The sequence below is a fragment of the Triturus cristatus genome, chromosome 3_2, assembly GCF_964204655.1.
Source record: "Triturus cristatus chromosome 3_2, aTriCri1.1, whole genome shotgun sequence".
NCBI classification, from domain to species: domain Eukaryota; kingdom Metazoa; phylum Chordata; class Amphibia; order Caudata; family Salamandridae; genus Triturus; species Triturus cristatus.
In genome coordinates, this window is record NC_140584.1 from 273,579,757 (window position 1) to 273,651,845 (window position 72,089).

The following is a 72,089-nucleotide window of genomic DNA, read 5'->3' on the forward strand; positions in this document are numbered from 1 at the left end:
TTGGCAGGGTATGCTCAGACGTGAGTCCCTTGCTCACTTTGCCACTGTATTCAAGCAAGTCTGGCTGAAGACGGCTGAAATGCCAGAAACCGGTCATAGGAAGCTTGTTTCCGGTCCAGGGAAGGCATGGCTTGGCAGTTCGAGCTGGACTGTTCCCATGAGGCACAGGGTCAGACTGATTTGCATATGGCCATGTCTGAACTGGGGTGGCAGAGTGGGCTAAAGAACGGTGATGGATCAAACCCAGATCTGTTGACTGGGTGTGAGTGTTTGATTGGTTCTGATGCTCTGTCCATCACCACCCCCTTTTGTACCGTTTTGTTCGCCATAAGTTGGCAGGGTATGCTCAGACGTGAGTCCCTTGCTCACTTTGCCACTGGATTCAAGCAAGCCTGGCTGAAGATGGCTGAAATGCCAGAAACCGGTCCTAGGAAGCTTGTTTCCGGTCCAGGGAAGGCATAGCTTGGCAGTTCGGGCTGTACTGTTCCCATGAGGCACAGGGTCAGACTGATTTGCATATGGCCATGTCTGAACTGGGGTGGCAGAGTGGGCTAAAGAACGGTGATGGATCAAACCCAGATCTGTTGACTGGGTGTGAGTGTTTGATTGGTTCTGATGCTCTGTCCATCACCACCCCCTTTTGTACCGTTTTGTTCGCCATAAGTTGGCAGGGTATGCTCAGACGTGAGTCCCTTGCTCACTTTGCCACTGGATTCAAGCAAGCCTGGCTGAAGACGGCTGAAATGCCAGAAACCGGTCCTAGGAAGCTTGTTTCCGGTCCAGGGAAGGCATGGCTTGGCAGTTCGGGCTGTACTGTTCCCATGAGGCACAGGGTCAGACTGATTTGCATATGGCCATGTCTGAACTGGGGTGGCAGAGTGGGCTAAAGAGCGGTGATGGATCAAACCCAGATCTGTTGACTGGGTGTGAGTGTTTGATTGGTTCTGATGCTCCGTCCATCACCACCCCCTTTTGTACCGTTTTGTTCGCCATAAGTTGGCAGGGTATGCTCAGACGTGAGTCCCTTGCTCACTTTGCCACTGGATTCAAGCAAGCCTGGCTGAAGACGGCTGAAATGCCAGAAACCGGTCCTAGGAAGCTTGTTTCCGGTCCAGGGAAGGCATGGCTTGGCAGTTCGGGCTGGACTGTTCCCATGAGGCACAGGGTCAGACTGATTTGCATATGGCCATGTCTGAACTGGGGTGGCAGAGTGGGCTAAAGAACGGTGATGGATCAAACCCAGATCTGTTGACTGGGTGTGAGTGTTTGATTGGTTCTGATGCTCTGTCCTTCACCACCCCCTTTTGTACCGCTTTGTTCGCCATAAGTTGGCAGGGTATGCTCAGACGTGAGTCCCTTGCTCACTTTGCCACTGGATTCAAGCAAGCCTGGCTGAAGACGGCTGAAATGCCAGAAACCGGTCCTAGGAAGCTTGTTTCCGGTCCAGGGAAGGCATGGCTTGGCAGTTCGGGCTGGACTGTTCCCATGAGGCACAGGGTCAGACTGATTTGCATATGGCCATGTCTGAACTGGGGTGGCAGAGTGGGCTAAAGAACGGTGATGGATCAAACCCAGATCTGTTGACTGGGTGTGAGTGTTTGATTGGTTCTGATGCTCTGTCCATCACCACCCCCTTTTGTACCGTTTTGTTCGCCATAAGTTGGCAGGGTATGCTCAGACGTGAGTCCCTTGCTCACTTTGCCACTGGATTCAAGCAAGTCTGGCTGAAGACGGCTGAAATGCCAGAAACCGGTCATAGGAAGCTTGTTTCCGGTCCAGGGAAGGCATGGCTTGGCAGTTCGAGCTGGACTGTTCCCATGAGGCACAGGGTCAGACTGATTTGCATATGGCCATGTCTGAACTGGGGTGGCAGAGTGGGCTAAAGAACGGTGATGGATCAAACCCAGATCTGTTGACTGGGTGTGAGTGTTTGATTGGTTCTGATGCTCTGTCCATCACCACCCCCTTTTGTACCGTTTTGTTCGCCATAAGTTGGCAGGGTATGCTCAGACGTGAGTCCCTTGCTCACTTTGCCACTGGATTCAAGCAAGCCTGGCTGAAGATGGCTGAAATGCCAGAAACCGGTCCTAGGAAGCTTGTTTCCGGTCCAGGGAAGGCATAGCTTGGCAGTTCGGGCTGTACTGTTCCCATGAGGCACAGGGTCAGACTGATTTGCATATGGCCATGTCTGAACTGGGGTGGCAGAGTGGGCTAAAGAACGGTGATGGATCAAACCCAGATCTGTTGACTGGGTGTGAGTGTTTGATTGGTTCTGATGCTCTGTCCATCACCACCCCCTTTTGTACCGTTTTGTTCGCCATAAGTTGGCAGGGTATGCTCAGACGTGAGTCCCTTGCTCACTTTGCCACTGGATTCAAGCAAGCCTGGCTGAAGACGGCTGAAATGCCAGAAACCGGTCCTAGGAAGCTTGTTTCCGGTCCAGGGAAGGCATGGCTTGGCAGTTCGGGCTGTACTGTTCCCATGAGGCACAGGGTCAGACTGATTTGCATATGGCCATGTCTGAACTGGGGTGGCAGAGTGGGCTAAAGAACGGTGATGGATCAAACCCAGATCTGTTGACTGGGTGTGAGTGTTTGATTGGTTCTGATGCTCTGTCCATCACCACCCCCTTTTGTACCGTTTTGTTCGCCATAAGTTGGCAGGGTATGCTCAGACGTGAGTCCCTTGCTCACTTTGCCACTGGATTCAAGCAAGCCTGGCTGAAGACGGCTGAAATGCCAGAAACCGGTCCTAGGAAGCTTGTTTCCGGTCCAGGGAAGGCATGGCTTGGCAGTTCGGGCTGTACTGTTCCCATGAGGCACAGGGTCAGACTGATTTGCATATGGCCATGTCTGAACTGGGGTGGCAGAGTGGGCTAAAGAACGGTGATGGATCAAACCCAGATCTGTTGACTGGGTGTGAGTGTTTGATTGGTTCTGATGCTCTGTCCATCACCACCCCCTTTTGTACCGTTTTGTTCGCCATAAGTTGGCAGGGTATGCTCAGACGTGAGTCCCTTGCTCACTTTGCCACTGGATTCAAGCAAGTCTGGCTGAAGACGGCTGAAATGCCAGAAACCGGTCCTAGGAAGCTTGTTTCCGGTCCAGGGAAGGCATGGCTTGGCAGTTCGAGCTGGACTGTTCCCATGAGGCACAGGGTCAGACTGATTTGCATATGGCCATGTCTGAACTGGGGTGGCAGAGTGGGCTAAAGAACGGTGATGGATCAAACCCAGATCTGTTGACTGGGTGTGAGTGTTTGATTGGTTCTGATGCTCTGTCCATCACCACCCCCTTTTGTACTGTTTTGTTCGCCATAAGTTGGCAGGGTATGCTCAGACGTGAGTCCCTTGCTCACTTTGCCACTGGATTCAAGCAAGCCTGGCTGAAGACGGCTGAAATGCCAGAAACCGGTCCTAGGAAGCTTGTTTCCGGTCCAGGGAAGGCATAGCTTGGCAGTTCGGGCTGTACTGTTCCCATGAGGCACAGGGTCAGACTGATTTGCATATGGCCATGTCTGAACTGGGGTGGCAGAGTGGGCTAAAGAACGGTGATGGATCAAACCCAGATCTGTTGACTGGGTGTGAGTGTTTGATTGGTTCTGATGCTCTGTCCATCACCACCCCCTTTTGTACCGTTTTGTTCGCCATAAGTTGGCAGGGTATGCTCAGACGTGAGTCCCTTGCTCACTTTGCCACTGGATTCAAGCAAGCCTGGCTGAAGACGGCTGAAATGCCAGAAACCGGTCCTAGGAAGCTTGTTTCCGGTCCAGGGAAGGCATGGCTTGGCAGTTCGGGCTGTACTGTTCCCATGAGGCACAGGGTCAGACTGATTTGCATATGGCCATGTCTGAACTGGGGTGGCAGAGTGGGCTAAAGAACGGTGATGGATCAAACCCAGATCTGTTGACTGGGTGTGAGTGTTTGATTGGTTCTGATGCTCTGTCCATCACCACCCCCTTTTGTACCGTCCAAAACATAACCCTGGCAAACTCCTTTTTCAACAGTGATTTGGTCAGTCAGTTTCAGTCACAGGGCGAGAAGCAGTGGGGCGGTGCACCTCGGCCCTAATGGAGGCCCCTGGTCAGTTTGCCATTTGGGCTCCACCGAATCGGTGCATAATTCCCCTCATGAGGGCATACAATAATGTTGAGCAAGCTATTTGAGATTCCCAGGCCAGAAAGTACCTCTCATAGCTTTTTCTTGGGACCAGGTCGAAGGCTGCTCGAAGTTCAATGAAGCCGACAAAACTTTCCACCCTCACTGATATCAACCGTCTTCCACTTAGCTATAAGAAAACGGAAAACCTGGTCTGCAGTTCCAGTCTTATGGCCTTATTACGAGTTTGGTGGTGCAGGAGTGGGCCGGTTCACCACCGCAACGCACTGCCAAACCCGAAAGTGGCCCGCTTACCAGAGATATAAATCGTTGTCTGGCTGGTGGGGTATCATGGAGGTTTCTCAGCGGTGCAGTGAAAAGGCTCAATGAGCCTTTAAAACTGCCCTTCCGGGGGACTGCCACAGCGCATTCCAGCAGGGCATGGACTGCAAAGTGCATGCCGTGCTGGAACTGGGGGGGTGCTTGCACACAGGGGGTTACAACATGTGTCCCCCTGCATGCACCTACCTGTATGGGGCAAGAGGGGCCCTGAAGGTCCCACTTTGATTGCCCAGCACCAGCTTTAGCATGACGGTGCAGACTGCCATTTAAGGCTGGCAGTGGGGAAACTCAAAATAAACATGGAGGTGCCACAACAGCACCGTTAGCATATTCTGAGCCCCTGGCCACCGTGCTACCACCAGGGAACACAGTCCCTGGCAGTTGCAGTGGTCAAATGGCGGTCCGACCATCAAACTTATAAAACAACGGTGATACCGCCGGTGCAGCAGTGGCTGGACTGCCACAGCCGCACCCCCACAAGTCTGCCAGTCCATGTACTGCCAGATTCGTAATAGGTCCCTTAGGTTTATATCCAGCCTGTAAGTGGGTTAGAACCTTATTCTCTTCAATCCACTTCAATAACTTACCCAGAACTTGTTTGCAAAAAATCTTTTGTAGATTATCTAACAAACTAATAGAACAGTATTTGCTTGGAAAATTTGGGCTTCCTTTTTTAAAGACGAGGATGATCTTGGCTCTCTTCCATGTTAGGAGCATTGAGGCTCTAGCAGCAGCTGCGTTTCAGACAGCATTGATATAAGGTACCTATATATGTAGATCAGATCGAAACATGTAGGATGGAATCTTGTCCAACCCAGCAGCCCTACCTTTGTGAAGAGACCACGAGTAATGTTGCTGCAAGGGTAAGAGAAACCAGGAGGAGGACTAACTTGGGGTTTGGGCAACAGCTGATCTATTTAGAAACCGTCCCTAGATAGACTGCGCAGAGAAGGAGTAGAGCTTCTCAAAGTGGGCTACCCCCTTTGCTTGATTGAATGGACATCTCCGAAGCTTTAACCAAGTTCTTGCCTCGCTGACTCACTATTTGCCAAAATGTCGTATGGTCATTATTAGTAGAAGCTTCTAAGAGATCAACCCATTTCTTAGTTTCCCAATTTGCTTTTGTAGTATATATGGCAGCCCTATATAAGGTTCTAGAGTCCCTAATCACTGACCTGTTTCCTTTCTTTATGGCAGTCACGAGTCTCCCCCTTGCCACTTAGCTCTCCTGCGGTTATTAGTCGCTGCCAACACACTCTTGCAGGTCATGATAACTGTTGACAGGACATAGGGTATTACGTTCTGGGTGGTTAAAATCAAGGGGGCAGATCTATATTGGAGATGTGCCACTTTTACGCCGCCGTTGCGTCACTTTTGTGGCGCAGCGGCGGTGTAAACCCTGCGCCACGTTGCGCCATATTTACATCGTGACGCATCTATGGAGATGCGTCACGATGTAAAGCCCTGCGCCACGTAAAACCTGCGTCAGGTTTCACGTGGGCGTGTCGACAGAGGGGGGGCGTTCCGTCGCAGGAACGCCCCTGAAAAGTGACTCAGTCAAATCTATAAGATTTGACTGAGTCACTTTCCCAACGCTGATGCGCCAAAACCCTGCGCCTGCTTGAAGCAGGCGTAAGGCTTGATGCACCATGTTAGGGATAGGGTAGGTTGGAACAGTGCTGGAGTTGCGTCGCGCTTGCGACGCAACTGAAGCACTGCGCCAACCTTACGCCATCGGATGCGTCACGCATCTGTTTATTCCTGCGCCATGATGCGCTGCATTGTAAATGCGGCGCATCATGTGTGGCGCAAGGGTAAACTTGCGTGACGCATCATTCCTGGCGCATCCTTGCTGATTTGCAGGGATGCGCCAGGAAACATAAATCTGCCCCAAGGAGTTGCGGTTGCTCTAATCTCTACATACAACTACCATATCCAAAATAGTTCCCCATATCCTGACATCAAGGAGAATACAATCAATGTACCTGATGTAAGCCCCTCTTCTTAAGGTGCGGGCAGGAATGGTATCGGATGGGGAGTGGCCATTACAAGCTTGAAGACCATGAGGGAGATTCAAGGGCTTTCGCTCTTGTCGGGGATAGCAGCGTGTACCTGATGGTAAAGAGTACGAAAGGAATCAGTTAACTGGTATAGGTAATTAGTCACATACATTAGCTGGTCTACCGAATATCAATTCATAGGGAGATAATCCTATCCTTGAGTGGGCAGTCGTCCTTACTGACAAGAGAGCAAGGGGTACGGCATCTACCCAGGTGACACCTGTTTCCGCCACTATTTTGGCCAATTTTAATTTAAGTACCCCATTGTATTTCTCCACCAACCCTGCTGACTGGGTGTGATTAGCAGCATGAAACTTTTGTCTGACACCAAGCCCGGAACATACAAACTGGACCACATTGGCTGTAAAATGTTGGCCATTGTCACTCCAAATCAAACGGGGCAACCCAAATCGGGGAAAGTATTCTTTCAACAAACGTTTAGCCGTTGTAATAGCTGTGCAATCCTTGGTGGGGTAGGCCTCCACCCATCTGCTGATGGCACAGACCACTAGAAGGACATATTTCAAATTCGCACACCTGTCCATGTGGAGATAATCCATCTGGATGGCCTCAAAAGGAAATGTAGGAGGGGAGAAGCCACCAGCGGGGGTAATTGTACCTTTTCCTGGATTGTGCATAAGGCAGATCATACATGACTTAACCACTCGGTCAGCATATAGGGGTATTTTTTCATTATACCATGTTGGCTCTAGTAACTTGCATATTCCTTTCGCACTGATATAGCAAGGGCCATGGGCCATAGAGACAACCGGGGGGACATGACTGTCTGGTAACATCCATTGCCTCCCTTCGGATATACGCACCCAACATCCCTCTATCTCTTTCTCTGCCAGATGTTCCTCCCATGTGTGCAGTTCTTTTGCAGTGGCATGAGATTGAATCTCGACCACACTCTGACTAGTATTTTCCGACATTCCTCCTTCCACCATCCATCTGGCTGGTCCTGTCACAAACATTCCATCTGCTTTACTGAGAGCAGTCTGTCTTGCTGTTTGGTGTGCAAGGGCATTGCCTTCCCCTACATCATCAGTCACTTTCTGGTGGGCTTTACATTTAATCACTGCAACTTTTCTAGGTAATGTCAAGGCGTTTAGAAGGCTGTGTATCAGGGGACCATGTTGTATTCTAGTCCCATATGAGGTGAGAAAATGTATTTCTTTCCAGAGTCTGCCAAAATTGTGAGCTACCCCAAAGGCGTATTGACTGTCCGTATAGATATTAACAGTCATGTTTTTACTGATTTCACAAGCTTGTGTCAAGGCCATTAATTTAGCCGCTTAGGCTGGTGCCTGTGGAATTTGTGCTGTCTCAACCACTGTAACAAGAGTGGTGAGGGCATAGGCAGCAGATGTAGTTCCATCCGATCTTTTAAGACTTGAACCATCTATGTATAGTGTTCCCTCAGTGTCTGTTAGGGGGGTGTCTTGTAGGTCCACACGACCCTTTGTCTCTTCTTCAGTCCGTAATATGCAGTCATGAGGGTCAGAATTTTTTCCTTGTGTCTCAGTAGGGAGTAGTGTAGCTGGGTTTGGAATATTACATCTCCTAATGTCAATGTGACTGGTAAAAAGAGTGAGCTCATAACCTGTAAGTCGTGCACTGGTAAGGTGTTGTGTCTTGGTGTTGCTGAGCAAGGTATCTACTGCATGTGGGACCATTAAGGTCAAGGGTGAAGACATAACAATACCTGCGCTCTGGAGGACCATAAGTGCAGCAGCAGCACTTGCGCGTAAACATCCAGGGAGGGCTCAGGCTACTGGGTCAAGTGTAGCCGAGAAACAAGCACAAGGGCGAAGTTTGTCTCCAAAAATCTGAGTTAAGACCGCGCAAGCGCAGCCATGTGGCTCATGGACAAAAAGAAAACATTGTTTGCCATAGTCTGGGGTGCCTAACACTGGAGCTGTACTTAAGGCATCTTTGAGTGTCTGAAAGGCAGCCACATGCTCAGTTGTCCATGGAAAACCTCTTTCTGGCATATCTTTAGTAGTGAGAGCTAAAAGAGGTTTAACAATGGCCGAGAAGTTAGGGATCCATTGTCTGCAATAGGAAGTTAAGCCTATAAAGGCACGTACTTGTTTCTGTGTCAAAGGGGGAGGCATGGAGGTAATAAGGGACACTCGGTCAGCGGTAAATTGTCTTCCCTCCTTCGAGGGGAGGTGGCCGAGGTAGGTCACTTTCTCTCGACAAAATTGCAATTTGTTCAAGGAAACCTTATGATTGTGGGAGGCAAGGTGGTGAAGCAGACGTACTGTTGCTTGTTCACAAAGTGGAGCAGAAGTGGCTGCAATTAAGAGGTCATCTACATATTGCAACAGAGTGGCTCCTGCTGGGAGCGTCAGGGAGTCCAACTGATTCTTGAGAGCCTGACTATAGATGCTTGGGCTTTCAGTAAAACCTTGAGGGGCGTGGCAGAACCGGAAACTCCGCCCTCCAAGGAAGAAACCAAAAAGATGTCTACTGTCCGGATGTATGGGAATGCTGAAAAACGCATTCTTTAGGTCAATAACAGAAAAATGAGTGGCGGTCGCTGGGACCATGGTCAAGAGGGCTGCAATATCAGGGACAACGGGATACCGTGGGACCGTAATTTTGTTGAGAGCCCGCAGATCGATGACAAACCGATAGATTTTGGGGGTCGCGGGAGAGGGATCAATACATTTTTTAAGAACTGGAATAATTGTGTTGTTACACTCATTACCACGTGTCTCCTCAACTACTCCCGTCTTCACGAGATCTGATATTATAGATAATAGGGCAGCCTCACCTTCCTGGGGAAGGCGATATTGGTGAAGCCAGGGCAGTTGGACACCTTGCTGGATACGGACAGTATGTGGAGAAATGTCGAGAAGTCCTACATCAGTGTCAGAAGTGGCCCAAAGTGATGAGGGTAAGGCCTGCAGAACGGGAGGGAGGGGTCCAGAGAGGAACATAGTGGCAGAGGAATCTGGTGATATGGTAAGGGACACGCCATCAGGACTACAAGAAATGGTAGCATGTAAAGCCTTTAACAAATCCATACCCAGCAAATTTTTACTACATCCAGTTGTGAGAATCAAAGAAGCATCCATATGAGCTGGACCGAGATCCAGCGGGAGAGGCTTAGAGACGGGGCTGGTGACAGGGACCCCAGAAAAACCCACGGAGACATTGAGAGAACCAGAAAGGGGTGCCTCCGGTATCAAGGTGTGCGCAACAGAGGATCTAGTAGCTCCGGTGTCTAGGAGAAGCTTCTTTTTATCCCCTGCAACTGACATCCGGACATAAGGACCTCGCTGATCCACAGGAATCGGCACTCTTTCATTACCCCTTTCCTGGCTTTCCTATGGCTGGTAGAAACCTGTCTCATCGGTCTCATCATAATCAGCGTTAAAGTAGGTCCTAGTGGCCTCATACCCGTTGTCAAATCTGTTAACTGTACCCTGGGGCGGACCCATACGGGGTCGAACATTAGGATCTGGTGCACGCCTCTGCCTAGGAGGTCCCATATTTCCTTCCCTTTGGGTTCGTGGCCTAGTTTTTCCTGACTGAATATTCTGGGCTAATACCGGGCATTCACTAACCCAGTGGCCATAAGCCTTACAGTAGGCACACTGGTCTTTATCAACGGGACCTGCCGAACTGATGGACTTCTGTAAAGGAGACTGAAGGGGGCCCTGGGGCAGCCTCTGGAACTGGTACGAAGGCGGACCTTGGCCTCTAGTATTTTGTCCCCGGGATGGATAAGCTTGTTGTAACAAAACTTTCGTTTTAAGGTCCTTGTTCTTCCTAACCTCTTTGTCTTTGTCTTCATTCTCTCTATTCTCATTATATTGGGCCATGGCAAGGATGCCTGAGCTGACCACGTACTGTCAACCTTCTTAAGGGGGGCCGAGAGATCCGGTAATAAATTAGATACAAATTTATCAATAAACACTGAACCTGAGCCAGGGGCTCTAGGGTCCAATCCACTGTGACTTTTGTACTCAGTTTCGAAGTGGGTAAAAAAAAATCAGCAACAGACTCATCCTTACGTTGTTTACATGCATTTATCTTATCCCAATTAACAGCTATTTCGGGCAAAAGGGTCTTCATGAGTTGCAACAGATGGCCTGAGAGAGCCAGAATAGCCGGTTCAGGCTTAGTCCCTCCCTCTCTGTCATTCTCCATCCTCTCAAAGTCGGTCCAGTCACCATGCAAAGCGGCATTATGGTTGGCATGGCGTATTTTGTCCCATATGTCGGGTGGTACTACTGACCCGAACAATAAGTCAATATCCTCTAAGGTAAGGACACCAGAGGAAACAATCTGACCTAATTCCTGATAGTAAATGGCCGGATTCTTACGGGGGTCTGGTAATTGGGATTTCAATTGAAGAACATCCGCTCTTTTCTATGGGACATGCACCCACATCCTACGCCAGTGGGCTGGGGCTGCTCCAACACCCTGGTTATTGGTGAGCACTGCAGGGATAAAGACGGGAGCTGTCTCTCTCATAGGCATGGCTTTGTCATTCGGAGGTGGCGGAAAAGCCGTTGTGTCTCTGAACGCAATCATGGTAACAAGGGCTTCATGCATATCATCTCCCTGAACATGACCCTTGGCAATAGTTAGTTTTAAATCAATCAATCCCCGGGGAGATTCTATGAACAATGCTTCATATCTTTTCATTATAAGTGTGCACATATACTCGGCCATGTCTGTTTGTTGTATGGCCGTCCATTGTCTAAACGTCGACCACATATTTTTAACGCCATAAATATTACCATTATTTACCCAAAAGGCACATTGTTTTTGCATAGCGTCCCTTTCACTACCCCCAGCGAGTTCAGCAGACCTCAAAGACTCCTTTCTAATGGTACCGAAGAACCCAAACAGAGTATTGGGCATAAGAGAGGATCATCTTGTTCGATCCGGAGTGGCATATGGGTCACCAACAGGGGTACCAATAGACTGATTATCAAGCAGACGGGAATGTATGGTCCAGGTTGGGTCAATAGGTGGGGCGGTATGAACTGTTGGAGGGAGGGGTGCTGGCAGGATGACGGGAGTCAAAGGATCAGGCAGTGGTACAATGGGTGGGGCAGCCTAAACCACCACTGGTGGGGGTGGAGCGTTAGGAACATTTTGAGGAAGAGCAGGATACATAGGAGCCGGAGCATAGGCAGGAGGTGGACCTTCAAGGATAGCATTCAACAATGAGTCCCCCTCTTCTCCTTCAACCTCAAGGTCCCTGGGAGAACGAGCGGGGTAACATTTTGTCGCCTTAGCCCTATGATGCCTATCTGCCATTTCAACCCCTTCCTGAACCTTATTTTCTAAATGTGCTTTCGCATGATCACCCATAGACATCCTCTCTTTCTTTTTATTCAACGCTTGCTTTTTTCTCATTCTTTGATCTATTTCTTTCCTCCACAACACGGTGGCGTCAAACATGGCTTGACGAGACCTTTTGCGGAGCAGCTGCTTCTCCAGGCTCGAAAAGGACTGGAGATCAAAGGAGCCAAACTGTGGCCACTGTAATTCAACATTGCTTCGTTTCGTATATTTTACCCATAAGGAAGAAAACATGATAGCAGATGGCCCATATTTAACATACATCTCATAACTTGGAGTTCCTTCTGGAGAAAGCGGGCAGGCTGCCTCCAGAAGGGAGTCCTCTGTACATACGCAACAACATAACTTTCGGAATTTACTACTGACAGGCATATTTTTATTTCAGGCAGACAACAGTGGGAGAAAAACACTCACCTCACTGGCTTGGCTTTTTCAAAAGTCAATACAGACAGAAAACAGAGCACAAGTGGTGGATGATCAGTCCACCCTTACCCGAAAATGTTGTTCTCTTCTGCAGACGTAGGCATGAGTCCAGATCCAGACAGAGACCGCACTTAAGGGGACACCAGCGGGACGCAGTCAGGTGGCCCAGACCGGATGGGGAAGACCGTGTGCAAGACTTCTGGTCTACCGGACTCAAAATGGTCCCTCGGGTAGGGTACCTCCGTCGGACTTCCACCACGGTCCCCCTCACGACCACCGGGCCAGACCTACGTCTCCGTGGTGTCCCTGTTCGGGCGCCATTTGTAGAACCAAGAAAAGCCCACCTTAAGGAGGAGTGGGGGCTTGGCGGTGCAGGAATCACCCGAGTCTACTCTTACCCTCCTTATATAATAAAGTGGACCCGGAAACCTTCGTCTGCAGAGAGAACCACCTTTATTACAATAGACCGGGCTATGGAACAGAGTCCCAAGCTAGTCAGAGACAAAAACCCAGGAGGTTGCTGCTTTACTCCACAGCGAACACGCCTTATATACATGTTTACTCCACTCTTTTGGCATTCAGTCCATTGTTCAATCAGGGCGTGTTTGCAGTTGATAACCTGATCAAGGCGGTGTTTGTAGTTGATGACCTGATCAAGGCTCGGCATTCAGACCATTGTTCAATCAGCTTGATCAAGGCTCGGTCAGTCAGACCATTGTCCAGCTAACCTGATCAAGGTGTCAAGGATGTTTACCAAGCAGGAAGCAGAAGATGAAAAACAAGCTTGTTTACACAGGGCGTAGGTGTCTCATGGCTTTCTGTTGCTGAATTGGCTAACTGCAAAGAACAGGGGGACTTAGGTATGCGATAGTTTTGAGCGTCAGCAGAAATGGAGGCTGTAGGCAGGGTTTTGTCATGAGATGGCAAGGAATGGAGGAATGTAAGGAAATTAATAGAACCTAGTGAAAACTCATTTTCTTCACCCTTGCAGACAGCACAAGCTGTCTGGTTGCAAAAAAACTATTTTAAGGCTTACTAATAATGGGATTTTCTTTTTGAAAATTAAAAATCAATGATCCCCTTGCCATGGGAGATTTTTCCCATGGAGTATTGGCCATTGAAATGTTTTTGCTTTCACTTACCACCACATTTTGGATAGAGCTAAGCGAAAGTAAAAACTTGCCATTTGTCAGCTGATTCTAGATAGGGCTGGCGGACAAATGATACAACATCCGATGGAACTTACTCTGTCAGACCGACAGAGGTGAATGTCAGCAGCAGAGATGAAGTAATCTCCACCCCTGACATACTGAATGTCTGCCTGACTCTAAAGGAGGCAGTCAGATCTTCAGTACAGTGGAAAGGGTTCTTTGTAGCTTCTGCAAAGGAATATCCTTTCCACCACACTATAAATTAGCCCCTTTATTTTTACATTATTTTGTGGGAGGGAGACAGTTAGCACCAGACAGCAAATTGTTGCTGTCCTCTTTGCTTTCAAAAAAGTGATTTCATTCTATTTCTTTATTTTGAAAACTGTATATACCAATCGATATCATATCAGTAAATAGAACAAATGGTGCCTGTTTCATTTTGTAGAGGTACATGCTAATGACGTACATGACATCATGAATGTGTGCACCTGTAAAATGACAAGGTTGCATCATTGCAACTTTTCTTTGTTTTTCTCTTTTTTGGGCCCTGTTATACAACATTTCAAAAAAAGCATTAGAGAAGCCAATAAGTCGAAATGCTAGACCAATTAACTTATCAAAGCATGCAATAAAATGCAAACTGAAGTATCCAGGTTGACAACACAGAGGTCTGTAGTCCTTTACAACAGATTAAGCTCCTGGAACTGCTCACCCGTGCATTGACAACCTGTCCAGGCTGACGAGACATACATTGCCTATCCTCTGTGCTGAAGTTACTAACAAGTGCGCTAATTGTTTGCAACATTGACACCAGTGCTGTGTAAAATAGACAGTGTGCTGGCCTAAGGATACAAAGTCATTGTATAAAGGCTGACAACCCATTAATTGAGTGGCAGAAAATATTCACTATGTACGTTTCTGTACTCTTCTCTCTTTATCTGTGTGAGTAGTGTGGTCTAAGGCTTAAACAAAGGGACTAGTGTGAGGCATTTAGAAGCACCAAACACCAAAATAAGAAAGTCACGCAACTCGAAAGAAATCCGGCACCAATTTATAAAAATAGATTCTGTTTTTATTAATTTTAAGAAACCAAGCTGAGCAAAATGTACCAGAGGTTCCGTAGATATAGATTTGTACAAAAAAAGTAAATCTCAGCTCTATAGTCCAAGAGCACACAAGCATTTGTAAAAGTAAAGTTTATAAACTTTTGAAAAGTTTGAAAGAGTTGTGCTCAGCTACTCCAGCCCGAGTAGGGTGACCAGTTTTGAGAGGGAGAAGGTCGGGGGACCAATAAGGAGTATTTGGACAGTTACCTGGTCACCAAAGCAGTATCAAGTCTAGTTTCACACTTTACATCAAGACTGCTGTAGATTTTAATGGAGTGGTCCTGATGCTAAGGATGCAGGATTCTGAGGATGCAGAAATATGCTCTGGGTGCTGTGTGGTCAACAGAGGTGACCTTGCAGTTATTCCTTCGTCCATGGGTGGACTTTGGCCACAAGGATCGATGTGCCTCGAAGTCCTCTTTAAGCCAGTAGAAGGCCATCTGCAGCTGGGCTACAAATCTCTTTTCAGAGCAAGTCCAGTGGTTTATTTTGGTGAAGGCTGGTGTCTATCTTTCGTGACTAATCCAGACTCAGACAACACTCCTGGGTCCAGCAGACTCGGGTGCAACTTTTTCCCATTGAGAATCAGCCTCTTAGAGTGTCAATCAGTGCTCAGTGATGATTCAAGGAATGTGACTATTGACTTACCAGAATGGGCTACTTCAGCTTTGATGGTCCTGGTGATTGCTCCAATGGATCAGCTGACTGACCCTTGGAGTCAATTCTTTGGTCTGGGGTTTGGGTGTGACTTTTACACAAGCCAGGAGTCAGAGGTACAGTCTTCTCTTTGCTAGCCCAGGGTGCGGCAGGAGCAGTTCAGCAGTCAGTGCAGCCTATTTTGCCCGGTACAGAGGTAAGCAGGGCAGTCCTTCTTTGGTCATTTCTACAGTTCCGTTGTTATCTGAGGTTCAGGGTGCCATGGGTTTCATGTCTCTGCCCAAAATGTGACGTAGGAGGATGATGTGGTTACTATCCAATGAGCTACTAAGATCCTTCCTGCCCTGTGATAACTTCCGGCTATGTGTGATCTAACAATCTTAGGGCGCACTATGAACCCTTCCTTGGATGTTAGGAGCTTGGTAACCCACCTTAGAGGAGACCAGGTGAAAACCAGTTTGGCAGCTAGAGTACCCTCTCTGTTCCCGCCACCAGCCAATCTACCTCAACAAAAGGGACAGCCCTATATGAATATGGTCACCATTTCCCCACCAAAGGCAGCATCGCTGTTGAAGCTTGCCTGTTGTGCCAACACCCTGTTTGTCTTCCTGCAAAGCGGAGATGACACCTCCCTCTGGGACTGGCCTCTATTATTCCTGAGCCTCTGAATCATTCATACTACTCCTCAGGAAGGCAGAAGGCTTACTGGTGGCCAGCAACTGTGCAAGGTCACTAAATAAACTGGCAAACAAAGTGGCAACTTGCTAAAAGTTTTCTTATTTTAAAGTGACATCAAATTTGATTTGGGTATCAAGTTGGCTTTAGTGCCGTGATTAATTTGATACCTTGAAGTACCCATTTTAGTAGTCCCATTGAGAAGTTAGCAGGACTAGGAGGTCAGCCTGTAATTCTATACTAACCAATGAGGCTACTAACCTTTCGGCAACAAAAACGACATTTGGAAGTTTTGCTGGTGGGACTTGTTAAAGTATATGTATCACAGCTTCCTGTCTTGAGGCTCGATAGGCCTTTCCCAGGGGAGGAATATATATTGTTAAGGGAAGTGAGGGCTTTGTCATCAGTTTAAATGCCAAAGTTGAACCTGCAGTTTTAAAACTGGTCTTCCAGGCTGCAGTAGCAGGCTGGGATCCAGTCTGTACTTTGTCATACACAGGGTGGCACAATCAGTGCTGCAACCCTGGGTGGACACCCTAACTTAAATGCCCTGGGTACCCTTGGCACCATTTACTAGGGACTTATAAGTAAAGTCAACTATGTCAATTGGGGGTAGGTAATTCAACATACATTTTGTAAGGGGTTAGAACACTAGCTCTGAAGTCTGGTTAGCTGGCCTCAGTGCACTCTCAGAGTCAAAAAATGGCATCAGTCCAAATAGGGGCAAAAGGTGTGGGGTGGGGGTCCTGCAATAATCCAGTTTCCTCACAAAGTGTCTGACTGATTCCACTCATACTCACTGGCGTAACATAAGTTTAGGGGCCCCCCTGCAAGGTAGATGGAGGGGCCCGCTCCGGATTGAATCCGGTGCTCTCAGGCCCACCTACTGTGCTGAGAGCCCCCCTGAAGCTCGGGGGCCCTCCCGCACCTTGTTACACCACTGCTCATACTGTTTAATAAACAGCACAAAGATACTTTTATTGGAAATGTTGCACTGTTTTGACATAACATATACCCCTAGCTGCCTCAGTCTTGAAAGTTTGTAACTTCATAGGTATCATCAGTGGTCATTTACTTGAAGGGTGCTCTTTCCACCATTGTGCCACTTTCCTTTTGAAATCTCTGTTGACCACACCCTGCGGTTTGGGCCTGTGGTCTGCAATACGAACTTCGAGTGCTGCAGCAGATGACGTAACCCACAGAGCTATTTTACCAGCTTAAGACTGTCTGGAACCAGTGTTCCTCAAAAATGATCTTCAAGGCTGCGCCAAGGCTGCGCCAATCAGTCGGTCCAGCCAATCTCCATGTGTTGCAATATTGCAGTCTATGATGAGAGAAGCGGCTATATTGAACTATTTTACATTAAAATCACCTCTTTAATTTCAGGCATGGGGTCGGGTTATTGGTTGGCTTACGTCCCCGAAATAAGGCTTTTTATAAGTCATGTGGCTTTAAATTGGTCCGAAAGTCCTTGCCTTGCGAATTTGGACTTCAGATACAATTAGTGGCAAAATCCAAAAAAAATAAAAAATGTCTGCGCGCTGCCCTTGTATGTGCGCTAACTCGTCAATTATGGCCGATATTAGGCCATTGGCGAAAATTGTTTCCATATATTTCTATTCACTGGAGATGCGTCACTCTGAGGTCAGAGGTGTCCAGCGCTTATCAGGCTCTTGGGCCAGTGACTGAGTGTCGGTGGCCGTTCTTCAATGACTAAGCCCATTTCCCCCGCTCCTGCAGTATTTAAGGTCGTCGTCGCTAAATGATGCAGTGCCGACTGCTCCTACGCCTCCTGGAAGCCAGGTCCTCCCCGGAGACGTAATGGCTGATTTATGATTCGTCCGCTGAGGAGCGGAGCCCACTTGCTGATGTGAAGAAGCCGTCCCAAGCTTTGACTTATGAGTGGGTTCGGTAGGGAGCAGATATCATCGCCGACCTTGGGCTCGCGCTCCATGAACGAGGCAACTCGCCCTGCACGAGAGGGGGAAATAAAAAGTTCCATGCGGACTTGCAAGGCGAGGAAGAAAAAAGATTGAACAGTTTCTGAAACAACGTAAAACGCCACTGTTCTTCTCTGAGGTTGAACTCGGAGCATGACGGTTTACAGGGCTGTCTGCTGAGCTCACGTTCGCAGGCCTGCAGTTAACTTGATCCCTTCTCTAAGCTGGGAAGTCCGGACATCCGGCTTGGTGAGGGGTGGCAGCCCCTGCCATGTAAACCCAAATGAAGCCGGCAGCAAGATGGCATCCGTTCCAACCGATGCAGGCTAAGCAACCCCATGTAGAGCGTAGATGCGGCCATCCCTTACACCTGGTTAGAAGCGCAGCGGCGGAAGCGTGAACCCTACATGCATGTGAGCAGGAGAACACATGGGAGTTCTACCGCTAGACAAGAATGTAAGTACTCATCCATACACAGATGATACCCAGCCTACCCCCGGGCTTTCGTCTGTTCCAGACTGTGCCTGGTAAATGAATTGACTAATCCCTTCACGCATGGATGATCACAGCCTATGTCAAGCGTAATTTAACCAAGACAGAGTTCGTCCTCATGGGCGGCAGCAGCAAATCTGGTCTAGAAATGGTCCAGAGATGAATCTAGACGGCTTTTCCCTTCAACCTGTTGGACAGTGGTAAAAGCTGGGACAGTAAAATATCAGAGCGCGGAGCTGCGTCAAATTCGGAAGCCACCATGGGCTCTGACATTTTCAAAACGCAGGGATGCGCCATATTTACAACAATAGGGCGCACCCCTGTGTGTAAGCGTTCTAGCGCCAATGCAGACCATAGTGCAAGGGTGCCTTCGTTGCAGGGAATGATTGTTTATGTGCAGGAAGGGACACCTTCCTGAACATAAATAATCATTAACGGCATTTTGTTCTTTCTATGTGTGCTGCATAATGCAGCACACATAGAAAACGCAAAAACTAGGAGAAATAAAAGTATATTTCCACGTTTTGCCATTCCAATGCCTAGCCTTGCATGGCATTCGTTTTTGGCGCTGCCCAGAGTTACACATCCATGTAAATCTGGGGCAGCATCAAAAAGCAATGGGTGCTATGGTGGAACGTCCACAGCAACATACATTGCATGCCTCTTTCGCGCTAAGTGATGCATGTAAAGGGCCGTATTTACAAGGCAGCGTTAACGCCGCTTTGTAACTATGTAGAAGGACATAGCACCACCAGAACATCACTAGAAAGTGACTTTCTGGTGGCATTATCCCCTTGTAAATATACCCCTAAATTTAGCTTCTGGATACATATTGTGACCAAGGCCAAGATGTCCTGATATAAACTGCCCCTGCTTCATGGAGCGAAGCCATTCTTACCAGAATATGGCCTCAGAAATGGAATTCAGGTTCAGACAGTAATTCAGTAGGATGGCTCCTACTATTCTGGCTCCTGCTGTCCACCTTCATCACCTTGAAAACCTACCCCGTTGTCTACAAGTCCATGACTAATGGAATTCAGTCATACCTGGTCACCAAGATTAAGCCATCCATAAGGCTTCACAAGACGTGCAATAACAGCAGCAACAGACTACAATTCAGGAACTACAGGAAATAAAAAGATCAGGTAGCATGCAGTGGCGGCTCCTCTGCTATGGCGGAGGAGCATCGCCCCACTGCTTTCGCGCAGTGTAAAGGAAAGGAAATATAAAATGATAATAACTTTGAGCTATTATCATTTTATGTTTCCTTTGAGGGAGGGTGGGTGAGCGGGGCTGCTCTGCTCACGGAACATGGCAGGAGTTGTTTGCCCACTCCTAAGTGCATAATGACTGTTTAGTCAGCCCTCACGGACCGGCCAAACCAGTCATGCACACTCTCCCCATTCTCCATGCTGGCTGCGGTTGAGCACCGAAACAGGACGCTCAAAACCAATCACAACGCTGCAATGCAGCATTGTGATTGGTCAGGACAGCCTGGGGGCTTACTAATCACAACCCTGCATTGCAGCATTGTGATTGGTCAGGGGAGCTTCCTTTCCAGCTTCCTGTCTCACGAGGAGAGCAGGAGCAAGGAGCAGAGACGCAGAGCCGGTGGCAAGGTAAGTGTATAATAATTTTTGTGTGTTTTGTTTTACAATGTTCAACCTCGATTTTTCGGGTTTGCTGTCTCTGAACTCACAATTTAAAATCGCAACCTATGGTAAAGTTGGATTTTAAGTTCATGTCTGAAAATTACACTTTTATAAAGTTGGTATTTTCTTACCTAATCATTCTGTGCCTTCTGCCTGTTTCTAATTACACGTCTGGGGTTGGTGACAGCTGCCCTTTGTGCATTCCCCTTAGAAAGCCATGCACAAATGGAGCTTAGGTGTGACTGATAGGCCAGCGACATCCTGATGGGTCATCCTGGGCAGGATTGGAGGGAGGAGCTGACACTGGTACCTGATTGGGCTGTGCCTGTCCCCACACAAAGAGCTGCATTTCCCCCTGTAGTGAGTCTGGAGCCAGGGCAGGAAGGGCAATGACTTTGTGCACTTCAAAGGCCTCTCTTTGAAGTCTCCCCCACTGCAAAGGCACAACTGGGTATACGTACTGGGCCTCAGACACCGCCACTTCAGTACACTTCTGGACCTGAGAACATTCTGCGAGGAAGAAGGACTGCTGTGCTGCAGAAAGGAATGTCACTCTGCCTGGCTCTGCTGGAATCCTGCTCTGCTGTGCCTGCCCTGCTGCCCTCCTTGCCTGAGAGTGAAAAGGACTGGACCTGTTTCTCTGCAACCTAAAGAACTTAAGGGACTCCAAGGGCTTGCTGGCTTGCCTCCTGTTTTGAAGTCTAAGGGATATCAAAGAATTCCCTCAACTCTCCTGCAAATTTTGGGACTCTGCTAACTGTGAGTTTACCCTGCCAAGTAGTGCCAATCCAGTCCTGGGCCCTTGGGAGTGAGTTTTCTGAAGTTTGGCAGCAAAATCTACTCATGACAGTCATTGTACCAGTAGTAACCAATGCATTGCCTCCAGCGCCACTGCACTGCCTGCCAAGTACGTGGCATCGTCGGCTGTGCAGCTTGACGATGATGCATCACCTACCTCGCAAAGAAGCCGCCAATGATGCATCTTGTGTTGCGCGGCTCAAAACAGACAAATCGTCTACATCCAGCCAGATCGACGACAACACATCGCCTCCTCGGCTCCATCCAACGGATCCTCAAAGTTGACGCAACCTCCTCTCAAGGTACTGCTTGCAGCAGCCCAAGGCTGGTCCCATTATGTGACCAGTACTCAATTTTCGTCAGCCTGAACTTTTGGATCTACTCCAGTCAAGAGCGACCAGATGTCCCTGGTTGGCACTTTATGCTTTTAAGCACTATATTTTTGATACTCTTTAAAATTCATAACTGGTTCTACTTATTGGATTTCTGTCATTTTAGTCTTGTTTTGGTCATTAAATTAAGCTTTATTTTTCTAACATGGTTTGGATTATTTTTGTGTGATGTTTTCGCAGTTCTACTGTTTTAAGCATTGCACAAATACTTTACCCATTGCCTCCTAAGTTAAGCCTGCCTGCTCAGTGCCTAGCTACCAGATGGGTGAGCACAGGTGAATGATGGTATGTAACTGACTTACCCTGACTAGCAATGTGGCCCCTACTTCGACAGGGTGCATACCTCTGCCAACTAGAGATGCAATTTCTAACAAGAATATATCACATCTCTCTACCATGTGGTGAATTTTGACTACTAAAATAGTATTTGAGAGAAAACTTTCTAGCAAAAAAATATCTTTTTGCATGATAATTTACTTAGTTTACTCAGGTTTTTTTTCTGCAAAACCTATTTTTTTTACAAGCTATTTTAAAAACAGATCTTTGCATACGTAAAATACACAAACTTTATAAAGTTTTAAAAACCTTCACAAAGGTGGGGTAGGGTAGAAAAAATTTCACAACTGTGACCACACTTAAAAAAATAAAAATCTCACAAAAAACGTATTGTTTTTTTCTGGTAAAGTGCAAACTAAAAAAAAAATCAGAACAGACTGGATTCTGTCTTGTTTTGCATAAAACATGGTCATTTCGCAATACATCTGAATTGCATCTGAAGGTGAGCAGCACAATGACGAAGGCATTATATATGAGAGTTTTATGGAGCATCTAGAATCTGGCATGAAGATCAAAGGCAAGAGTGCTGACAACATTGATGAAGGCAATCCAGAGTCAGGCTGAGACAGAAAATAGGCTGGTGCACCAAAATAAAAGTGACCCCCATATGCGAATCAGATAGCTAAAAATGTGGCCCACATTTGCAAATTGGGCAGCTTTGAACTTGCAACAACAGGCTGTATATGTGTTTTGCAAGATATAGCAGAGTGCATGCATTTGAGTTGTCTGAAAAGTCTGAAAAATATGTCTCGATCCCCAAAAAGTAAAGCCTCATTCCCAGCCACCTGCAAAAACGAAACACTGGCAGTTTGTGATAAACCTTCCGTTATTCAATTACCATGGACTAGAAGGTTATTAGAAACTGATATGCATCAAACTACCACCATCTGCAGTACAATCCCCCACCAGCTCTCTCAGTACCTTGAGACCACACATCCCAGCCCGCGTGGGATCAGTGGCCATCTTGAGTGCAGCTACATATTTAAGCAACACCCACTCTTTTTCTGATGCTTGCCATACAGAAAAGCAGCAAGTCCTACCTTTTGTACAAGGACATCTGTCCCCGATATAGCCTCTCATCTGACGATCTTGAAACTAGATAATTTGGAACTCCAAGGAATCTTGACAGAAACCTGCAAACAACGTAAACCTGCAAAAGACCAAAGATACTCAGAAGAGTTAGGCATTGCGCATGCATGCACTCAGAGCTCATACCTGCTTCCTTGGTAGTGGCATTGTACTTTTTGGCCAACCCTGCAACAGACCTTAAGACTATTAGCGAGCAACCAGCACTTGTGACTTTATTAATTGGTTAATCACTGCAGTTTTCTTTCCTTTTGTATGGAACTTCAGTTGGCGTACTTTGATATGTAGTAGTGAACCATAGCTCTTGATTAGCGTGATGTGATATATTGTATATATATATATATATATATATATATATATACAAATATATATGGTTTAGCAAATGCCCGAAAGCTTCAGGAAGGCACACGCAGCTCGCCCACCATCCGGTGTACCTATGCATCACTCGCCCAATTGCTGGTAATTTTTTTCGTAGCCGACGCGTTTCAAGGCAGGAAGCCTCTTCTTCTGGGCTGTATTCACATAAATGCATCACAACTCGTTTTGACTTTATTTCCGGTACTTTTATTTGCTCAATTGCCCCCTGGTGGGCTTGACTTGATAGATATATTCAATTAGAGCATTCTGGGATATGTAGTCCCCAAAACGAGTTACAATTTCCCCTGAGTGGGTGTGTCTGCATTGTATGTCCATTTGAATTATTTAATCTCCTTATAGTAAGGTCCAGGGCCTTGGGCGAATGTAATTAACATCTTGGCTCACCGCACTGCATCAGGTTAGGAAATAGTTCCAATCCGCAGCCTCCCATTCACCACTTTGCAGGGATGGTGCTCCTCCTCACGGCAGGGCCGCCGTGTTGTTTAATGGTTTAGCAAATTCCCGAAAGCTTCAGGAAGGCACACGCAGCTCGCCCACCATCCGGTGTACCAATGCATCGCTCGCCCAATTGCTGGTAGCCGACACGTTTCAAGGCAGGAAGCCTCTTCTTCTGGGCTGTATTCACATAAATGCATCACGACTCGTTTTGACTTTATTTCCTTGAAACGCGTCAGCTACGAAAATAATTACCAGCAATTGGGTGAGTAATGCATAGGTACACCGGATGGGGGGCGATCTGCGTGTGCCTTCCTGAAGCTTTCGGGCATTTGCTAAACCATACAAATATATATATATTACCTACTGGCGGTCGCCAGTAGGTAGTTATAGTTAGAACCTAGTTTCCTTAGGAAAAGCATTTTTTGATTTTCTAATAACTTTGGCGTACTTTGACAAATCTTCACGTAATTTTCCCCCAAAAAAGACTATCCAGATCAGCTCCTAACCTAAAAGTTTAGGGGTGATTCATCAAGCTGGGGCTGAGAAAAAAGGGGGGTCCCAAAACGCGTTTTCCCCATGTTATTTTCCATAGCAAATTTTGAGACAGGCTACAGCCTGAACTGCTAAACGGAATTACCCGAAATTTGGCAAAAAGGTAGTGCTTGGTTTAGAAAGCAACCTTTTTTAAAATGGTGTAAATCCGTTCAGTAGTTGCTGAGAAAATCAAAACATAAAGTATCGATATCTATGGCCGAGGAGGGTTCGCAAACCATCCCGACCACAAACTTTATTCTAATTGGCTGTCAACACTCCAAACCAGGAAGTGTTGGCAGCCATCTTGTGACTCAGTAGAACCGAGTCAGAAGAAAACAGAAAAACAAAGGTGAAATAAAAGAAAAGGGGGCAGGGTAGAAACACCCTGACTCCCTCGGCCTGCTCAGGGGGTCCGACAAGGACCACCAGGCCAAAAAAAAGCATTTAAAAAAAAATAATCTGCCGAATTCACGCTGGGTGCGCGAATCTGGACTCCCCCCCAAAAAAATACGAAGCGCGGCTCCTGCGCTTTGTTATGTTTAAGCCCCCAGGTGGGCCAGGTCCCGGGGGCATGGAGAAAATGTATAGCAGGGGCCGTGTGGGCCCCCGCAACCCCGGGGACAGCCACCTCCCCAGAGCTTATTATAATGTATGTAGGGGGCACTACGGCCCCCCGCAGCCCCAGGGACCACCACCTCCCAGCGGCTGTAAAAAAAAAGCGTTGTGGGTCCCAATCCCCCCCACGCTGCCCCGGGGACCGCCACCTCCCCAGGGCTTTTATAATAAACTGCGGGGGGGCCGCGAGCCCACCAGGTATCTCCAGTAAGCGCCACAGAGAGGTGGTCCGAGGCAACGTCCCTTTTTACACCTCTCTGCAACGCAGCTCTTTGGCGCTTACTGGGGATACCTGGTGGGCTAGTTGGATCCCAGGGACCTTCAGGATTTAAGGGGACTCAATCCCCCAACTTAAAACGAGCCACGTGGTGCGTTTGCATAGTGGTGAAGGCAGGGGCGGGGCCTGATGAGGCCTGATGTGACAAGTGTGCAAACACGCTCCGTGGTGCGTTTAAAGTTGGGGGATTAAGTCCCCTTGTATCCTGATGGTCCCTGGGGGCCTACTAGCCCAGCAGGTACCTTCAGTAAGTGCCACAGAGTTGCGTTGCAGAGAGGTGAAATAGGGTATGGCCTCGTACCACCTCTCTGCAACGCAGCTCTGTGGTGCTTCCTGTAGGTACCTGGTGTGCTAGTTGGGCCCCAGAGACCCTCAGGATTCATGGGGACTTAATCCCCCAACTTAAAATGCACCACGGGGTGCATTTGCACACTTGTCACATCAGGCCCCACCCCCTCCCTTCACCACTGTGCAAACGGGCCATCTGGCGCGTTGTAAGTTGGGGGATTAAGTCCTCTTGAGTCCTGAGGGTCCCTTGGGTCCAACTAGCCTACCAGGTACCTCCAGTAAGCGCCACAGAGCTGTGTTGCAGAGAGGTGTAAAAAGGGGCGTAGCCTTGGACCACCTCTCTGCAACGCACTTCTGTGGCGCTTACTGGAGGTACCTGGTGGGTTAATTGGCCCCCACGGACCATCAGGATTCAAGGGGAATTAATCCCCCAACTTAAAACCTGCCAGGGGGCGTGTTTGCACAGTGGTGAAGGGGGGGGAAGATGTGACATGTGTGTTCTTATCCAATCACTCCACCAAAACCCAAGCACTTATAAATTCACCATGCACTCTCCTTGCAGTACTCTAATCATCCAGTCAGTACCCTTGCACTCATGCAATGACCCATGCACAAACTCATGCACTGCTACAATACCCTGAGCACTACCCATGCAGACCTTTAACCACCTACACACTACTGATTCACTCCTCCAATTACACAGGTAGTACCCATGCACTCCAGAAATCCCTCTGTCACTACCCATGCACTCCACCAATCACCCAGCCAGCACTATGTACTTATCCAATCACTCCGCCAAAACCCAAACAGTTATAGAATCACCATGCACTGTCCTTGCAGCACTCTAATCATCCAGTCACTACCCATGTACTCATGCAATGACCCAGTCACTAACACACGCACTGCTACAATCCTCTAAGCACTTCCCATGCAGACCTTTAACCACCTACACACTACTGATTCACTCCTCCAATTACCCAGTTAGTACCCATGCACTCCAGAAATCCCTCTGTCACTACCCATTCACTCCTCCAATCACCCAGCCAGCACTATGTACTTATCCAATCACTCCGCCAAAACCCAAACAGTTATAGAATCACCATGCACTGTCCTTGCAGCACTCTAATCATCCAGTCACTACCCATGTACTCATGCAATGACCCAGTCACTAACACATGCACTGCTGCAATCCATTGAGGACTACCTATACAGTCCAGTAATCCCCCTGGTACTACCTATACAGTCCTCCAATCACCCAGCCAGTCCTATGTCCTTGTCCAATCACTGCGCCAAAACCCAAGCACTTATAAATTCACCATGCACTCTCCTCGCAGTATTCTAATCATCCAGTCACTACCCATGTAGTCATGCAATGATCCAGGCGCTAACACATGCACTGCTACAATCCCTGTGTACTACCCATGCAGTCCTCTAACCGCCTTCACACTTCTCATTCGTTCCTTCAATTCCCCTGGTAATACCCATGCAGTTCAGCAATCACCCTGTCACTCCCCGTGCAGTCTTCCAGTCACCCAGCCACTACCATGTACTAATCCAAACACTCCGCCAATACCCAACCACTTATAAATTCACTCAGGCACTCTCCTTGCAGTATTCTAATTTTTCAGTCAGTAGCTATGTACTTATGCAATGATCCAGGCACTAATTGATCACTGTTACAATCCCATATTCCCTACCCATACAGTCCTGTACCCACTGGCACACTTCTCATTTGCTCCTTCAATTCTCCAGGTAGTACCCATGCAGTCCCGCAATCACACTGTCACTCCCTGTGCACTCCTCCAGTCACCCAGCCACTACCATGTACTAATACAAACACTCCTCCAATACCCAAGCACTGATAAATTCACCACGCACTCTCCTTGCAGTACTTCAATTATCCACTCAGTTCCCATGTACTCATGCAATGACCCAGTTACCAACACATGCACTGCTGCAATATCTTGAGGACTACCTATGCAGTCCAGTAATCTCCCTGGTAGTACCTATGCAGTCCTCCAATCACCCAGCCAATCCTATGTGCTTATCCGATCACTGTGCCAAAACCCAAGCACTTATAAAATCACCATGCACTCTCCTTGTAGCACTCTAATCATCCAGTCACTCCTCATGTACTCATGCAATGACCCAGGCATCAACTCATGGAAAATACAGAGGAGGTTATGCTAATCACAGGGGTACCCCAACACATAGTTTTACCTAGTGTATGTAGGTGTTTTCACTGTATTCTAAGTGTATTTTAGCATAGCACTGGCTCTAGGCCTGGTTAGTCAGAGTCAGTTGCCACCAGTACCCATCAGCAAAAAGTTGGGGGCACAGGAGGACTTTCTGCTCCTCTGTTGGTTCTTTCTGCACATCTCTTCTTCTTCCTGCACTTTTCTTCGTCTTTCTGGACTTCAGTTGCCTCTTTTTGCATTGGTATTGCTTCTTTCTGCGCTTTTCTTCCTCTTTCTTCTCATGTTCTACCTTTGTAGGCATAGTTAGAAATAAGCATTTAAAAAAGCTTAGAAATTCACTGAAAAAAGCATAGGTTTCAGGAACGTAGTAGTTAGAAATTTTCATTTAAAAAACCTTTGAAATTCACTGATAAAAACATAGGTTTCAGGGACATTATAGTTAAAAATTAGCATTTAAAAAACCTTAGTAATTCACTGAAAAAACCATAGGTTTCAGGGACGTTATAGTTAGTTGAAGATATCACTCATACAAAACCATAGAAATTCGAACGTTATAGTTAGTAGACCTAACTATAACTCGCTCCCCCGCAATACACTGCTGATGACGTCACATATTACATCACTCATGACATGCTCAGTGACATCACTGATGACATCTCAAATGACATCACTGGTGACATCACTGATGGCATCATCCACGTCATCATCTGATGCACCTCCTCATACCCTAATAAAACATTTCATACACCCACTGTAAAATACAGACCACCAATATTGAAACCGTAGACAGACCAATAGCAGTTAGTATATACCTGCTCAGTGATTCATATGTCTACACACACATCCACCCACTAACCCATACAGTCAATCATACACACAGTCATGCATCTATACAGCCGCTGATACATCCACTCATACACCCATATAGACACTCACACACTGCCACTCACCCAAACAGTTACTCATACACCTGGTCAGTCATGCAAAGCTATCACACACCCATTTCCTTGATTATACAGTCATACACACACCACCACACTTATTTATACAGATACTAACACATACTTAGTTTCTTAAAAAATCACTCATAGAAACACACACTCATCCATACAATCACTCACTCTCATATATAGTCATTTATATACTCCAACACTGTTTTGCAAATTTTATGCTGAGCCAAGAAAGCTATACTTGATCCCCTTTCTGAAACATTTGGGCCTAAATCAGTGTCGGCCAGCTTTCATGGCCCTCCAACTGCTAGAAACAGAATTACTGGCAAAAAATATGGCAATGTTTTTAAAATTTTGTGCACGACATAGAGCTAACCTCTAAATGAAGATCTCTGTTTAAATAACACACTGACAGATGCTCTCTGCGAACCACTTTAAAACATACCCTACGCATCTTAAAATTGCTTCCGGGGGGTTTGTTTCTGCACTGTTAAAATAACACACTGACAGATGCTCTCTGCGAACCACTTTAAAACATACCCTATGCATCTTAAAATTGCTTCCGGGGGGTTTGTTTCTGCACTGTTATACATCGCCCAAACTCTCTTAATCTATTTTATCACTCTTAAATTAATGCTACATCATCTCTTTTAAATCCGCTTTTGTCATTTTGCACTTGTTCCAATTGCTTAGGCGAAACAAATTAATCTTGCAAAAATGAAAAGTGTATAAATGTTAATGTATTTTTATATGTAAATACTTTTATGGTATGCAATTTCCGTACCGAATAAAGTTTGTCATACTCCAACACTCACATATACTGATTTAAAACATATGTAGTTCCTCACACATGCACCACTAAGACATCCATTCACTCACCAACATACCCATACACACACTCACCCACCCATTCAGCTGTTTCCATATGCACTCTAAAACCTATACACCCGGTGAAACAACCACTCACATATATATGCACATACCCCCCACCCACCCACAAAGACACTCAGGCACCCATACAGATACTCAGACAACCAATAATATAACCCATATAAACTCATGTAGTTACTCACCAAGCCATGCAGCCACTTACACACAAACTAACAGACTAATAAAGACATTCACAGTTTAGTCTCTAACCCATGCATTCAGTAAGACACATTTAATCACTCACTTATACAGTCAGTCACACACCTACTAAATCATCCATTCAGACACTCATACACCCACTCATACTTCAATACACCTTGACATATATATATATATAAAACATATTTTTATACTTTACAGAAACACACATTCACTGGATGATGTCAGTGACTGCATCAGTGATGTCATTTGAGATGTCATCAGTGATGTCATCAGTGATGTCACTGAGCATGTCATGAGTGATGTAATATGTGACGTCATCAGCAGTGCATTGCAGGGGCACGAGTTATAGTTAGGTCTACTAACTATAACGGCTGAATTTCTATGGTTTTGATTGAGTGAAATCTTCAACTACCTATAACATCCCTGAAACCTATGGTTTTTTCAGTGAATTTCTATGGTTTTGTACGAGTGAAATCTTCAACTAACTATAACGTCCCTGAAACTTATGGTTTTTTCAGTGAATATATTTTAGACTTGCCTATATCTTTGGGACCGGTTTACAAATCTTCACAAACTTTGCCCAAATAAGTGCCCTGGTGATTCTTGTTGTGCATGAAATGTTTTCGGGCGATCTGTCAAGCCAGTGCGGAGAAAAAAGGGGGGGTCGCAAAACACGTTTTCCCCATGTTAATATGAATTTTAGACACAACTACAGCCCAAACCATTGAACGGAATTGCACCAAATTTAGCAGAAAGGTGGATCTTGGTCCAGAGAAGTACCTTTTGGTAGTTTGGTGTAAATCTGTTCAGCAGTTTTAGAGATATTAACCGAAATCCAAATTTGTATAGATAGGGATGTCGCTCCTCCGCAGATACGACAATCTCCGTTCTGTAATCTTACTTCAACCAGGAAGTGTTGGCAGCTATCTTGGGACTTGTCTTCAGCTGAGTCCCACAAAAAACATTACAAATATAGAAAAAGGTGCAGGGTAGGAAAACCCTGACCCCCTAGATGAGATGTGGTGGTGGAGTCTCGAGGTGCCCCGCTGGGGTTTAAAAACCTTTTGTTTTTTCAATTTTACTGCAAAATTGCTGGTGGGTCCACAAATTAGTCGCAACATTAAAAAAATAAAATGTGATCTCTGTGCTTGTTTTTAATAAAGCCCCTGGGTGGGCCAAGGCCAGGGGAATGCCTTTGTAATTAAATAAAATGAGAAGGGTGCACGTGGTCCACTCTATGAGCCACCACCTCCCCAGGGCTTAAAATGCCCTGGGGAGGTGGCTCCATGCCATAAAATTATGGCATGGAGCCACGTGCACCCTCGGGTCCTGGAGACTACCAACTTCCCATAACTTATGTTAATTTAAAATGCTGGGGCCTCGCGCGTGGACCCCCTGGGCACTGGAGACCGCCACCAGGCTATAATTAACATTAAATAGGGGGTCCACATGGGATCCCAGTGACCACCATCTCCCCAGAGCTACAATTAACATTAAAGAGGGGTTTCTCCAGGCCATTTTGTCCTCACCTGTGCCTGGGGATCCCATTTCCCACCAGGACAGGATACGTGCCTGAATGCGCAACTGCAGGACAGAGCCCAATGGGGTGGGGACATTACCCCAGTACCAGTGGCGGCTGGCATGACTCACGGGTGTCAGGGTGGGCATGGGGGGCGCGTGAGGGGTTGTGGGGGTTGTGCAATGGAAAAAATATATATTTACATGCACTTACCTTGCCACTGGGTCCCGCGTCCCTGTTCCTGCTCTCCTCATGGGTCAGGAAGCCAGGAAGAACAGCCAGACTCCCCTGACCAATCACAATGCTACAATGCAGCATTGTGATTGGTAGGCACCCAGGCTCCCCTTACCAATCACAACACTGTAATGCAGCGTTGTGATTGGTTTTGAGCGTCCTGGTTCAACACTCATCCAGAGAATGGGGTCCTGGGCATGTTCTCCATGCAGGCTGTAACGCAGCCTACATGGAGAACAGGGAAAGTGTGCATGGCTGTTCTGGGCGACCCGAGAGGGCCGACCAAACAGTCATTGCGCACTTAGGAATGGGCAAACCACTCCTCCCCTGCCCTGCTCGAGAGCAGAGTAGCCCCACCCAACCGCTCGCAAAGGAAGCATAAAATGATAAAAACTCAAAATTATTATCATTTTATATTTCCGTTACTTTGCACTGCTCAAAAGCAGTGGGGTGATGCTCCTCCGCCATGGCGGAGAAGCAGTCACTGCCCAGTGCTAACAGTGCCTCTGCTGTCCCGCCATGTGTGACAATACACTACCTGGACGTGGGGTCACGAGCCCCTTTTGATATCACCTGTGCCTGGGGACCCAATTTTTCACCAGGAAACACACCAGGAGGTGCGACTGAAGAATTTAGCCCAAGGGGGTGAGGCCATCCCCCCACCACTAAAAGTTCCTCTGCTATCCCGCCATGCAGGACAATGCACTTCCTGGACTTGGGGTCACAAGCCCCTTTTGACCTCACCCGTGCCTGGCGACCCCATTTCCCACCAGGATACGTGCCAAGAGGCATGACTGCAGAAAGGAGCACAAGGGGATGGGGCCATCACCCCAGTGCTAAAAGTGCCACTGCTATCCCGCCGTATGGGACAATACACTACCTGGACTTGGGATCACTAGCCCCTTTTGAGCTCACCTGTGGCTGGGGACCATATTTCCCACCAGGATACGGGCCAGGATGTGCAACTGCAGAATGGAGCCCAAGGAAGCAGGGCCATCAACCCAGCGGTAAAATCACCTCTGCTGTCCAACCGTGCGGGCAATGCACTACCTGGACTTAGGGTTACTAGCCCCTTTTGACCCCTCACCTGTTCCTGGTGTCCCCATTTCTCACCAGGTTACATGCCAGGAGGCGTGACTGCAGAACAGAGTCCAAGGGGGTGGGCCATCACCCCAGCACTAAAGGCGTCTCTCCTATCCTGCCGTGCTGGACAGTACACAACCTGGACTTGGGGGTCACTAGTCCCTTATGACCTCACCTGTGGCTGGGGACCCCATTTCTCACCTGGATACACGCCAGGAGGTGCATCTGCAGAATGGAGCCCAAGGGGGCAGGGCCATAACCCGAATGCTAAAAGCCCCAGTGGTGTCCCGCCTTGCAAAATAATACACTATCTGGACTTGGGGTCACTAGCCCCTTTTGACCTCACCTGTGCTTAGGTATTCATTTCCACCTGGATACGCACCAGGAGGTGCAACTGCAGAGCGAAGCCCAAGGTGCGTGCCATCATCCTAGTACTAAAACCGCTTCTGCAATCATGCTGTCCCCAAAAATACACTACCTGTGTTTGGGGTCACAAGCCCCTTTTGACCTCACCTGTGCCCTGGGACTCCATTTACCACCAGGATAAGCGCCAGTAGGCCCGACTACAGAACGAAGCACAAGGGTGCGGGCCATCACTCCAGAGCTAAAAGTGCCTCTGCTATCCCGCCATGAGGGACAATACACTACCTTGAATTAGGGTCACTAGCCCCTTTTGACCTCACCGGTGCTTGAGGACCCCATTTCCTACCAGGGTACGCGCCAGGAGGTGTGACTGCAGAACGGAGCCCAAGGAGATGGAGCCATCAACCCAACGCAGAAAGCGCATCTGCTATCCCCTGTCAATCAGAAGGGGCCACAAATTTAAGAGCCATTAGTGGAAAATGTAAGCTTTAGCAGCAGATATTCAATTTTCTCTAATATTAGTTTACACCACAGTTACTTCTAGGTATCCTTCTGATCTGGGATGCTTAGTGGAGGACAGACAGCGGGTACCCATGAAAGGTGGTCCAGGGATGCCACATCTACCAGTTCATCTCAGGGTCACCTCAATTTATTGACCTTGTTCCTTCCCCTTGGTGGCTATTCCGGGTGAGGTGGGATAAGAAATGGTGCAGACCAAGTGCACCACATGTCCAATACCCTTTTGAGATCTGCAGGCCTTCCTCATGCCCCCTCCATAATAACCTCTGTCCTCACAATAGTGAAGGTCTGCAAGTGACCTTGGAGAGGCACTCACACGGGGAGCACAGAGCAAGGTCGATGAGAGAGGAGATAGGTGGCCTCACAAGATGGCAGATGAAAACAAACAGTGTGCTGTTGATGTGCGTTCATGATGCCGTGTTATGTGAGGAGGCAAAAGACACACAATTTATGGACAAAATGCTGAACAAATTCAAAATTCACCCCCAGTTAAGAGATCTGGGTTAAATTCATTGTTCTTTTGCTCACCATGCCACCCCAGTTTAGACCCAGCCATATGCAAATTAGTCGTGACCCTGCTCCTCACGGAAACAGTCCAGCCCGAACTGCCAAGCCAGATCCTCCCTAGACCAGAAACAGGCATCCTAGGACCAGTTTCGGAGTTTCACCCATCATCAGCCAGGCTAGCTTGAATTCAGTGGCACAGTGACCTCGGGAACCACGTCTGGGCATACCTGGCGCACTTAAGGTGAGAAAGCAAAAAACACAATTGATGGATGGAATGCGGAACAAATTAAATTATTCACCCCCAGCCAAGAGATCAGGGTTAAATCCATTTCTCTTTTGCTAACCATGCCACCCGAGTTTAGACCCAGCCAAAAGCAAATCAGTTTTGACCCTGTTCCTCTTGGGAATAGTCCAGCCTGAACAGCTAAGCTAGGCCCTCCCTGGACCAGAAACAAGCATCCTAGGCCTGGTTTCGGAGTTTCATCCCTCATCAGCCAGTCTGTCTTGAATCCAGTGGCACAATAAGCCCAGGACCCATGTCTGGGCATACCCGGCTCACTTAAGGCGAGAAAGCAAAAGACACACAATTAATTGATGGAATGTGGAACAAATCAAAACATTCACCTCCAATAAAGTGATCTGTATTAAATACATCATTCTTTTGCTCACCATGTCACACCAGTTTAGACCCAGCCATGTGCAAATCAGTCTTGACCCTGTTTCTCATCGGAACAGTCCAGCCCGGACTGCCAAGCCAGGTCCTCCCTGAACCAGAAACAAGCATCCTAAGACCAGTTTTGGGGTTTCACCCAATATCAGCCAGGCTAGCTTGAATCCAGTGGCACAGTGAGCCCAGGACCCACATCTGGGCATACCCGGCGTACTTAGACAGAGAAAGCAAAAGACACACAATTGATGGACGGAATGAGGAGCAAATCAAGACATTCACCTCCAGTCAAGAGATCTGGGTTAAATCCATATTTCTTTTGCCCACCATGCCATCCCAGTTTGGGCTGGACTGCTTCCACGAGGGGTAGAGTCAATACTGATTTGCATATGACTGGGTCCAAACTGGGGCGGCGTGGTGAGAAAAAGAAAGAAGGATTAAATAGAGATCTTTGTGACTGGGGGTGAATGTTTGCATTGTTCATACAAAAACAAAAGGGGGAGTAAAGAGGTAGAGCAAAGTAAACATAAGAGGTGGATACGTCCTCCTCCAATAAGCATGAAATAAACACAAGAATCCACCCTGATCAAAATCAAGGAAAAATGAAAAAATGTCCTTCCAGAATGTGTGTCGGAGAGCAAACAGCTTTGTTAAAATAACCCTCACCCACCAAAAGGACCCATGGTGGCATGCTTCATCATCCGGTTCTTTCTGCCCCGCCACGGGATGGGCGTACTATGACCTACAAAGATGCGGGAGCACTGAATAGTGAATACTATGTGTGATATAGGAGTGTGAGTGGAAGGGTCAGATGTAAAATAGTGAAGTAAGTGGGATAGATAAAAAATACCTGGCTATGTGGAAAAGAAAACAGAGCCGCGGTGAGGTAGTATCCAGGCGAGAGAGTGACCTTGATGATTGTTTGACTACATGTGCTCCTCCCCTCCCGTGAACAGGCTCATGGGGCACTAGATGGGTACAAAAGATACCTAATACAAGAATCATATCTAATAGCGTACAGTATCATGTACATGTTGAATGCGATATGTACACTTAATAATTTTGGTAGATTTTAATAATTGATTACTAACATTAAGAGTGGTGAAGAGATCTTCAGAGATCCTGATGAGAAGCCAGGGGAAGGCTTCGAAAAATGTCGACTAAGGAGGTGCCACCCATTGTAGCATAGTACCTCCATTTTCGCCCCATTTTTAATGATACCAGCTAGCAGGAACATTAAATTTTACTTTTCCACATAGCCAGGTATTTTTTGTATCTATTCCACTTACTTCACTATTTCACATCTGACCCTTCCACTCGCACTCCTGTAACACACATAGTATTCACTATTCAGTGCTCCCGCGTCTTTGTAGGTCATAGCAGGCCCAGTCCCACAGCGGGCGGAAAGAACCCGATGATGAAGCATGTCACCAAGGGTCCTTTTGGTGGGTGAGGGTTTTTTTAACAAAGCTGTGTGCTACCCCAGAGAATAGGAGTAACAAATATTCTGGAAGGACATTTTTTCATTTTTCCTTTGTTTTGATAAGGGCGGATTCTTGTGTTTATTTCATGTTTGCATTGTTCAGCATTCTGTCTATCAATTGTTCCTTTTACTTTGGTACATTAGGACATCTTAACCAAACAAAAAAACACTTACTTCATATAGTTAAGAGAAAGTATCCTTATTTGGTGGAGATTTACCTCTTTGTAGTGTGGAAATTTAGCTTGCAAACTGAACATTATCTGCGCCATCTTGCCTCTCCCCAGCGCCACGCACAGCGAATGCACGGCCGCCATTTTAGGTACCCCACTCTCTCCCCGCTCATTCTCGATCGCCATCGCTTTCCCCTGGCGCTGCGAGCATCCCCCGCGCGCCGGCCGCCCCCGCTCTCTCATACACGGGCCATAAACCCTCTCCTTCTGTGCGACCCTGCTACGGAACCACATCCGACCGACATCCCATACATGGTCATGCCTCTCCTTTGATAACCCCCTCCCTCTGCGCCCCATTGTCCGAACTGGTCCCAGGCCATCACCTAGCCCTGCGGATGCAGTTTATTGCCCCTACTGTAAGGGAAACACCCCACATCAAAGGGATTACAGTAGATCAAAGCCCCTACCCCCTGAGACCCGACCGGTCACACACACCCCCGGGAATTGGCGGAATACCCTGTTGCGCGATAGCCATCTCCTACTGCGGGTAAGGCGGGGACTTCTACTGTAGCTATGTGTGGGATCGGATCTGAGCCGGGGCTTCAGGGGATGTTCTCTCATACATCAAGGGAATCTCAAGAATGTACTATGTGTAATAAAGCAATAAACCTGTGTATAAGAGACCAGGTCTCAGAGATGCAGTTAGAGCACCTCGTGACGATACCTTGCTGTCCGATCTGATGTGTTCTGCTCCGACGGAATAAATCTTTGTTTCCTGCCTTCCAGTCTCCGGCGCCTGCCTCTTTCATTGGTAAATTATCGAGTGGTATGAGAGGCGATTACCGCCGGGCAAATACTTGAAAGGTTATCGACTGAAACTGCCGCTACCATTTAACAATTGGCGTCCCAAACGTGGGGCCCATCAGCGACACGTGGATCCAGTGGGAGAGGTCCCGACGACAGAGTGAACGACTGCAACGATCGGGAGAGCTCCTGCCCAATAGACCCTCGTCTGGCAGCCAATCATCCGAACTTCACTGGTTCCGAGCAGACCTCTCTCGAGTGATCTACGGTCCTGACTGGGAACCATCAGGAGTGCCGCGGCAAATACGGAGAGTAGAGGACGATCGGGCGCTGGAGGCGGAAGACGAGAAACTGTCCACGCGGTCCGGGTAAGGTCGTGATACACGACAAATTGCGAAATAATTGATTGATTGTTTGAAGCTTTGGAATACTAGTATTGCTCATTGATTGTGCTCATTGATTGTTCTCTTTGAGATATTCGCTGTCTACAAACGGGGAGGAGTAGAAATACTCTCTCTCTCTCCCTTTGCAGATAGTGAAGGGTAGGTAACGCAGACTTTTGTCCCCGTTGAAACCCGTCGTGCCTATCTTTATCTCCCCACTGATTGATTGTCCGAACATTGATTGTTTTGAAGAATAGTGCTCTTTGAGATATTCTCTGTTTGCAAATAACGTAGAATAGAAATATTCTGTCTAGTCTTTGCAAATAGTGAAGGGTAGGTAATGCTGACTTTTGTCCCCGTTGAAACCCGTCATGCCTATCTTTATCTCCCCATTGATTGATTGATTGATTGTCCGAACACCAGTTGTTCGATATTGGTTCTTTGGAGGTATTCTCTGCTTACAAATAACGAGGAATAGAGATATTCTGTCTAGTCTTTGCAAGCAGTGAAAAGATAGGTAGTGCTGACTTTTGTCCCCGTTGAAACCCGTCATGCCTATCTTCTCCCCACTGATTGGTAGTTGGTTCTGCCCGGACCGCTTATTAGAGGTGAACCATCCGGCTCCACTGGAGGGCACCCCTAATAAGGACATGTTCACTAAATATGGACTAGTCGCCGTAGCTTATACCAAGCAATGGCATAAATATACAAAGAAGGACCCCGAGAGTCAGTGGCCACTGATGGGATCCTTCGACGACCATAAGATAGAAGTGCTAGAAATAGCTCTGCGTAGCAATAAGACGACGCCTACTATGCTTGACAGCATCGGCATGTGGCGCAAAGAAGCAACGTAACGGAAAAAGAGGGAAGAAGTAAAAGCAGAAAAGGAATTACGAAAAGCAGCTCACCTTGCCGCTAGAAAGTTAGAAGAAGAAATAAAGGAGAGAAGGGAAACTAAACTAAGACAGGAGCCCGAAACATCAGGCCAGTACGCTGTTAGGACCCCTTCTTTGCTCTACCCTGAGTTATCCTCTAAACAGCGAACGAATGATGAATTACTATTAGGTCCCCCGATCATTTACATGCCCCCTCCATACGCACCCTCCCAATCAGTAGTGCAACACCCACAACCCCCGAACACAAGCGAAAGCAGTACAGGGGCCTCGGTCCTCACGGCCTCCGCGCCGGCCGAGCCTCCTGTACTGAACACAACGTCGGCAATCACGTTGGATGACCCTGAGATGAGAAAGAAAGATTCCACCAGAATGAATCGACTAACGAAGGATGAACGAGCAGGAATCGATAAAATAGTAAAAACTCTAGTGGAGCGTAAGGAAAGTGAGGAGTATATAACAGACATATATAACTCGTATGCAGACAGCCGCAGACGACACTTTGTCGTACGACTTTGTTATCATGCCCTAAATGCATATGAGGATAGGTACCGCGATAAAGGTCCCGAAGGCTTAGCGACCCTATATAGGAAGGTAGACATTGGGGAAGAAGGAGAGGGCGATGTAACGAACCTCTTCACTCGTACACTCGAGGTCTATCGACACCTTAGAGAACACAGGCAGACCACCAAAGCAGAAACCCCCATAGCAACTAAGCCCCAGGAAGGAAGGGCTGATGCCATGATGCCCATCAAAGAAGCTGCCCCCTACTGGGTCCCCCCACGAGGTCAGGGAACACATGACGACATCAACCACCAAGATGCGAAGGGAAGGGTTGTATATAACTGGGTCTACCAGCCGTGGGACCGGCAAGATATTTTGACCTTTAGAAAAACTCTGCCCGACTTGAGAAAGAACCCGACTGCCTTCTACACGGAACTGGGTACAGCCTTAGGTTCTACGATAATGACTTTAGCAGATATCGACTTGTTCTTTGGGCTATGTCTGCCGGCTGATGTGTGGAAGCAAATCCGGAAAGTTGACCACGCTGAGCCGTTCGGATATACCTTGGTACAACTCGATACCATAGATAAACAGCGAGAACCGGGACAGAAACCCCCGAAAGCCATATTAGAGCTCCCAGACAAGATTGTACTTAAGTTGAAGACTCTAATCCCGGAAAGAAAGGTAGATTGGTCAATAGTGACGGCTTGCCGCCAGAAACCCCAGGAGGCTGTGTCTGAATATTTCTCTCGGTTCGAGACTGTGTTTTCCGATTATAGTGGCCAGGACATGACCACTGCAACCGGACATCACCTCTTTGTCCAGAATTATGTGAAGGGTCTGTCACAAGAAGTTTCCCAGAAGCTACAGACCAGCGAGAGTAGTTGGGCAGCCTCCAAACCCGCAGCAATTCTCCAGATGGCCCAATATTACGAAAACCAGAAGAACGAGAACGATAGGGCGTCAGAGAGGAAGAAAAAGGAACTGAAGGAGAGGGTAATGATAGCACAGTTGCAAGGGGTGACCATAGGAAGGGAACCCCCGAAAGGGAATTACCAACCAACCGCCCCTAGAAACCTACCCCCTAGAGACCATACACCTGCACCCTACAACGGACGGAGAGACTTAGATGGGAACCAATGTGCGTTCTGTAGAGGGTTCGGACACTGGAAATCCCAGTGCCCGGTCCTTCTGGAACTGAACAAAAATAGGGATCCCAGAGACACAGCATATGACCCCAGAAATAGAGGACAGGGACGAGGGCACACGAACGAGGCAATCAACGACAGACCAGGCAGACCAAACACCTTTGATCGCCCCCGACAAAACCAGTGTCAGCAGTCCGACTACGAAAGCACCCATGACTTCGCATAGGACCGCCAGGGGCAAGGGAGGGATCCAGTCGAACTCCGTGTTGACCAGCAAGGTCCTTACGTCACTGCTAAGGTCTTGGGCACAAAATCTCCATTCCTGGTAGACACTGGGGCGACACGTAGTGCGTTATCCAAACGACTGATCCCTAGGGCACCCTTGTCTGGCTCACATGTAACCTCAATAGGCTTCGATGGAACGCCCTCCACTAACCCCTTATCAGCACCAATCTCCTTTGACTTAGAAGATAACACCACTGACACGACCTTTCTGCTCTCCTCCAACACCCCCGATGCGATTATGGGACTCGATTTGCTAAAACATTTTCGAGCTACCATTAGATGCTCCCCAGACGGAGTCTGAGTCATCCTACACGATAACCCAGATCTGTCCAGACCCTGTCACACACGGCGTATGCTCTCTATAACCGATGCTGACATGTCCCTACTCGACACATTACCTTCACATCTATGGGCTAAAACCGACTCAGATGTAGGGCGCATGGTGATCGACCCGGTACACATAACCGTCCGACCGGACGCAGTGCTCCCAAAGCTTCCACAGTATCGGATATCACCCGAAGGCGAGAAGGCATTGGTGGAAATCATCGAGTCCCTAGTCGAGGCAGGAGTGGTAGAAGAAGTAGTCAGTAATGTTTGTAACAGCCCTATCCTACCCATTGTAAAGAAGCAAGGCGAGGGAGATGAGAAAGCCTACCGTTTCATTGTTGATTTGCGAGAGGTTAACAAAGTAGTCATACCCCAGTACCCCGTGGTCTCAGACATCACCACCATCCTCACCCTGATTCCATCCACTGCCACCACCTTTACTGTTATTGATCTCAAAAACGCATTCTTTTCCATCCCCATCCACCCAGACAGCCGCTACCTGTTCGGCTTCACTTTAAAAGCCCGTTCGTACAGATTCTGCAGGGCACCCCAAGGGTACACTGAGAGTCCCAGTATTTATAGCCAAGCCCTCAAGAGGCAGCTAGATGCAGTCCAACTACCCGATGGAGTGGTGTTGATACAGTACGTCGATGACATTCTTTTGGCGGCCGACACCACTCCACTTGCCGTCACAGCCACCATTCATCTCCTCCGCTTCCTTGCGGAGAACGGTCACAAGGTCTCCAGAAAGAAATTGCAATTCTGCCAGCCCCAAGTAACGTATCTAGGCCACCTACTATCCAAAGACGGGAGGAAACTTACCCCTGACCGAATTCAGACCATCCTAGAAACCCCTGTTCCCAAAACTCAGAAGCAAGTGCGGTCCCTAGTAGGCCTCACCTCCTTTTGTCGACAATGGTTGCCAAACTTCAGTCTTATCGTAAAACCTCTGCTTTCCCTGCTGGCTAAAGATGTCCCCTTCCCCCTCCCCTGAACACCCGAATGTCAATCCTCCTTCAAAGAATTACGAGACGCCCTCTGTTCGGCCCCAGTCCTAGGAACCCCAGACTACACTAAACCTTTCTCCCTCTACAACCACGAAAGGGAGGGATGTGCGTTGTCTGTCCTAACCCAGTCCATAGGCCCTAAACAACGCCCTTGTGCCTACTTCTCTGCCACTCTTGACCCTGTAGCCAGAGCTTTGCCCGCATGCCTTCGAGCAGTAGCCGCCGCGGCTATCTCTATCCGGCAAAGCGAGGGGATCGTACTCTCAAACCCCCTCACAGTATTGGTACCCCATGCGGTTGACACCCTCCTGAACCAAACCAAGACTCAACACCTGACTAGCGCACGACTGACCGGTTACGAACTGACTCTGCTTGCACCCCACATCACATTGAAACGATGCACCACTCTGAATCCAGCTACTCTACTACCTCTCCCTGACACTGATCCCAATGCGTCCCCTATACACGACTGTGTGACCCTCACCGACGAACAGACCAAGAGTAGGGTCGACCTCCGAGATACTGCCTTCCCGGACCCTGACGGAGAACTGTGGGTGGATGGCTCATGCATCAAGCTCCCCGATGGCACCACCTCAGCTGCCTATGCAGTCACCACAGCCCGAACAGTTGTTGAGACAGCCCGCATCACACAGCGATCCGCACAGGCGGCGGAACTAATTGCTCTCACACGAGCCTGCATCCTGGCAGCAGGGACAACCGCAAACATCTACACAGACAGTCAGTACGCCTTCGGGGTAGTTCACCACTTTGGGCTCTTATGGAAAGAGAGGGGATTCTTGACTTCTCATGGCACACCCATCCTGCATGGAGATCTAGTCTCTGCCCTGACCGAAGCGGTTCTCCTCCCCACACGGCTGGCTGTGATCAAATGCCAAGCACACAAGAAAGTGACAGACATTATAGGACAGGGAAATGCACTAGCTGACATTACTGCCCGAACCACAGCCGAGAATAGGTCCACGACCCGTATGTACGTGACCAGGTCACAAGCTGAGAAATGGAAGGATGCTAGGGAAACGATTAGGGACATCCAATTAGCCAGTACACCACACGAGTTAACTGAATGGGCACGGGTGGGATTGAAGGACGATGATGGTTGCTGGCTGACTAAAGACTCGAACAAATGGTTGCTACCAGACTCATACTTGATCCCCATGCTGACCATGGCACACTCCCCCGCACACATAGGGTCTGCCCCCATGATCGAACTCATCTCCAAAGTCTGGCACAACGACAAGATCCCAGACTCAGCCAAACGTCTGGTCCAACAATGCCTAGTATGCCTCCAACACAACCCTGGGAAAGGAACTGCTGTGCCCCGGGGAGGGTTTGGGGTCCCCAATCACCCTTTTGAAGTCCTACAAATGGACTATGTCCAGTTAGAAAGGTGCCAAGGTTTGAAGTACGTACTTGTCGTTGTGTGTGCCTTCAGCAAATGGGTGGAAGCCTATCCAACCCACGACAACACCGCTATGACTACTGCAAAAGTACTACTGAAGGAATTCTTCCCCCGATATGGCCTTTGTCGAATTTTGTGGAGCGACAACGGCCCCCACTTCGTAGCCGAAGTTATCCAACTCATCTTAAAAGGGTTGGGTGTAAAACAGAAATTCCATGCGGTCTTCCATCCCCAATCTGCAGGCCTGGTTGAGCGACACAATGCCACATTGAAGCTTAAGATAGCAAAAATAGTCGCCACCACAGGACTAAGATGGCCAGACGCTCTCCCACTAGCATTGCTATCAATGCGTTCCACCCCCACCAAACACCACTTAACCCCCTACGAGGTCGTCTTCGGGCGGCCCATGAACCTTTGGACTGCACCAAAACCAACATCCATCCACGACGTCCCGGACGTCCTCATGTCTGACTATTTGTATAACCTAACTAAAACGTTGTCTGTTATCCATCAGCAGGTGCTGCACGCCATTCCCGATGTTTCCAGGGGCCCCGGACACGACATCTAACCCGGTGACTTCGTCTTAGTGCGTAACTTCCAGAGCACCAAGAGTCTGGAGCCCCGGTGGACGGGCCCCCTGCAAGTCCTGATCACCACCCGAACAGCTCTTCGAGTGGAGGGAAAACGCAATTGGCTGCATGCACACCACTGCAAGAAGGTATCACCGACCCTGACAACCACGGACAACATCACCGCCCAAGAAGAACTTCTGGACAAAGACCGACCATCCCTGAGCCGCTGCCCAGATACAGAGACACTCGAGTTAGTAAGATACCCTGATCCCACCGTGCCATCCAAGGAAGGGTATAACTTGCGACGAAAGGAGAGAACTTCGGCTAAGCAGACCACAGGCTAAGTAGAAATCTCAGAGCGGTAGCCTAGTCACCTCAAAGGCCACCAGGAGAGAAACTAAGCGAAGTCTGTGGTTCTGCCCGCTACCGAGTCTCTTGAAGGTGATGGAAGCGCCCGACATGAAGATGATGGAAGCAACCGGACGTCCGAAGATCCCCTACAAAAACCCAAAGACTGACCGAATGCACAGCTTAAAGACTATTGCACTTTTCATTACCCTTCTCTTTTGCCTTCTTCTCGTGGTCACCTTCTGGATCATGGAGGAGGGCACACCCGCTCATAAGATATTGCTGACCACCGTTCAACCTACCACCACGAAAGAACACCATCTGATCTCACTTTCACCCCAACTCCGAGAAAGGCGTAAGGAGTTCTGGAATAACTCTTTTGTGCAGTTGCTCCACTAACACAATCTTGCTGCCAACGCCACTAATTGCTGGATCTGTGGATTGCTACCACATGCCACTGGACACTCTATCCCTTTCATCCCTTCACCTTTTTCTGTCCATGGTTCCTGCCTCGCCTGGCTAATCCTCCTGCAAGAAAGCTACAAGGACAATGCCACTTCCGGCAGAACCATGTCACGCTTCTACCATGGGTTCTGGCTGAACAAAACTGGAAGAACTTCTGCCCTCTTCTGCCCTCTGAGATCGAACACTTCCTTTCACATGGACATCCCTGCCAAAGAATGAGTTGAAATGCAAGTGTTCAACAACCCAGTCAGACCCACCTTCTCTTACCTCCGGAAACGGACGGCCGCCACCCTAACAGTGGCCCTGTCCGTCATCAACATCACTGGATTTGTGTGCCTCAAAGGCCTGGGGGCGCAGCTGGTGGGCCACAGCTCCTGCCTCATCACCCGAACATTGGACTCAGTTGACCCACCCTCCTTTGTTGCCTCCCCGAATATGTACTTCGTCTGTGGTACTAAGGCCTACACCTGGCTTCCGAAAGGTTGGGGAGGCACCTGCTACATCGCCTTTGTCCTTCCTCCGACATATGTGGCTCCAGCAAACCATCACCGACAGAAGCGGGCCAAAGACATTGTGCAAGCCGACTCCGCCGGAGCACAGTTCATGGACGCAGTGAAAGGCCTCGTTCCGCTCTGGGGTCCAATGGCAAACAGCCGTGCCATCCGCCACTTAACCCAGGCAGTCGAAACGGCGATGAACATTACGGCTGGCGCCCTCGCCAACAACACCGCCGAGCTCCAGGCCGTCCGCTTAGTGGCCCTTCAGAACCGCCTCGTTCTAGATGTGGTTCTGGCTGATCGTGGAGGAGCATGCCGCATCATTGGGTCCAGCTGTTGTACCTACGTACCGGATAACTCACCCTCAGTCTACAAAGCAATTGAACACCTCCACAGACTGTCCGCAGAGGTCCATCAAGAGCAAGGAGAATGGTCACTGGGGAGTTGGTTTTGGGACACTATTAAAAGTTGGGGATGGAGGCTGTTTTCATTTATCCTCATACCAATTGTGATACTATGTGGATGTTGCTTGGGGATTCAGTGTCTGCCACCTTTATGTTCGCTTTTTATGAACTGCATCTGCCCTAAGACTTTGGACTTTGAAACAGAGCGAATGAAAGCTCTGTATGAGGTGGAAGTTCGGAGTATTATGGGGATAGATCCAAACTAGGCAAGCTGGCGAGATATGTTAAAAGGGAGGACTGTGGAAATTTAGCTTGCAAACTGAACATTATCTGCGCCATCTTGCCTCTCCCCAGCGCCACGCACAGCGAATGCACGGCCGCCATTTTAGGCACCCCACTCTCTCCCCGCTCATTCTCGATCGCCAGCGCTTTCCCCTGGCGCTGCGAGCATCCCCCGCGCGCCGGCCGCCCCCGCTCTCTCATACACGGGCCATAAACCCTCTCCTTCTGTGCGACCCTGCTACGGAACCACATCCGACCGACATCCCATACATGGTCATGCCTCTCCTTTGATAACCCCCTCCCTCTGCGCCCCATTGTCCGAACTGGTCCCAGGCCATCACCTAGCCCTGCGGATGCAGTTTATTGCCCCTACTGTAAGGGAAACACCCCACATCAAAGGGATTACAGTAGATCAAAGCCCCTACCCCCTGAGACCCGACTGGTCACACACACCCCCGGGAATTGGCGGAATACCCTGTTGCGCGATAGCCATCTCCTACTGCGGGTAAGGCGGGGACTTCTACTGTAGCTATGTGTGGGATCGGATCTGAGCCGGGGCTTCAGGGGATGTTCTCTCATACATCAAGGGAATCTCAAGAATGTACTATGTGTAATAAAGCAATAAACCTGTGTATAAGAGACCAGGTCTCAGAGATGCAGTTAGAGCACCTCGTGACGATACCTTGCTGTCTGATCTGATGTGTTCTGCTTCGACGGAATAAAACTTTGTTTCCTGCCTTCCAGTCTCCGGCGCCTGCCTCTTTCATTGGTAAATTATCGAGTGGTATGAGAGGCGATTACCGCCGGGCAAATACTTGAAAGGTTATCGACTGAAACTGCCGCTACCATTTAACAGTAGGCCTTTTTGTCTTCTGTAAAGGAGAATTTATATAATCACAGATTTATGGATAAAGATGCGCAAAGAACAATTACATCGCCAAAAAGCACACAAGGTCACTGGTGTCATTTGCTGGTGGTCCATTATGCAGATGTAATGTAGAATATGCACTGGACATTTAACCAATGAGGTAGTTTTTAGTAAATAACCAGAAGAAAGTACTCTTTTTAGGTAGACATTTTGATGAAAACTGTGTTCTCTTGTAGGATAAAGTGGCAGGTGAGGTTCCATTCTGGCACAGGTACTCACACAGCTACTGGCACTCCCATACAGACACACTCCCACTCACAGTCCCAGTCTGCCACTCTCACATCCACTCACAGATCCATACAGCCCCTAACATCCAACTGACCAATCCATAACCCACTCTCACACCCGCAAAACCACTTCCACACCCACTTACAGACCCATATGACTACTCACACACCCACTTAGAGAGTAATACAACCACAAACACTCCCACTAATTGACCTATACAGCCACTCACACACCTAATCTCGAAGGTCACAGGTTACAGTTAGAAAATAAAATGTAAAAAAACCTTAGAAATTCACTACAAATCCAAACGTTACAGAGCTGTTATAGTTAGCAAGTAGAATTTTAAAAAAATTAGAAATTCATTGAAACAAAGGTTTCAGAGCCATTATAGTTAGGAAATAATATTTTTTTTTAACCTTAGAAATTCCCTGAAAAAACAAAGGTTACAGGGACGTTATAGTTAGGAAATAGAATTTAAAAAACCTTAGATATTCACTGGAAAAAACAAACATTATAGATTGGCACAGATTTCACTCATACAAAACCAGGGAAATTTAGTATTTATTGTTACCTGAGTCAACAATAACGTACGCCCCCGCAATACACTGCTTTTGACCTCACATATTACATCACTCATGTTATGGTCAGTGACATCACTCATTACATCTCAAATTACATCACTCATGACATCACTAATGATATCATCCACACAACCTCTCACATACCCTTTCACAGACCCATACAAGTACTCACACAACCACTCACTCATCCATAGAGTCACTCACACACCCAGTCACTCACTTATACAACCACTCAGCTACTCATACAACCAGTCAGTCAGCTATACAGCCAGTCATATAGCCATACACTCACCCATACAGCTACTCACACACCCATTTTTTTTCTATGCAGTCACTCACACACCCACTCACTCAACCATATGGCCTCTCAACGCAGTCACTCACCCCTTAAAGCACCCACACACTCATATACCCACACAACCACTTACATACCCATTCGCACATCCATGCAAGCACTCACACATCTGCTCACTCACTCATACAGCTATTCACACAGACATTCACTCTCCAATAAACAGGGAAGAAAACACAGGCTGGGACATAATTGCCAAGTTTCCCAGGTCCATGAGTGATGTGCTATTCAAGTCCAGGTTTTTCTGTGAATTCTGAGACGTGTAGTCCTGTTTTTTAGTGGAATAAACAAGACCTAGAATTCTTTTAAAAACCTGGACTGGAGCGCCACATCATACATGGGCCTGGGCAAATTGGAAGGGCTGTGTGAATTCTACAAGTAAAAACATCCATGTGCAGTGCATTTTATTGTGTGGGATGGGCCTCAGTCTGCACTCTCCTGCATGATATCACACCTACCCACCCACTCACTCAATCATATACCCATTAGCCTAACCCTTCTTGTAAAATAAGAAGACACTGATTCAATGAAGATAAACACCATGTTGGGGTTTAAAACTAGCTGCTACCACATCTGTATACCTATTTAACAGGTTAAATATTGTGAATTAGTAAAGTTTTTGGTTGGTCCCCTTCCAGTACAAAACCTCTGCTTTGGCAAACACTCACTTCCTTGCACTATGGCGCAAGAGTGTGTGCACTGTTGCCTGGCAACCAAAAGTGTTCCAACACTAGGAGTGATATGCAATGTATCATATCTCAGTAAATATGGCACATGTGTTCTCTTTCTTTTTGGGGCAAGGAGTGCAGTGACTTAAGTTGCTACTTTGGGTTGTGTCAGATATTAGTAATTCTGGGCCTATATCCCCAGCATTGTTTTCTCTTTTAATCCCTTGTCTAGTGTACCTATAAATAGGTCCCTAGTCTACCAATATGGCTGGCCTACCGAGTTAAGTTATGCACATTAAACTGAGCTATGTATATGCAATATGTAAAAGTATATCTTGCCATGGGTATATGCACATATATCTGTTTACACGGATGGGTATATGCCCATTATACACAGTTATGTATACTGTTGTCTATAATGTTTTACGAAGAAGCAGTCCTGTAGCCTTACTGTATACCATATCACATGCCCACTGCTAAATGTTTATTGCACCACTTGTAATTTAGCTACTCTTAACTACCAGTTCATTCCAGCTGCCCAAATAAATTCTGGAGACCAATGCTAACAAGGTGTAATTCCCATGAGGCCCCTGTTGTTACCAGTTGAGCCCAGTCCAGCAACTCAAGAATGGGGATTACTATGTAGGAGACCCTGCTACTGCATAATAAAGGGCAAACCTAACACTGGTAATTGTGACTTGCAGTGACCTGGGGGCATATGTATCAAACGATTTTTTAATCGCAAACGCTGCGATTCGCAAAATAATAGCATTTGCGATTAAAAAATCGGTAATCGGGATGTATGAGCCAAATCCCATCGCAAAATTAAGGAATTGCTAATTTAGCGATTTCTTAATTTTGCGTAAGCATTTAAGAAATCGCAAATTGCGATTTCTTAAATGATATGTAAAAAGCACCCAAGTTGTGCAAATTATCCTTAAGAAATCGCAAATTACCACCAACTTCCAGTTGGTGGTAATTTGCGATTTCCTTTCAAAATGCACTTATTTGAATTTTACAAAGTGCCAGGTGGCGCTCATACATGCCCTTAGGGCATGTATGTGCACCATATGCACACACATGCTCATTTCAGGGGTGCATCAGGGTGTCATCATGACACCCTTGCACCTTTGAAATTATTCTCAAATTGCGATTAGCAAATTGCGATTCGCTATTTGAGAATTACTTCCCATTCATTCCTATGGGTCTCCTGGCCCATAGAAATGAATGGGCAGGTATTCCTTAACCCCTTGAGTGCCCGCCCCTTTCCCCGCCCTGTTCCGGGCGTTTCATTAGCGGGCGGGGTTTATGACGAGCTGGTCTCGTCATGGGCACAGCGCAACCGCGGCCCATGACGAGACCAGCTCGTCATGGGCACTCAAGAGATTAATTGCGATTTCGCAATTTGCTAATCACAATTAAGGAATTTTAAGAAATCGCAAAAAGTTTGCAATTTTTTAAATACATCCCGTTTTGCAATTCTCAAATAGCGATTCTTTAAAAATCGCTATTTGAGAATCGCAAATGGTGATGTTGATACATATGCCCCCAGGTCTCATGAAAGTCTTGCTGTATGATCTGGCTGTGGCTGCTTCCAAACCTGCACCTATTCATAACAAATTTGTACTATAAAGCCTGTGGTCAAATCCACATTCCTAGAGAGCAACCTTCAGCATGGTACTGAACTTCCTTATCATCATTGGAGACATCCTTATAAGCCAATAGTGCTTCTCTTACCCTAGAATGCCTCACTATGTAGTCTGCTCCGAGTCCGGTCGTGCATATGTCTGACTTTGGTTCTGCTTGCAAGACCAGTCATGTACGCGTACCTGACTGATATGCTTTCTCCTTGGCATCCTGAAGTCAATGTTATCCTCCAGAGAGCATGGTTCCTTTTAAATTACCATTGCCCCACTTAAGCCTCTCTACTTGACAGCCACTTCACTGTCTCTGGGTGCCCCAAAACATAATTCAGCAAATATGCATCCAAAGAATGAAGTATTATATGGTGATGTACACAACCTAGGCAATACCCACTCTATCATTTCCAAGGGGGTCAGTGCAATCCCCTCCCTTTTGCCAGCGGGAGCATTCCTCATCCTACTCCAGCCTATTGCCATCTTAGTGGTCAGGAACCCAAATGCGGATTCTGTCCTATTGCTTATTTTGGCCGCACAGTTCTATGCTGCTAGCCCCAGAGCCTCACATGGTCAGCTCTTACTTTTCTTTTTGGCCCATTTGATCAAAACTAGCAGTTCAGCCAGACTCATCCTGGACCTCCCCAAAACAAACCCACTTCGCCCCCGCCTGAGAAACCTCCACTGACTCCCCATCCAGAAAAGTTGCCAGTTCAAGATCCTAAAGCACGTCTACCAAGCCCTCCACAACCTAGGACCTGCCTACCTCAACTATTGACTGAACTTCCACCAACACACTAGACACTAATGCTCCTCTTCACTCACCCTCGCACACACCACCCACATCCGCCGCACCTGCAACAGCAGCCACTCCTTCTCCTACATCTCCAGCCAAGACCTGAGACGACCTCCCTTCCAGCTCCGTACGCCCCCCTTGCTGGCAGACTTCAGTAAGAGACTCAAGCCCTGGCTTTTCGACTGAGACACAGTACCCAGATACCCTTGGGGTGGCAGAATTGTGCTTTACAAATGCTGATTGATCAAGTGAAAGTACTGTGCACTCTGTGAGTCAATGCCCTGGGTAACCTCTAGCCATTTTGAACCAACCTCTGTGGTCTTCCACACTCACCTCATTTCTGTTTGTTATCTGCTCCAGAAGGGACCTGAAAACCAGCTGATTTAAACGTGGTGCCAAAATTCTGGAGGTCTGAAATTAAAGGGGTCTTTTCTTGTGCATCTGGCACGAACGTCCTGCACACTTGGAACTTGCGATGAAATAAGGCATCTGCAATGACGTCTGTGCAGCCTTCCACAAATCACTCAGTAAAACAAATGCTTGGACTGAAACACTTCATCGTTAGCACCCTGAGGGGCTTATTTACAAGCCCCTTGTGCCGCAGGTACGTCACTTTTTCCCATATTAAAAGTGATGAACCAATGGCGCAAGGGGCATGTATAATGTTGGGACAGTTGACAGAATGCTCATTCACGACATGGACTAAAGGCCAGCTGCTTCTGACTGTCCCCTAATCAGCCCATAATTTTACTGCCCCAAAATGGAAAACAGACCAAAAAGCTCATGTTCTCTCTCAGCCTCTTTCAAGCGATGCTTCCAGGCACTGCTCTGCACATCATCGTTTGCTCAGTGGCAGGGATATAACTTGCTCAATCTGTAGTCATCATAGCCTTCTTTTTAATACTACAATATTCTCAACTACAAGCTACTACGACCGTTTCTCTGCCTCGCTCTTCACCCTCCTCTCCCTGCCTCTCATTACCCCTGCCAGCTCCCTCCCCCCCATCTACTCTACCCCCTCCCATCTGCTAATACTGCCCTCTCTCCTCTTCTTCCTACTCTGGTCCTGTCTATGTTATTCACTGCTACACTTATTAATACACAGCACATTATCAGTTCTATGACTTTGCACCGCATTTAGGGGCAGATTTACAAGAACTGACACATCTCTGCAATTTAGCAGAAATGCGTCAGTTCATTTGCGTGACGCAAAAAAACCCGTGCGCCACCATGGATGCGTCGCATTAACAATGCGGCGCAATGTGGCGCAAGGATTGACAGATGCGTCACTCATCTGTTGTCGTAAAGGCAACGCATTGCTGGAGTCGTGTCGCAAGTGCAACGCACTTCCAGCAATGCACACGAATGCCTATTCTTATTGTGCTGCATCACTCCTTACGCCTGCTTCAAGCAGGCGTAAGGTTTTTGACACAGTGGCGTCGTAGAAATGACACAGTGAAATCTTGTAGATTTCACTCCGTCACTTTTACGAGGCTTTCCTGTGTGGGAATGCCCACCCTGCATACATTATACCTGACGCGGGTATAATGTGACGCAGGGCTTTGCAACTTGACGCATCTCCCTAGATGCGTCAAGTTGTAAATGTGTCGCAACGTGGTGCATTGTTTACGATGCCGCTGCATCACAAAAGTGACGCAACCGCAACGTAAAGGTTTCGCAAGGGGATTGTAAATCTGCCCCTTATTGTTCCCCTTTGAAGTGCATCTATATCGTTGGTAGCCATACACTATGGGAATCTGCTAAATAAATAATAAATGGGAATTTCCTTTTCCATGCGCCACCTACACTGGGTGAAGCCGGGAATCAGCCTTATGCCCCTTTGAAACCTTTAGTAACATTCTTAGAAGCTGGTGGCTATGCAGAGCTGATTGCGGTCCATGAATATATTAATTGATACGTTGGGGTAGATTTACAAGCCCCATGCAACACTTTTGCACCGCAGTTGCATCACTTTTGTGACGCAGCGGCAACATAAAAAATGCGGGCAATTTACAAATGTGATGTATCTAGGAAGATGCGTGAAGTTGTAAAGCCCTGCGTCACATTATACCTGCATGCAGGGTGGGCGTACCCACGCAGGAAAGCCTAGTAAAAGTGATGCAGTGAAATCTACAAGATTTAACTGAGTCACTTCTAGGACGCCCCTGCTTCAAAACATTACGCCTGCTTGAAGCAGGCGTAGGAAGTGACGTAGTGTAGTGGGAATAGGCCTGAAAATGCATTCCTGGAGTTGTGTCGTGCTTGCGACACGACCCCAGCAATGCGTGACTTTTTCCCCAACAGATGCGTCAGAATTTCTGACGCATCTGTCAATCCTTGCGCAATACGGCACATCCATGCTGTGCAAGGGTTTCTCAGGGTGGTGCAGGGAAAGTGACGCATCTCTACAGATGCGTCACTTTCTTGTAAATCTGCCCCTATGTACTTACAAGAGATGTGTTGTCTTTTTAAAAGTGAAAGACAACATGTGATTTATGGAAATGTGCTGCTTCTCTTTCATTGCAGATTCTTTCTTCTCCTCTTCCACTCTAACAAATCTCCTTTAAATTCTTCATAACCTTGGCATTTTTAACTTGTAAGAATGGCGTTATTATTTGTACACTCTGTTCTTCTTTCACACCGTGAGCCACATTATTGTAAATGTTCCGTCCCAGATTGTCTTTCATTCGTCTTTTTGTTTTATCTACTACCTTTTGTGATTTTGTAAAGTAATGCAAATATGGACGGAGAAACAGAAAGTATAATATTCAGTGAAAGAATATTTAAACGTTTTTATTAAGAAAAGTTTGCTAGAGCATGTCCTCACCAAAACCCAAAACTTGAGAAAACAAAGAACACATTTCTTGTTCCTGTGTAGGCACTCTCGAGCTATTGATCATCCACCTACGGAGCTGAGACGGAGACACGTGGGAGGAGAGACGCATGTTTTCCGGCAATCCTAAAGTGTACAATTAAAAAAGAGCAGAGCTGCCTACACAGGAACAGTGTTGTGCACGATTTCTTCAAGTTTATTCACCACCAAAGCTCATGGCAAGTGCACTGCTGAGGGCGCCTCCATATTTGTATATACGTTTAATTGAAAGAGTTGCTGTAAATCATAAATTAAAAGGTCGAATTCAGAGAGTCCTGTATCAGCAGATACGGGGTCAGATTGTGCCTAGGACGCACTTGCTTCCCAGCAGATCTGGGGTTACAGGACGACCTGTGTGCTTGCAGATGACGGAACAGACTGTCATTTAAACGGACTCGGATTGAGAGAGACCACCCAGGGGAGAGCAGAGGAGGCCGGGCAGTGGTGAGAGACAGCTGGCAGAGACAGACAACTAGCGATAGATGGATGGATGGATGGATGGATTTATTTCAGGGTGTGTGTGTCCTCTCCCATTCTTTCTTTCTCTTCCCCTTCTCTTTTTTGTGTGTCTCTATTGCACCCTGTCTAGATCTGTCTCTCTATTTCTCTCTAGCCTTCTCTCTGATATTTTCTATCTGTCTCTCTTCGACTGTCCCTGACTCTCCCGCCTCTATTTCCTTATATCTCCCTCTCTTTCTCATTCTGTCTCTCCTTGTCTTCTTTCTATTTCTCTTCCTGTTTTCCTCTCATGCTCTCTATCTCTCCCTCGTACTCTCTCCATCTGTCTCTCTGTTCTTTCTCCCTGAATTTTTCTGTTTCAATCAGTTTCTCTCCCTCATTCTGTCTCTCCCTATCTCTTTCTCTCGCTGCCTCCATTTCTATATCTACACTGTTTCTGTCTGTCCTTCTCTGCCTATCTCTGACTTTTCTGCCTGTCGTTGTTTATTCTTTCCATCTCTAGTATCTTTATCTTTCCCTTTCTCTCTGTGTGTCTTTCAATGTCTCTTCCTTTCATTGACTTCATTGTCTCTCTAGTCTTTCTTTCTCTGTTTCTCCATCTGAATATGTCCCTCCCTGTCTTTCTTTTTCTCTTTTTGTCTTTCTGTGCCTGTTCCCCTCTGCCTCTCTTTCCCTGCTGTTCTATATCTCCCCAATGTCTGTTCTTTTTTTTATTTTTTTTATTTTTTATTGAGAGTTCATCGTTATTACAAACATACAATACTATCATATATAAATACATGTTCCAGAATATTGAAGAAAAAATAAATCAACTTAAGTTAAAGTGCAAAGTGCTAAATACTATCAAATATAGATACATGTTTCAGAATATTCAACAGTAAAATCCTATCATTCATATGAGATAGAAAAAGATCATGTTAGATTAAAGTGTACAGTATTAAATCACAAAAAGTAAGCACACATATGTTCTATCTTTCTATACCAAGGTGCACCTTTTGCTTAACCTAAAAATTATGGACATAATATCAACAATTTCTATACCTATCAAATATGATCTAGATTTTTTTTTTATTATATCAATCAGTAAAAAGTGCAGAGTGCATATTAGGAGATAAGCAAAAAACCTTCCTTCTATTAAAGCTCCAATTTCAACATATTCCCTTCTATCTTCCCCTTAATAGTATTGGATAGCCGATAGGTCTAAAACCCTATCCTATATCTCAAATAGGCTCCAATATTTCTCGTACTTTCTTATTGCACCTGATCTTATTGCATTTTTTTTCTAATTCTTGGATTTTAAGCAATTTTGCTCTCCATGTATTGAAGGTAGGTACCTTCTCTGTTCTCCAGAGTTGTAGGATTAAGGATCTTGCTATTAATGCTGCAATAATAAACCTTCTTCGCGTGTAGAGATATCCAAAACTGCAATAGATTCATCAATTAAGATAAGGGGGTCCAATGTGAATTTAAGATATTTCTCGATTTCCTCCCACAAACGCCAGATTTTTGGACACTCCCAAATAATATGCATCCAAGTGCCCCCGCCCTCCTTTGCACAGCGGATCCATCTGTTTTCAATTTGTGGGTATATCTTATGGAGTCCTATAGATCAAACATTTTGAGTAATATTGCATGCGTTTAAAGTTCTCACCTCTAAATATAACTTTATTAAACTTATTAATTCTATTCCAGGTTGCTTTAGAGACCTGTATACCTTCCCTTTTATTCCATCTATCCCTGACTTTTTCATATAGTGAAAGAGGTTTGTTTTCATCAAAGATCTTAACCCAAGTACTGATCTTCCGTTGCACCGGGAAGTTGAGAGCTTCACTAATACTTGTTTTGTAGGCCAGATTTTCCTTATCTAATTTCTCCAACATAGGTTTTAATCTAATAAATGACCATTTCAAAATTGTATTAGAGTGTTGGAGTCCCCTTTCAATCTCTACCCAAGATTTCCAGCAGTTACCTCTGGTAAAGTCCTGGATCTGAACATACCCATTTTCTTCCCACAGCCTTAGGATACTGGTCTATAAAATGTATCTTTCCCCCGAATATATATTCGAAAGCCTAGTCGAATTATTAACTCTTGGAATGCAGCAATATGCTAGAAGTTGGGATTTTTGCTTAAGTGCCCATTGAAGGATCTTATAACATACTTTCTTAGGGTACTTAGTAATTCTTGTAGGATCAGTGATATTATATTCCTTTAAGATCTTTTTCATAAAAAATGATCTGCCTCTTGAGGGTCTAAAAAGAAAAATCTAAAACTGTAATGTGCAAATGTCGCATAATAATAGTTTCTAATAATTGGAAGAGACAATCCTCCTTCTGCAACAGGATAACTTAAAGTGCTGAGTGCCAGTCTTTGTATCCTATTTGCCCATAAAAAAGAGAACATTTGGGTGCCGATTACGATCCTGTAAAAAAATTCCCCGTACGACTCGTATCCGGTCTTTTTACCGTACGAATCGTACAAGTGCCGTACAAACTGCCAAGTACCATTCGCATGGGAAAAACTCCATACGAGTCGCATTGGGAATAATTCCCCACACGTCCTCGGGTCGGAAAATGTGTCCGACACCTCCCCGGACGATTTACTGTACAAACGTGAAAAGTGAAGTCCGACCGCGCAAGTACGATCCATCCCGTGCGTCCGATGTCACAACCGTATGGTAAAAACACCGTCCGCACCGAACTCCCATTGCAACCATGGAGACATGTGCCCACATACGCGCCGACCCACCCCCCCAGCCCCCGTGAGTACACGCCGTACCCCCCCAGCCCCCGTGAGTACGCGCCGAACCCCCCGTGTATGTACACCCCTGTACGTGTCGAACCCCCCTGTGTATGTACACCCCTGTACGTTCGAGTCTAACCCCCGTGTATGTACACCCCTGTACGTTCGAGTCGTACCCCCACCCGTGTATGTACACCCCTGTACGCACCGCACATACACGGGTGGGGGTACGACTCGAACGTACAGGGGAGTACATACACGGGGGGTTCGACACGTACAGGGGTGTACATACACGGGGGGGTTCGACACGTACAGGGGTGTACATACACGGGTGGGGGTACGACTCGAACGTACAGGGGTGTACATACACGGGGGTTCGGCGCGTACTCATAGGGGCTGGGGAGGGATACGGCGCGTACCGGGCCCCCTATTCTGGTCGTTTTGCGGCGTACTTCGCTTTTCCGGCACTTTTTGGGTGCCGTAAAAATATTGCCGTCTGGACTGCTGTCGGTTCGAATCGTACTTCCTGGGTCGTGAAACGCTGCCTGACAGCGTCTCGACGTCACGTCGGGGCATTCCCGGATCACATTCGTATGTATATTTTCGTCGGACGGTGTTTTTTACGATTCGTACGGAAATGGTGTTTCCGTGCGAATCGTACTTCCATGTTTGTAAAGTTTTACAACCGGGTACGAGTCGGACGGAGAAAACGCTCCGACCGACGGTTCGTACCCGGTTTTTCCAGGATCGTAATCGGCACCACTGTCTTTCTCTTTCGGTGTCTCTCTATATGTGTCTCATTATCTTTCGCTGTTTCTAAATGTCTTTCTGTCTCTTTCTATCTCGCTTCAGCATCTCTCTGTCTCTCTCTCTCCCCAGCACTCTCTGCTTTTGTCTGTCTCTCCTGATTATTCCCTGCCTCTCCTTGTCACTTGCTCACTCTACCCCTCGCTTTCTGAGTCTGTGCCATTCTCTCTATTGTTCCATGTCTGTCTCTCTTTTGTCTCCCTAGCTCTGTCCTTCCTTGTCACTCTCTGTATCTTTACCTAACTTTGACAGATTTTGTCTTTCCCTCTGTCTTTCTTTCTCTTGTTGTTTCTCTCCTTCCCAATCGTTCTCTGTCTAGTCCTGCTTCTCACCCACTTTGTGCCAGTCTCTCTGTCTGAGACATTCTCAGGGGCAGATTTATGAGGGACTTGCGCCCCTTTTATGCCGCCATTGCGTCACTTTTGTGACGCAGCGGCGGCGAAAACCCTGCGCCATGTTGCGCCCCATTTACATCGTGACGCAGCTATGGAGGTGCGTCATGGTGTAAAGCCCTGCGCCACATGAAACCTGCGTCAGGTTTCATGTGGGCGTTGCTACTCAGGGGGGGCGTTCCGTCGCAGGAACGCCCCTGAAACGTGACTCAAATCTATAAGATTTCACTGAGTCACTTTCCCAACGCTGATGCGTCAAAACCCTGCGCCTGCTTGAAGCAGGCGTAAGACTTGACACACCATGTTAGGGATAGGGTAGGTTGGAACAGTGCTGGAGTTGCGACGCAACTTCAGCACTGCGCCAACCTTACGCCGGCAGATGCGTCACGTTTCTGCTTGTCCTTGCGCCACGATGCACCGCATTGTAAATGCGGCGCATCTGCGGTGGCGCAAGGGCAAACTTGCGTGACCCATCTTCCCTGGCGCATCCCTGCTGATTTGCAGGGATGCGCCAGGGAACATAAATCTGCCCCTTAATGTCTGGGACGAAATCGGTGTTCGTAAATGTATTTTTGCGTTGGATGAAAACTGAAACGTTTCGGCCATGCAATGCTGGGAATAGTCTGGGCGATAGAACTCCAAGAGTTAATAAGTTCAGTGCTTTATTATTTTGTTATGAAGCAAAATGAAAATCTTTGGGTGTGAAATGCTGTGAATAGTCTTGGCCTTTCTTAACTATGCTTGGTGTGTTAAGCAATCATCCAGATCTGCGGGGGCAGGAGTATTTAATGGGTACTTTCTTTCTCCACATACCCAGAGTCTGAGACCGGAGATACTTCAAAGCGAAAACATTCTCAAAGTTCTCAAAATGACTCTTATTTTTTTTTCATCTCTCAACTTAAGAAGTGGGGCATCACCATGGACCAAATGTAGTAAGCCATTTTGTAGTCACAAATTAAGCGAATCCCAAAATCACTGGTTATGTGACTGTGAAATTATGTTGGGCCATGTGCTGAACCACTTTTCAAGCCAGAAAAGGCCTGTTTGACTCTCAAAATGGTTTTTACGATTCATTATGTTTTTCAATTAGAAGAGTGTGAATAATGCATCCCTCCCATGTTTGATTCGCAATGGTATGTATCAATAATCTGCGACCACCAACACCTGAGAAGGGGTAGAAACTGATTTGCAAAAGTGAAACTATCCCCATCAGAGAGGTTGCCTGGGGAGCCTCAAGAGTAGAAGATTCTCTCCCCAAATGCGTTTCCTAGCAGGAAAGATATTTTTTAAAACAGTATTGGTCACATTAACGAACACAGGCTGCTTTCAAAAAGTTTCCCTTTTAAGAACGCAAATGCAAATGGGGAGGTGTGTTATTCCCTTCCAGCCCACTCTCCCTGCATTGCAGTCATTCCCTTGTGGTTGATAATTGCGGCCTACCAAATTAATAATCATTAGGCAGGTAGTTTTGCCACCCTCTGTGAATGTGCTATGAGTACAGAGGTCACATCACAAATTGCGTATTCATTTGCAAATCAATTGGTGTACAAATTACACATTCCAGTGTTTTTTTAATGGGTCTTAGTGCATTGGACCCTATGATCACAAATTCTGTATTTCTATAAAATTCGGCATTTCAGCCGCCTTCTCTCTCTCCTGCGAGGCTGACTCTGGCCTGCAGTACTGCGTTCACCGCTGACTGAGCGGCACACTGATTTAGCTACTCTACCACTCTATTCCTAACTCTCCTTTGACTACTGAAAGGTCAACCTTAAAAAACATTTCTTCAAGTTTCCTTGGACAGAACAATCGGCGTGGGTTTTTTTGACGAATTATTAACACTCAACTTGCAAAATTGGATCTCCCGCGGCTGGGGCAATCATCTGGGCGTCTGCCGCGCGCTGGCGGGCACTTCATAATCTGTTCCTTCTGGCACGAGCGCCGGTCTTTGCTGATTTGCGCAGAGTGATATCCCCGGGCCGCTTACGCTTACTCTAACGTTAATACGGCTCCGCACAGGGCACTGACTTCCCGTAGCATCCTGTCTGCCATTAGCATTCGAGCAGAGCCGGGCTGCGCAGCTGAAAGCCGCGCTCTCTGCAGACCCGGCCTACGCTCGCCCCAGGAAAGCTCTGTCTGTGTGAGATCAAAGAAATACAGAAAAAATGGCAGGTCTCACCTTTCATTATAGGGCTCTTTGACCGGAGTGAACCAGACAATAGTAGTAGTGTCTAAGGGTGATAATAGTGAAATTTCATCAAATTATTGGCGCTTTGAGCCAAAATTGGGGCCTTTTACTTTCTGCAAAGTGCTTTGTCCTGCTGATCCCCTACTTCCGCTATCCTGCCAAGACATTTATGAATGATTTTCAAACTCGGAAAATTCCAGAGAGTGCTGCATTTTGATTCATTTTTTTATCTGATGGGTATTTTTCCGGTACAACTTTATCCACTTCCTCCACTTCAGAAGTTTACCAGCCCTTACTCTAACGTATTTATTCATGACTTGTGTAAACTATATGTGAGTGCCTCATTGTTTAGTTCTTACCAATTAATGCTGGCCCAGTCAGTCGGTTTCTTGTGTTCTAATAACAAGTCTTATAGGCTGGCTGAAGCTGGTCAGTAGAACTGACAAAACAGGTGCTTATTATGCCAGGAAAGGAGAACCCTCCCGACCTTCCCCTTTGGAACTATCATCCTACCCCTTTGACACCCTCCTCTAGTGCCAATCTTAAGTCTTGTGGGTTCTAGCCTGTTTGATTTAATTCAGCACCTCCCCTGGACCTCTCATATTATGCAATTTATTGTGCCACATAACTGTGACCGTAGCACCCAGCTCCCTGAGTTCTTGTATATCCTTCCCCAGCTCCCACTGGCGGTCCTGAGTTGCCTTTGCAATGTCTGATCTGATGCAGAAAGAGAGATCATCCCCCTTCAGATTCCCTTATTTTAGAGAGGCCGAAAAGGGGGGAACATTGCAGCTAGCGGCCGTCGCCGGCCAGAAGCTTTCCGCAAGCGCAATGATGACGTGGAAGAGTAGAGCTTACCTGTTGGCAAAGAGAGGGATTGAATCGATCTGGAGAGGCCAAACTAATGCTAGAGATTCTTGCCTGGAGGAGGAGTGGGTGACCCGCAGTGCCGGGTGGTGGGGTTGCGGTCTGGGGAGAGGCAGCATTGGGGCTCCAGACGGATTGGCGGGCTGCGGTGAGAATTCAGCACCAGTCCACGGCTGCAAGCGGTGCCTTGGTGTGTTGAATCAGGGAAAGGATAGGAGACTGCTAGTGACAGAGGTAGGTACATGAATCCAGAGAATCTAGTGAGGAGGTGTTCTACGAGAGGTTGCAAGGTGGAAGCCTCATCGTCTCCCCTAACGAAACAGAAGATGCCCATAACTAGGAGGTTGGTAAATTCCAGACTGCGGCTGGTGTACTGGGAGGGTAGCGGAGCAGGCATTTTCTAAGGAAGGGTAAATCATTGCTAAATGGTTTCAAGGATCCAGCAGATAGTGCAAAACATTTGGATGCAGATGATGTCGTAGCTCTGGTAACCCCCCTAGGATCACTAGCAACAACCCTAATAACAAGAGTACCAGCACATACACTGTCAATTTTGCAGAGTCTGATTTGGTCCTCTCTGGACTCCTCCCTAAAAAAAAAAGCAGAGTTAGGGCAAATAAAATAGCTACAAGGACAACACACAGGCGGACCCTTAACGCTAATAAGATCACTCCCTCCCTGATGTCTAGTTATAGGGTTCTGTCCATTAAACATATCCCTAAGGTTCCTTCCTCTTCGTAAATTTCCTGAGACGTCAGGCTACAGACAAAGCAGAATATGGCAACAGAAAGGAATGGTGGCCAAGGTATGGAACAGACTACCAAAGGGTTACCTACAGCAAATAGGTTTCAGGTCTTAGTGGAAGAGGGCCCAGCAATATCTGATAACTCGGGAGAATCTCTAGGAGCAGAAAGTGAAGAGATTAGTGCATTAGGAGCTTCAATGGAGTAGGCTGGTGTTGAGTCTCTTCTAATGAGATTAATGGAAGAGGTGAAAAATAAGTTTACTATCTCCGAAAAGAAACAGGCCAGCATTCAGGGGGCCTGTAAGGCGCTTGAAGGGAAGATGGACATGATGATGCTGAGGATGGACACTCTGGAGGCTTTGTTGGTAGAACACAGGTGGAAAGATGGAGCCAATTCCAAGGATATTTGTGTTTTGTAAACTTGTGAAAGGGAGATCTGAGTAAAACTGAAAACCTTAGGATATAATGCAAGGAGAAACACCATAAGAGTATTGAATATCCCTGAAGGGGTGGAGGGAGCGGATCTAAGAGGATCTATGGTCGTATCAATCCAAAAAACAATACCTTCTGTTGATTCTAAGGAGATAGAGGTGGACATACAGCCAATTCACCAAGATCTGGTTAAGCTGAACCCAAATAGGAAGAAAGCAAGGAAGATTTTGATTATTTTGAAGACCTGTACCCTTGAATTAGTGATTCTCTTGTGATTTTAGAAATCTGTCCATATTATCAAGAGACATTTAATGAAATTAAGAAAGCTATTAATGACACTTCACCATTAAACAGTTGTAATCCCAGCCTTAAAGGTGTATTTCCTACGGATACTGTAAGAAATAGCTTTACTGGTTGGTGGTGGTAAACCGTAACCAAGTAGAAACTACAATCCTTGTCAAGGGGAAGTAACAAGCAAACCCTAAATTAACTTGTGCTCAACCCTTAGGTTGCTTGGCAGAGAGCAGTCAGGCTTAACTCAGAGGCAATAGGTAAAATATTTGTACAACACTTCAAACAGTAATAACGTGAAAACACAAAACAGGAAGTATCTCATACCAAGTTAGAAGAATAGATTACATTTTAATAAATAAAATAAGACCAAAAAAACAATCACTAGAACTGGAGATATACAAATTTTAAAGATTTAGGGTAAAATAGTGCCAAATACCACAAAGCGCCAACTCTGGATATTTGGTTGTGCTAGACCAGAACCAAGTCACAATTTCAGGCCGACCATGATGAAGCACAGATGGGATGTGTCGGTTCTGCTCGGGGTTGTGCCACACAGCAGAGGAGATGCATCAGTTCTGCTGTATCCACACATAGGCTGACAGGGAACCTTCAGGGCCACTTTCAAGGATCCATGACTGGGGTGACACTACTTGGCAGGGTAGGACTCACAGTTGCCTGGTCCAGGTGCAGATTACAAGAGAGTAGCCCTTGGAGTCACTCTGGTGGTCGTGGGTACAAGTTGCAGGTCGTTCTCACCCAGGCAAGGGGGCAGCAGGTCAGCACAGCTGGCAGTAGTCCTTCAGGGCAGCAGTCCAGCAGAGTGGCAGTCCTTTCAGCAGCACAGCAGTCCTTCTTGGCTAATTCTTCCACAGGTCCAGAATTGTACTGAAGAGTGGGTATCTGAGGTCCTATATTATACTTGGTGTCTTTTTGAAGTGGGAGAAAGATCTAGAGAATTCCCTTTGAAGTGGATAGGTTTGCTGCCTCTCCTGTCCTGGCTCCAGACTCACTACAGGGGGTATGCAATCCTTTGTCTGAAGGCGGGACACAGCCTATTCATGTATAAGTGGGGCTGTGCAAAAAGGCCAATCAAGGAGAATTTGAAAGTCAAATTGGCCTCAAATTATTTATCTGGGATTTTCAGTGTACCACAAAATTACTGTATGGCACTGCATAAACACAAGTTCAAATCCTCATAGCTGATTACCAATGTGAAATTGGGTTACTGTTTAAGGGAGGTGGAACCATACTCTGAAATCAACCACAATCTCTGTAAAGGTGAGGCACAAGCAACCCCAAATTAACCTGTGGTCAACCCTCTTGTTGCTTGGCACAGCGGAGTCGGGTTAACTTAGAGGCAATGTGCAAAGTATTTATGCAGCACTTCAAACAGTAACAAAGTGAAAACACAACAAAAGAAAAATCCTACAACAATTTAAAATAACAGTAGATATGCAATTTTAAAGATTTAAATGAATATAGCGCCAAAAAGTCCAAAGCGCCACTCACGGCTATTTAGTCGTGCACAAGCCGGAAAAAGTCAAAAGTTCAGGCCGACCCGGATGGATCACCAGTTGAATACAGGGACCAGGTTAGTCCAGCTGCAAAGTTAACTTATCAGTCTAGTGCAAAGAGTCCCGTTCATGGTGGTGTGAGACGCGAGATGCAAGAAAGCATTGCGGAATGTTGTTGTTGCAGGGCAAAGAGCAGGCTAGTCATCGTGGATGGTCATCGCTATAGCACGAGGGTCCTGTTGTCATTGTTGGTGGGGGCGCTGGAGCTTTGCGATGGTGCTCCCCATGAGCGGTCAATACTGTAGTGGGAAGGGTCGGGTTGATGCAAATTTTCATTTTCAGGCAGTGCGAGCGGCAAGGTTTTGGCACCAACTGGCCCATTCATGGTCGCTAAGAGCCCCAAAACTTAAATTCAGCTCCAATGAGGCCACACCAAGGGTCTAGTACCTGGAGACCAACCCTTGGGGGTCAGGAGCTAACTCCAGCTGGATCTGGGGGCTGGTTCATGTAGTTGGGAAACTGTTATGTCCCTGTGGCTCTGAACAGCAGCCATGCAGAACTAGCCCTTAGAGTTACTCTCGGAGTCCTGGGTTCAGGTGTAGGTTCAATCACTCTGAGTCTGGCAAGAGGACAGTAGGGCAGCAATCCAGCAAGGCAGCAGCCTAGCAAGGCAATTGTCCAGCAGAGTGGCAGTCCTTTTAGCAGCACAGAAGTCCTTCTTCTTGGCAGAGTCTCCACAGGTCAAGAAGTGTACTGAAGAATTGGTGTCTGAGGTCCAATATTTATACAGAGTTCCACCTTTGAAGTGGGAGAATGTTAGACGGACCGGGAGGGTCGGCCGAGGACAAGGGGAGAGGTCTCCAGGGAGAGCCGTCTCCAGCGATCGTACAGACAAATAACTTCCCCCCCACAGACAGATACCACACCAGGATAAGATTTAGCGTTCTTTATATGCACTTCTTAAGGTACGATGAAATGGTACAAGGAGGTCTGGACTCAGGGGTCCCCTCGATTAAGTCTCTCAAGATAGGAAAAAAGGGGTAGCGGGACAGTCTGTTTACCAGTCTGGTAGTTCGGATGATATGGTGGTTAGCTCACAATCCTCGAGCTTGGTGGTTTAGCTGGTACGGGCCGCGGCAGCGCCAGCAGGTCCCGGTGGAGATGGTCGATACACGGTCCGCGGCAGCGCCAGCAGGTCCCGGTGAAGATGGTCGAGGTACGGTCCGCGGCAGCGCCAGCAGGTCCCGGTGAAGGTGGTCGTTACAACGGTCCGCGGCAGAGCCAGCAGGTCCCGACGAGGATGGATGTTGCAGAAGGCCGCGGCAGCGCCAGCAGGCAGTACGATAGTTCGCAAGGTAGGGCTACGGCAGCGCCAGTAGTCCGTCAAGGCTGAGTTCTCTCGGTGTCTCTCGACTCCAGGATACCACTGCCCCCCTGCTCCGGAGCTGCCCCAGTTATAGGGCAGGCGCCCTTTGATGTCCGGACCCTCGCACTTGGAGGTCGGAGGGTCCGGGATGAAGGTGTCCAGACACCCAGCAGGGGGTGGAGCCAGCGCCTGGGGGAGCTGGAGGCGATCGGCACCTGGCGGGGGAGAGTCCTTGGCGCTTCGTTCTCCCATTGACCTGCCAAGTGGTCCGCTCACCTCCTGGGTGGATGGTGGTGCCGGGATGTCGGGGCCGGCCAGGCCCCGGGTTAGGGTCGGATGGAGGCCACGCGGCCTCGTGGCGCAGGGCCCAAGATGGCGGCTTGACCCGGCCGGGGGAGCCGGTGGTGGCTTGGGTCCGTGATACATGGAGGTCCGAGGGCAGGAATTCCGTCGGGAGACGGGGTGCGGGTGATTCTCGTGGGTCACGCCTGGTGGGCCTGGGCTGGGGCCCTGTCATGCGGGGAGGGAGCCAGCCCTTCGTGTGGCCTGTCCAACATGCGTCCCCCCCAGCTGAAGGCGGGGAGAGTCACCCATCTCCTTGGGGACTCTCCTCGTCGAGGCGGAAAAAGCGTGACAGGCCATCCGCGTTGGCGTGGTCTTGGCCCGGTCGGTGCTCCACGGTGAAGTCCATTCCCTGCAGGGAGATGGACCAGCGCAATAGTTTTGGGTTCTCCCCCCGCATCTGCATCAGCCACTGCAGGGGTCGATGGTCGGTTTGTACCCGGAAGTGGGTACCGAAGAGATAGGGCCGGAGCTTTTTGAGGGCCCACACCACTGCGAAGGCCTCCCTCTCGATTGTGCTCCAGCGCTGTTCGCGGGCCAGGAGACGTCGGCTGATGAAGGCCACCGGCTGGTCATGACCTTCGGGGTTCACTTGGGAAAGAACCGCCCCGATGCCGTGGTCGGAGGCGTCTGTCTGTACCACGAATTCCCGACTGTAATCGGGGGCCTGGAGTACAGGGGCGGTGCACAGGGCGGCCTTCAGCTTTTCGAAGGCCGCTTGACAATCGGGGGTCCAGTTAATCCGCTTCGGTTGGTTTTTGGACGTGAGACCCGTGAGGGGCCCCACAATGCTGCCGTAGTCCCTCACGAACCGCCGGTAGTAGCCGGTGAGCCCCAAGAAGGCTCGGACCTCGGTCTGGGTGACGGGGGGCTGCCAGGACTGGATGGCAGCAATTTTAAGTTGCAGCGGGGCCACCAGCCCGCTTCCCACCTGGTGCCCAAGGTAGGTCACGGACCCTTGACAAATTTGGCATTTGCCGGCCTTAATCGTGAGGCCGGCCCGCTGGAGGGCCTGTAGGACCTCTTGGAGGTGGAGGAGGTGGTCGGACCAGTGGCGGCTGTATACAGCGATATCGTCCAGGTAGGCCGCGCTGAACTCTTCGAGCCCCGCCAAGACCTGGTTCACAAGACGTTGAAACGTGGCGGGGGCGTTCTTCATGCCGAAGGGCATGACCTTGAAGTGGTAGTGGCCATCGGGGGTAGAGAAGGCAGATCGTTCCTGAGCCCGGGGTGTGAGGCCGATCTGCCAGTAGCCCGCTGTTAGGTCGAAGATACTGAGGTAGCGGGCGGCCCCCAGCCGGTCGATCAGTTCGTCCGCCCGGGGGATAGGATGAGCGTCGGTCCGGGTGACAGCGTTCGAGCCCCGGTAGTCGACGCAGAATCTCAGTTCAGGTGTGGTGCCGGGGGCAGCGGCTTTGGGTACCAATACAACCGGGCTGGCCCAGGGACTGTCCGAGGGCTCGATGACCCCGATCGTGAGCATTCTGGCTACTTCTTCTTGTATGCAAGCCCGTACCCGATCTGGTACGCGATAGGCCCGGTGTCGGATAGGGGGACTGTCCCCGGTGTCCACGTCGTGCAAGCACCAAGGGGTGACCCCGGGGGTGAGGGAGAACAGTGTAGCGAACCGCAGCAGGAGGTCCCGGCAGCCCTGGCGTTGCTCTGGGGTGAGGGCATCGGAGAGCCGGACCCTGTCCACGGAACCGTCGTTCTCCTGGGCCTTCAGTAGATCCGGGAGGGGTTCGGAGTCTTCCTCTGCCCCACTGTCCGTAGCCATCAGGAGGCTAAGTTCTGAGCGCACAAAGTGTGGTTTGAGTCTGTTGGTGTGGAGGACCCGAAGGGGGTCCCGGGGGGTCCCCATGTCGATGAGGTAAGTGACGGGGCTTTTGCGCTCGACCACTTTGAAGGGCCCCGTCCACTTATCTTGCAAGGCACATGGTTCGGTGGGGGACATCACCCACACTTGTTGACCAGGTTCGAACTCGACGGAGGAGGCATTGTGATCATACCACCTCTTCATGTCTTCCTGGCTGGCCTCGAGGTTCGCCTTGGCCATCTCCCTGAAGCGCCGAGTCTGGTTGCGTAGGGCCAGGAGGTACTTGAAGACGTCTGGAGGGGTCTTTAGGGGGGCCATCTCCCAACCTTCTTTGACTAGGCTGAGGGGCCCTCGCACAGGGTGCCCGTACAGGAGTTCGAAAGGGCTAAAACCGAGGGATTTCTGGGGAACTTCCCGGTAGGCGAAGAGGAGGCACGGGAGTAGTACATCCCACTGGCGACGGAGGGGCTCTTCCAATCCCCCAATCATCCCCTTGAGAGTGCGGTTGAATCGCTCCACTAGTCCATTCCCTTGGGGGTGATAGGGGGTCGTGAATCTGTAGGTGATCCCGCACTGTTGCCAGAGGGACTTCATGTATTTGGAGATGAAGTTCGTCCCTCGGTCGCTGACGACTTCTCGGGGGAAGCCCACCCGGGAGAAGATCCCCATTAGGGCCCGGCCAACCACCGGAGCGGTCACAGTTCGTAGGGGCACCGCCTCGGGGTAGCGGGTGGCGTGGTCCACCAGTACTAGGATGAACCTGTGTCCTTGCGCCGTGCAGGGGTCCAGGGGCCCCACAATGTCTATCCCTACCCTCTCGAACGGGGTAGTGACCACTGGGAAGGGTTGTAGAGGGGCTTTCAGCTTACGGCCACTCTTCCCTCTGGCTTGGCACGTGGGGCAGGACCGGCAGTGGTTCAGGACGTCGTTCCTCATCTTCGGCCAGAAAAAGTGGGTTACTAGGCGACTGTAAGTTTTGTCCTGGCCCAGGTGTCCAGCCAGGGGTACATCGTGGGCCAGGTTGAGCAGAAAGTCTCTGAAGCGGAGAGGTACCACTAGTACTCGACCGGCCCCTAGCTCCGCGATTCTTTGTTCGCTGTATAGCAGGTCGTTATCCCAGTAGACCCAGTGAGTTCCGGTGGAGTCCCCTGCGCTCTGGGCGCTGGCTTGTTGGCGGAGTCCCTCGAGGGAGGGGCAGGTCTTTTGCTCCTGGCGGAACTGTTCTTGGGTGGGCCCCCCTTCTTGACGCCATTGAGCCAGGCCGGGTAAGTCCTGGGGTTGCGTGTCCCCTTCGATCGTTGGTTCCGGGGGGTTGGCCTCGTCGTTGTCTTCTACTGGGGCGACCGGGGGCGGAGGTGCTGGCCATTCCGGTTCTTCGGATCGGGGGACGGCACGGGCGGCCATGGACCGGGTGGTTACGCAGGCCCAGTCCGGGAGGCCCAGCATCCCCAGGTGCTCTCTTCTCTCGACGGTGGCCCACGGGGAACTCTCAAGGTCATTCCCCAGGAGGCAGTCCACGGGGGCATCATCCCGGACCGTCACCTTCAACAGGCCGGAGACCCCTCCCCATTCGAAGGGGACGCAGGCCATTTGACACAGACTTTCAGAGTTGTCGGCTGAGCGGACGGGGCAGAGAATGTTCGGCAGGATCTGCTCGGGTTTCACCAGGTGACAGCGGACGGCCGTCACACTGGCGCCTGTGTCACGTAAGGCCTCGGCCCGATGCCCATTAATGGTCACCCACTGACCGTATTTCCTGGTGTTGGCGGGTAGGGGAGCCCGCGGGACCATGTCTTTTCCCCCTAGACACGCTAGAACCATGGCAGCCGGTTCCCACTCTTGCTGGGCCGGCTCATACTCGTCCTGTTCCTCTGATAGTCGTTCTTCCCCCAGGGCGGCGGCAGCTACCTGGCGGGGCCTTGGTGTTTGGTTCTGCGGGCAGCTCGGGTCATTGGCGTAGTGGCCGACTCGCTGGCATCGGTGGCACGTGACGTTGGCTCGGAACCCAGGACGCATCGGGGGGTTGCCCCGGCCAGTCGGGGGCGGGGTGCTGGTCACGGTTGTGGCCGGTGGGCTGTCTCTCCCTCGCCCCTGGCCTCCTCCTCCTCGGGGACGGTGCTGGCCTTGGTTGCTTCGGTTTTGCTCGTGTGGTCCTCTCCGGCCCACTCGGGTGCTTTCCCATCGATCAGCCTCAGCGGCGAGCTGCCGGGGGTCAGTCAGTTTACTGTCGAGGAGGTGCTGCCTGAGCTCGACGAAACAGTTGTTCGACAGGTGTTCCCATACCATAAGGTTAAAGAGTTGTTCGTAGGTTGTTACCTGGCTCCCCTTGATCCAACCCTCGAAGGCTCGGCTGAAATAGTTGACGTACTCCACCCAAGTTGTACCCGGGATCCGGGTGCAATCTCTGAACCTCTGGCGGTACATCTCAGGTGTGAGGCCGTAGCGGGTGAGGAGGGCAGCCTTCATGTGGTCGTAGGACGACATTTGGTGATCTGGGAGCTGCAGCAGGGCATCGCGGCCTTCGTTGACGAACCTCCCCCATAGTCCGGCTCCCCAATCACTCCGGTCGATCCGGTGGGAGGTCATGGCGATCTCGTAGGCTTTGAACCACTGTTGTATGTCGTCTTCTCGAACATACTCTCGGACAACATCCTTGGGGATGTGGACTTTTTTCTCGGTTGCCCCCGGGGTGTGCGGTCGCTCAGGCATCCCCGGTTCTTTATTCTGTTTCCGAAGTTCTATTTCCGCCAGTTTGCGCTCGTGTTCGAGTGTTATTCTTTTTTCCTCAAGCTCTCTCTGTCTTTGCTTTTCTTCTCGCTCTTCTCGGAGCCGCAGATGCTCTAGATTTATTTTCTGCTCGGCTAACTTGAGTTCACCGTCCATCTTGAGTCGTGCCATTTCCAATTCGTGTAGTCTGGTTCTTTCTCTTTCCTGGATCTCCTCCTGCGAGAGGCCCGTTCCCCGCTCCTCGGGAGCCGTGGCGTTCCCCTCTGGTGCGACACTGTTTTGGTCGGAGGGTCCGGCGATCCCAGTTTCTGTCCACGACTCAAGGGCGTGCTTCAAATCATCTTTGGTACTCAGGCCGGTGGTAGCAATGCCTAGTTCCATGCAGAATTGTTTAAGTTCGCGGTGGCTATATTCTTCCAACTTATCCATTTGGAACTTTTCCGTGGAACCGCTATCTTTGGCCGACATCGTGGTTTTGTCGTGGGGTGAGCTACTCTCTGTACGATTACGCGTTGATTCGGATCGCGCCGCTGGCCACCAATGTTAGACAGACCGGGAGGGTCGGCCGAGGACAAGGGGAGAGGTCTCCGGGGAGAGCCGTCTCCAGCGATCGTACAGACAAATAACTTCCCCCCCACAGACAGATACCACACCAGGATAAGATTTAGCGTTCTTTATATGCACTTCTTAAGGTACGATGAAATGGTACAAGGAGGTCTGGACTCAGGGGTCCCCTCGATTAAGTCTCTCAAGATAGGAAAAAAGGGGTAGCGGGACAGTCTGTTTACCAGTCTGGTAGTTCGGATGATATGGTGGTTAGCTCACAATCCTCGAGCTTGGTGGTTTAGCTGGTACGGGCCGCGGCAGCGCCAGCAGGTCCCGGTGGAGATGGTCGATACACGGTCCGCGGCAGCGCCAGCAGGTCCCGGTGAAGATGGTCGAGGTACGGTCCGCGGCAGCGCCAGCAGGTCCCGGTGAAGGTGGTCGTTACAACGGTCCGCGGCAGCGCCAGCAGGTCCCGACGAGGATGGATGTTGCAGAAGGCCGCGGCAGCGCCAGCAGGCAGTACGATAGTTCGCAAGGTAGGGCTACGGCAGCGCCAGTAGTCCGTCAAGGCTGAGTTCTCTCGGTGTCTCTCGACTCCAGGATACCACTGCCCCCCTGCTCCGGAGCTGCCCCAGTTATAGGGCAGGCGCCCTTTGATGTCCGGACCCTCGCACTTGGAGGTCGGAGGGTCCGGGATGAAGGTGTCCAGTTACCCAGCAGGGGGTGGAGCCAGCGCCTGGGGGAGCTGGAGGCGATCGGCACCTGGCGGGGGAGAGTCCTTGGCGCTTCGTTCTCCCATTGACCTGCCAAGTGGTCCGCTCACCTCCTGGGTGGATGGTGGTGCCGGGATGTCGGGGCCGGCCAGGCCCCGGGTTAGGGTCGGATGGAGGCCACGCGGCCTCGTGGCGCAGGGCCCAAGATGGCGGCTTGACCCGGCCGGGGGAGCCGGTGGTGGCTTGGGTCCGTGATACATGGAGGTCCGAGGGCAGGAATTCCGTCGGGAGACGGGGTGCGGGTGATTCTCGTGGGTCACGCCTGGTGGGCCTGGGCTGGGGCCCTGTCATGCGGGGAGGGAGCCAGCCCTTCGTGTGGCCTGTCCAACAGAGAAGCTTCTAGAGGTTTCCCTTTGAAGTACAAAGGTTACCCTGGCTCCAGACTTACTACATGGGATATCCAGGCCTTTGTGTGGAGTCAGGACAAAGATTATTCAAGTATAAGTAGGACTGTGCTCAGCTCCGCTCTCCCATCTTGCAATTGATGGCCCATCTAGTCATACCTAAGTCCTCAATTGTGTGTGGCTGTCTAGGGGGAACACACAAAGCCCAAATACCAGCTACACCCAGTTATGTTACCCAGAGACAGGCTGCAGTCACTAAATGGCTAAGGAGGAAAATGCTAACTTCCTAAAAGTAGCTTTTTCAAATTTGTAATATAAGCTCCGACTCTACTATAAGAGAGGATTTCTCATTACAATTCCAAAGACACCAAACATGAACTTGTTACCTGTTCTCATTTGGAAGTTACACCTTATTAAATGTAAAAACTGTGTTCCAATATCTAGCGATCTTATCGCAAGTCCATGCCATGTGTGCAAAATC